At 44.3% G+C, this 72,089-nt stretch overlaps 1 non-coding gene across 1 annotated transcript; it reads right to left on the bottom strand.

Annotated features, from left to right (window-relative positions):
• Positions 1 to 31,525: 31,525 nt before the first annotated feature.
• On the bottom strand, positions 31,526 to 31,629 carry LOC136171251 (U6 spliceosomal RNA). The gene has a single exon (XR_010663801.1). It is a non-coding gene; the product is annotated as a U6 spliceosomal RNA (small nuclear RNA).
• Between the last annotated feature and the right edge of the window lie 40,460 nt (positions 31,630 to 72,089).

The raw sequence follows: 72,089 nt of genomic DNA, 5'->3' as shown, positions 1-72,089 counted from the left end.
CAATTCCCATAGCTGAGATGGTCTGTCCTCAGGGACAAGGTACGTCTCAGTTGTGGAGGGTTTGGAGACATCAGAGGCTGTGCCTAGGAGTTGCAAGTCTGTTCCCCACAGGTATATTTGTTGTGTCATGTCCTGAGCTGTAGCCTTCCTTAAAGTGAATTAAACTTTGTTTGGAGTGAGGGCTCTTGGTTTTCAAGAGTTCAAATGCTTGAACTCAGGGTGCTGCTGCTGGCCACCCAGAGTGGGCGTTCACTCTGTAAGACAAGATGTCCCTAGCTTACCTCTCACTTGTAATCATTAGGAAACTTCTAATGTTCTGGGCAAAGACCTCCTGAACACTTCTTCTCTCCCCATTCCTGACCTGGCCGTCTCTCATTTCTGTGATTCAGAAGAAAGGGTACGATCATTTCAGTAGGAGCGCTTGGAAATGATCTCTGCAGGATTTGGCCTTCTTCCTGGACCTTGAAAGCTGGGTCACAACACGAGTGAGACCCGGCTGAGGATGAAGGCATCTGCATTCATGGAAAGTGTGAGCTCTGTTGCCGGTCAAAATCTCTGTCTTCTCTGTCCACTGAAGCCAAATGAAAAATATGGAGACAGAGTTTGGAGGAAGTAGAAAGGTCACTTTTATTCTCAGTTGGAGGAGAGGGGAACGCAGTAGGTTTATGCCTCAGGAACTGTGCCCGCCTCCATGAGGAGTCTAGGGGCTTATATAAGGCAAGGGCTTGCAGTCAGGAGTTGGTGATGAGCAACAAAGGTGATAGGACCTTGATTTTTTCCCTCTTTCATTGTCTCAAAGATAGTCATAAGCTGGTGTGAGTAACCCAGTAATTGAGTCTGGCAGTTTGGTGTCTCTGCAACCTTCTTTCTGATATGTAGGAGAAGGAAATGGCTACCCACTCCAGTATTCTTGCCTGGAGAATCCCCTGGACAGAGGAGCCTGGTGGGCTGCAGTCCATGGGGTCACAAAGAGTCAGAAGCAACTAACACTTCTGATATGTAACTACAAGGGGAAGGGTGTTGTAAGGGTAAACACCAGACAGGGGATATATTTAGCATAGAATCAAAGGAGAAAATGTAAATTGTAGCTCCTGCTGAGTTAGGGGGCAGAAAAGTAAACTTAGTTACAGACAGGCAGAGGTAGGAGCAGTTAAAGTAAAAAACCTAGGAATCCTAGTTCAGGCCTGCTCATTGTTCTTTTTATCTTCTTTGTTCTCAGAAAAGGGAAAGAGAAAAACCCATTACTCTTTTTTCCCTTTTCACTCCAACAGCTCCTCTGGGGGAGAGTGTTCTCTGATCTGTGACCACAGGCCGTTTAGTCCAAAGCATTTAGGAACTGGAATGCTGTGAAGCTGCAGATCTTCAGCCAGGCTGGCCTAGACCCAGTCAGTCCACGAGCATAAAGTGTATACATGTGAGTGTACAGCAGCACACTGAATGTGCACTTTTGAAATTTGTCTGTGCTGTATGTTTTCATGCTGACTGGCTTGAGAACAGACGGCTTCACCCTGGTGCCCCAAATCAACACGCCTGGTTTGTTGCCTGAGGTCCCATCTCAAACGCTACTGTTCACACTGCGGAGCTGTGCAGTGAGAATTTTGCACCTTCTCACTTTAGTCATGTCATTAGTTTACTTCTGTAAACATAATTTGCTCATTTATTTCTTGTTTCTTCCACCAGCGCGGAGAGGACCAGCAGGTTCCACAGTATTTAGTGGGCTGCCATTTGCTGCTCCCACATTCTGAGAATTTCCTCTGAGAATAAATCTATTGCTTACTGAGAAAACAAATTAGAACAACTTCCTGGTAAAGATGGTATAATGAACCCAGGTCTTAGACTCTCCCTTATCCAATTCTTGATGAGATTAATAAACCAAAAAGATTAGCAAGAAAATTTCCAACTATCAAAGAAGGAGGAACAAATTCATGCTGCAGCATTTGAGAATGGAAGCCATGGAAAGCAGGAGATGATTCTTGTGAAACATTGAACACCTTCACAATTCCCCAGAGAGGATACTGGGAAAAGAGGAGAAAACAAAAGTCTAATAGTTTTCATGTAAGTTTCCTAATTCTGGGAGAAGTAGACAAAGGGTGGGTGTACAGCTTGGAGAGACGTTTCAAGAAGACTTCATGTTTGGAAGCTCTTATCTACCTCTGTGAAATGGCAAGATCTCTCAGAGGCAAAAAAAAAAAAAAAAAAAAAAATTACCAAGATTTGACATTTTCTAGAACTCCATGGTGAGCTAAAGTAAATGCCCACATAAGTACCCTGCCGAGGGCGCCAACATTCCTCTGAGTAGTAATAGAGTGACATTTAGTGCAATCTCAGGAAAGACCGCAGAACTCAGGAAATCCAATAAAGTCTGGTAGAGCAAGATAAAGTGAAATTTCAGAACCCACATAATATCGTGTTTTTGTTAAACTTAATTTTTCTTCCTCACTTTATTCTATTATTTATTGTTATTTTTGGTTGCACTAGGTCTTCATTGCTCCACGTGGGCCTTCTCTAGTTGTGGTGAGTGGGGGCTACTCCTCGTCGCAGTGCTCGGGCTTCTTGTTGAGGTGGCTTCTCTTGTTGCAGAGCGCAGGCTCTAGGTGTGTTGACTCAGTAGTTGCAGCGCACAGGCTTAGTTGCTCTGTGGCATGTGGAATCTTCCCGGACCAGGGATCGAATCCTCCCCTGCACTGGCAAGACGATTCCTATCCACTGCACCACCAGGGAAGTTCTCACGTTTTATATAATGAAAAAAATAACTAGAAAGCAGAATATACACCACTAAATTTTAGTTAATTTTTCTAGAGTAAAGCTTTGAAATAATCATGGACAAGTAGGAGCTATAAGCAGATATGAAAACAATTAGAAAAAATATCACAAGTTTGATGAGACACTTAGATGACCCAATAAAAATTTATAAACCTTAATTAGAAAACCCAATCAATGAAGTTTTAAAAAATGTGGTAGAAAAAAATTATTGAAATCAAGGAAATCTGAACTTACAGATTGAAGAGATTCAATTAGGAGATAGTCTAGAAAAATTTATTATTAAATGGATGTAGTAAATGGGCATATTTTGTTAGGTTACTGAACTTTAATAAGAGAAAAGATGTTTTGAGGAAAGTGCAATTCATATACAAGGAGGAAAAAATGCAATTCATATATAAGGAGGAGAAGGAAACCAGGCTGACCTCATATTTCCTAGCAATATTCAATGTGAAAAGATAATTGGGTAATTATCTGGGGTCAATTAAACAGTTACCCTAAAATGTTAAACTTAGTAAAATTGTTATTGAATATAAGGGTAATAGGAGACATGGAAACATTCTTTAAAATTTCAAGATATATAAAGCCAATGATTAATTTCATGCAAAAAAAAAAAAATCTCTACTGAGTTAATTTAGTTGACCCCAGAGTGAGTAAGAAGACTATGCCAGGGTTGGAAATCAATGGTCACTGGAGAAACATCCAAAAAGTCCTGAGGAAAAGAAAGTGGGACCTGAGGGCTGAGTTTGATTATAAAATTATAGTAGGGACTTCACTGCTGGTGCAGTGGTTAAGAATCTGCCTGCCAGTTCAGGGGACACAGATTTGATCCCTGGTCCGGGAAGACTCCGCATGCTGTGGGGCAGCTAAGCCCATGTGCCGCCACTACTGTGCCTGAGTCTAGAAGCTGTGCGCCATAGCTATTGCAGACATAAGTGGAAAGGCCCAGTGTCAGCAGCCATCATGGGAAAAAAATCAGGCTGGGCTGAGAATGGATCGTGGCTGGGTGTTTACCTGCCATAAGCCTTGTAATTACTGAAGTTACACAGATGAGAGCAAGTATGATAAACAGTGGTTGGGTCTGACTCTAATTTCTCATTGGCTGGGTACATTTTAGGTGTCAGTTCCTCTTTTATCTTTGGTGATGCCTGATTGATTTTCTCTCTGTGAGCAATCACTGTGCTATGGCAACAGAAAGCCCACAGCTGATGGATATTGGTCTCAGAGATGTGTGAATTCCTTGCCTGGGGCTTTCACCCTTTATAAATTCTCCAAAGCAATGTGCAAGCTTTGTGAGCACCACATGCATCCATCATCTTGGAAATATTCGGAATCAACAATCAAAATAACTGAAAACATTTTGAGCAGTGGGAGCAGCTTATCAGCTGTTTGCAGACTTTCATTTCTGTTTTTAATAGTCTCTAAAAGGAAGTGCAGATTTTGTTCCACCAGGGTATTTCTTAAATATTTTGGTGAGGTGGCTGCCTAGATACAGGTGTGCTAAGATTTTCCGCCCTGTGGCTTTAATCAGACATGATTTATCAGTGGTTTGCATTTGCTGCTGCATTGATTGGCAGATTTTTTTTTTTTTTAATTTTTGAGTTTACAAGTATTTGTTCTTGTCAAACTGAGGAAATCTTTAGATAATAATAATAGCTTCTTGATGAGGTTTTAAAGGATCCTTCTGAGTCAGGTTCACAGACAAAAGTATCTTACTTGTCTGGAAATGCATTTTAGTTTGAATGCCATATTAGGTTCTATTGAAAAACTAGGACAACTTGGAATAGTGCAGACTGAAGATATAGCTTGCAAAGCTCTATTCTTAATGCTTTGGAAATTCTCTTAAATATTCCAATAGTGATTTTTTTTTAAAGGAAGGTTTTTTAAAAATGAAATCTTATAGGATGACTATTATCATCATTTCACGCTTTACTCCTTACCAGCTTCCTAAAGGGTTCCAGGGCAGCTTAAAAATATAGGGTGTTGAGAAGGACTGACTTTTGGAAAGGTGGATCTTAGGAAACTACTTTCCCTCAAAAGCAACAAACATAGTGACAAATCAATAAAACCCCCACCTTTTTAGAACTCTGGAAATTAATCACAGACACAGAACAAACTGAAAAACTTACATTAAAAAAATATGAATTTTCCTAAGAGCAGCAGAGTACCTGGTGGTGAAACTTAAGGCTCTGACATTTGCCCTTGCACCCCAGCTCAATGTCAAGAAAAGTTGACAGACTCACAGCTGACGGAGAAATGACCATTTTGAGAGATCCATTAAAAGCCTGAAGCTTGGAACAGAGTCAACTGTTTGACCAACCTGGAAAACCTTCACTCTCCTGGTAGTCTCCATTTGATATGACTCAAAGTTCAACTCTGAAAAAAAAAAAAGCCCTATCCATTGACAGAAAACACTAGCAATCTGCTAGTAATATGGTAGCCACACAGGCTCTAACTTCAGCTGAGGTGAAAAAAAGCCTGGCCAAAAATGTAAAAGGAAGACCTGGAGAGCTAGATAACCACAGGAAACCTCAAAAACCTCTGGCACATTCCTGGGCATGCAAAGGGCTTCGTCTACGCCCAGGAAGGAAATGGACAAGCAAAACAGCAATGGGTGGTTCATTGCATTGAAGAACATCATAAGCTGACCGCTAAATGACACTGACCTTGGTGATTCACAGGAAGCCAGGTTTAAAAAATAAAAATAATGAAAAAAAAGAAAGCTAGCAGAGAACTCAATGTGCATGCATTGCCTGGAGTACAGAATCTACAGAATTAATCCAGGAAAGTCAAAATAAGTAGCAGCAAGAACAAGAACAAAAATGAAGCAGGAGCAACAGATTCTCTGTGTGTGTGTGTGTGTGTTGTGTGTGTGTGACAGAGAGCGAGCGAGAGTGGGGGGATTGATTGTCACATCCTGATTTCATCACTGGTTATCAGTTCTGCCTCTGGGTAAGGGGAACAGAAATGCCTGACTCCCTGCCCCTCACCTGAAGAGCCGGGGGACCTCAGCCATGTCTTCTCTGCTCCTCCTGCTCGAGGCTGTGTGGCTCAGGTGCCTGGAGCAGCTCTGCAGGTCTGGCCCTAGGGCGCTCTGTTTGCCTCTGAGGTGTGAGGGACACAGAGGTTTGGCTTGGCCCTGGTGGACCTGACCACCCTTTCCTATGCATTCTGCTTCTCTCATCTCCAAGAAGGACTCTGCCTTCTGAATTTTCTCTCCTTTGTTTTGTCTCTCTGTCTCTGAATCTCCCAATCTCTCTTTCCTTTTCCTCTCTGTTTTTCTCAATCTCTGTTACTCCAAGTCTGCCTGTCTGTCTGCCTGCCTGTCTATATCTATCTATCTATCTATCTATCTATCTATCTATCTATCTATCATCTATCTATCTATCTATCATCTATCTATTTTAAGGAGTTGGCTCATACAGTGTGGAGCTGTCAATTCTGAAATCTGCAGGGCAGAAGGCAGGCTGGAGACCCAGGGAAGAGCTTATGCTTCAATCTTGAGTCCAAAGCGTGTATGGAGCAAAATCCCCTCTACCTCAGGAAATCTCAGTCTTTTTTTCTCTTACAGGCTGCACCTGGTTAGATGAGTCCCACAACTATCTTGGAGGGTAATGTACTTTGATTAGAGTCCATGGATTTAAATGTTAATCACATCTTAAAAATACCTTCATAGCAACACCTCGGTGGGTATTTAATCAAACACCGAGTACCATGGTCTAGCCAAGCTGACAAAATAAGTCATTACAGGCATAATGTGAGATTGAAACAAGAGCTTTTGTTTAGGGTCTGGATGTGGGGAGGGGGTTGGAGTCTCAGCCACGCTCTCTTCTTGTCCTGGGGGAAGTCTTCTGGGGACAGAGACTCCAGAGAGTCATGAAGAAGCAGCAGCTCCCTTTGGAGATGGCTCCTGGAGGCAGAATCAGGACTGCCACCCAGCACTGCAGACCCTGAGCTTCAGGGGGAAGGCCAGCGGGGGCATGGAAGCCCTCCCTGCTCCTTGCTGGACCTGTGAACCAGGAGCTGGGAGGGCAGCCTCTCCTCCCGTGCTCTGACTGATGATGTGAGGAGCAGGGATGGGCATGAGCTCTGGGACTTCACCTGCTGGACTTGCCTGAGGCAGCTTGTGCCCCAGAGGTCAAGTTCACGAGTCCCTCCTTATAGAAGTTTGGAAAGCTGCCTCTCTCTCTTTTTCCTCTTTGCACCTGGGGATCCACTGGGGCAACTGTCTGCTCCATGTACTTGAACTGCCGTGGAGGGTGTGACAGACGGAGTGTCAGCGGTGAGAAGAAGCCCAGCTGTGGCTTCAGGCTGAGTTCTGCAGCTCCCAAAGTGCCTTACCAGTGATAAAGGTGAAATACGCACACACACATGCATGCACATGCACACATGCATGTTTTCTGTCACTCTGACTTCGGTGTTTTTAGCTGGTTTTTAGAGGTGGCAGAAAAGACTTGACTACCGCTCTTCACACCTGACTGGAGGTGGCTACAGCACTGTCAGCAGTGCCTGAAACTTTTGTCACCAAGAAAAATCACAAATGGTTCCATATCCATTCCAGTTGTGTCAGAGAGTCTGAATGTGGTTTATCTTCATCATTCCATTTCATTAAAATTATGATGTCTGTTGCACACTCTGCTGGGTTTTGCTTTATTTGATGTGTTAATAGGGCTTCCCAGGTGGCCCTAGTGGTAAAGAACCTGCCTGCCATTGCAGGAGACATAAGAGATGTAGGTTTGATCCCTGGGTTGGGAAGATCCCCTGGAGGAGGGCACTGCAATCTCAGTCTAGTGTTCTTGCCTAGAGCATCCCATGGGCAGAGGAGCCTGGTGGGTTATAGTCCATAGGGTCGCACAGAGTCGGATATGACTGAAGTGACTTAGCACAGTGTGTTAATAAAGAAGCATACATATCACAATATCACAACTACCTTGCGTTTGAAATTGTAAAAATCATATTTATGCATTTAAAAACATTATCCTGTACCTAGTCACATCCTGGGCTGTTAAGACTCTCCTCCCTAAAGTGCTTATAGAGCAGGTTAAAAAAAAAAGACTGTCTTCCAACATGTCACATGACTGTAGACATGATCACACTACAAATGACACACAGTCAGGCTAAGTTCACAGATAATCAAAATCCTCAGAGATGAATTCACCTGGGTTATGCTACTCAGTGAAAACTTACTTAAGATCTCAATACTGAAGAATCTAGAATCCAGATTTGGTTTTAGAATTAAAGATCCAGACATCCATTCCAGGAAAGGCAACATTAGAATTAAGCTAAGATCATTTAAGACAAGACCACTGTCAAGTGAAGAATGAAGGTGGAGGAGTCAGATGGCAGAGTACCCTCAACCCGTCCTCCCAGGCAGGGGCACTCATCAAAACGTTCACGAATAATCCTTTCCTGGCATCGATTCTAGACTACAACTTGCTAAATAAACAGGGATTCTCGGATCAGGAATCCAAATTTGGTTTCAAAATCAAAGCTCTAAATTCTTTGTCCAGAGGAAGAAAGAACTCATGAAGCCTTAGAACAAAGTAAGGCCAGGGACAAGGTCCTTGTGATGACCAGGCGTGGGCATCAAAGCCACCCAGAGGCCCTCTGGGGCCAGGACAGAGGGCATGGCTCTGCATCTGATGTCCTCACCCTCCCTCACTCCTGGAGCCTGCTCTTTGCAGCTGCAGGCTGGGCTTCTGAAGATGCTGAGCAGGACTGCACGAGCCACAGGTCTGAGAAGCACTGCCTGGTCCCACAAGCAGTGGAGCTCCGGGCAGTTGAGAAAACATGAACACAGAGAAGGTGCCAATGCCAGCAGTGTCACCGCTTTCAGTGGACATTTGATGACAGACAAGACACATTGTCTCAAATGACTTAACTCATCACAGACTAATTTCAGTGATTTTACAACAGACAAACCTTCGAACTCCTCCTTTTTTAAATTGAAGTAGAGTTGATTTACAATATTGTGTTAGTTTCAGGTATACGGTTTCAGACACACAAAGTGATTTAGATTCTTTCCCATTATAGGTTATTACATGATATTGAATATAATTCCACGTACTACACAGTGGATCCTTGTTGCTTATATATTTCATATATAGTGTGTGCTAAGTCGCTTTAGTCGTGTCTGACTCTTTGTGATCCTGTGAACTGTTGCCCACTAGGCTCCTCTGTCCATGGGATTCTCCAGGCAAGCATACTGGAGCGGATTGCCATGCCCTCCTCCAGGGGATCTTCCCCACCCAGGGATGGAACTTGCATCTATTATGTCTCCTGCATTGGCAGGCAGATTCTTTACCACTAGCATCACCTGGGAATAGTGGGTGTCTATTAATGTCAAACTCCTAATTTACCCATCCCCTGCCCCTAGACTTCCCTTTTGGTAACCATAAGTTTGTTTTCTATGTTTGTGAGTGTATTTCTATTTTGTAAATAAGTTCATTTGTATCATTTTAAAGATTCCACATATAAGTGATATCATATGCTATTGGCCTTTGTCTGGTTTATTTCACTTAGCATGGTAATCTCTAGGTCCATTCTTTTACTGCAAATGGCATTATTTCATTCTTTTTCATGGCTGAGTAGTATTCCATTGTATCTGTGTACATCTTCTTTACCCATTCCTTCGTTGATGGACATATAGGTTGTTTCCATGTCTTGGCTATTGTAAATAGTGCTGCTATGAACCTAGGGGTGCATTATCTTTTTGAATTAGCGTTTTTGCCTTTTCTGGATATAAGCCCAGTAGTGGAATCACTGAATCATATTATAGTTCTATTTTTGGTCTTTTTAAGGAGACTCCATACTGCTCTCCACAGTGTCTACACCAGTTTACATTCCTACCAACTATGTAGGAGAGTTTCCACTTTCCCACATCCTCTCCAACATTTATTATTTGTAGACCTTTCGATGATGGCCATTCTGACCAGAGTGAGGTGGTACCTCATTGTAGTTTAATTTTCATTTCTCTAATAATTAGCAGTGTTGAACATCTTTTCATGTGCCTGTTGCCCATCTCTATGTGCAGACCCTTCCTTAATTGAGTGGTCAAGTTTTGTGTCTCTCAGGGGGATACACTGACACACGGTGTCTCCTGGGAGGAAGCGATGACTTCTGAAGTCTTATGAATTGAATCACAAGGAGATGCCAGATAAAGTCAGGTTGAGTTACTTCTGAGTAACTGGGTGTCCTCTTCAGAGGCAGACGGAGTGACGGTGGTGATGGGGTGAGAAGGCAGGCTAATTCAGGAAATACTCAGGAGGTAATCTTATAAAGAGTCCTTTTCTGTAGGCAGCATGTGCCAGTTTGTAAGCAAGAACACACACACACATGCACGAGTACATAACAGAAGCCTATTTGTCTGAAATAATGTTGAGGAAACTGGTAACTGTGGTAACCTCTGGGAAAGGGATGTGAGAGACAGACACACTTTTCATTATAAATCCTTTTATCTTGTCTGAATTATTAAAATGACCCACGGGTGCAATTTATTTAAAGCTTACTCTTTTACTTAACTTTAAAAGATGGACCTTGAGTATTAAGTGGAAAAAAAAAAAAAACCCCACACGCACAAAGAGACTACATATCACAAAATTCCATTACACCAGTTCTGAAAGTTGAAGACTTATCGGTGGACTCAGAGGTTCGTAAGGGGGTCCGCCTCACCATGAAGTGGAGCAGTGGCTGAAAGGGATACTGGACAGCGGAGGAGCTTCTTGGGCAAGTCCTGGACACAGTGTGTGCCCCACAGTGTGTGTGTGGAAATCGAGCAAGCTGTAGGCTTGCAGCGCCCCTACACGTTGGGCGCATGCGTGCTCAGTCATGTCTGACTCTTCACGACCCCATGTAGCCCATCAGGCTCCTCTGTCCATGGAACTTTACAGCAAGAATACTGGAGTGGGTTGCCATTTTCTCCTCCAGGGGAATCTTCCCCACCCAGGGATTGAATCCGAATCTTCTGCATCTCCTGCATTGACCAGTGGATTCTTCACCACTGTGCCACCTGACAGGCCCTACGTTTTACATTCCTATAAAAATAGTTAATAACACCCAACAGTATTGGGGAGGTCTGTAAGGCTCCTCATGACTATTTCCTCACTCTGTCCATCACAAAGGCCTAAACCAAATCCAGCCTTTGTGCTCAGCCTCCCACCTCTTAGACTGTGGTCTCCTCCAAACCACTGCCGATTACAAGGAGCACTGACTTCAGGGAGAGACGGCCTATATTACACTAGAATAAGACAAACCAGGGCTGTCTCATCTCCCAAGAGAGCTAGGGGGCCCTGGACAACTACCGCGTCAGGACAAAGGGTTAAAGGCAAAGTTCTTTTTAATGGAAATTTCCAGCTGGTAAGTGAGGAATCATAGACTGAAAACATCGTTATTTTGTAAATAGCCTCATCATCCAGATACCACGTCTCTCACAGAAACATCCTAAGACATTCCCGAGTATGACTGGCCTTTAGATCTGACTGCCACTAAGAGTAACTTGGCAGAGGGTAACACAACTGGTGCCATCAATTATCTGTTAGGAGACTGAGAATGTTTCCCAGACCAATGCTCTTATTTTCCCAGTGAAGTGGATTCATATCATACATCATCTTACAACAGCCTATTTAACGCAGTTTCTTGTGAACATTTTGCTATAAGCATTACATTCTTAAAAAATTTCTATTTTACATTAAGCATAGTTGATTAGCAGTGTTTCAGATGCACAACGAAGTGGTTCAGTTATATACATACATGGATCTATTCTTTTTCAAATTTTTTTTCCATTTAGGTTATTTCAAAATATTGAGCAGAGTTCCCTGTGCTGTACAGTGGGTCCTTGTTGGTTATCTATTTTAAATATAACGGTGTGGGACTTCCCTGGTGATACAGTGGATAAGAGTCCACCTGCCAATGGGGTGGTCCTTGGTCTGGGAAGATTTCACATGCCACAGAACAGCTAAGCCGGTGTGCAACTCCTGAGCCTTCATGCTACAACTACTGAAGCCCATGCTCCTAGAGCCCATGCTCCACCACAGAGAAACCACAACGAGAAGCCTGCACACCACAGCAAAGAGTAGTCCCTGCTCACACTAACTAGAGAAAGCCCATGCAGCAATGAAGACCCAGGACAAAAAAAGTAAACAAATAAAGTAAAATGACATTTAAATATAGCAGTGTATACACGTCTGTTGGTCCTTTAATGGACCGGAACCTGGTGGTCCGGAGTCGACGATGAGAGAGTGAAGCAGGAAAGAGGCTAACATTCCCTGGGTTACGCAGCTGGCTTCCGCGCTCCAGGGAATCAGCCAGAAATAGAGAGAGAGAGAGAGAGAGAAAGAAAGAAAGACCTGGGGACCCAAGCTCTGATGGAGCAAAGGTGTTTTAATCAACATGGTGTGGACATATATACTGTCTTACAAGATAGTTATTCTCAGCAAAGATAAAGATTAAAATTCCAGATTTACAAAACATAAGACGATCCCTATCAAAGAGAGTGTTGCAAACAATCACCTTTTACCGTATGGTTTATAAGGAGGAAGAGGGTACTTATCACTGTAATGAGAAACGTCTGGATTCCTCAACCCCGGGAAAGGCGTGCCTCTCCTCTTAATTCCTGAATATTCGGGAATTAATAAGGGCCAGAGGGTTCCTGACAGATCCAAAACAGCACACAGGAAGCCTCCTGTTAAATGCTTCCTGACACATGTCCAGGTATTGCCTTTCTCACAAGGTCACAGGGCTGAGCTGTGGCAGAGGTGAAGACGTCTGCCATGACCCCGAGGCATTGAGTATAGGTAAGACACATTGAGAACAAAGTCAGTGACCCAAAGTAGCCTTAAATTCATGACTTCTGAGTTGCAAGCATCATTCTGAGGTGAGCAGAAAGGAATCCTTAACTTGAACTGAGTCACCCCAAACTGCCTCTACACCAAACTGTGCTGATCTTCACCACTATTCATTTGTATGTTAATTAATTAATTAGTTAAACAAATGAGATTCAATTCCCTGGGCCTTCTAGGTTGTGGCTATGTGGGGTGTGGAGAGCAGCGGGGTGTTTGTGGGAAGGTGCAGGCTAGGGCAATCAAACTTAGCTAGGAGTGAAGGTCAGCAGATGCAACTTTGCCATAAGTAGTCTGAGCCCAGCATCCTGGACTGAGTACCTTGGACACACCCTGGACCCATATCCCTACCTCCAGCATCCTGGATGGATCTTGGCCCCAACATCCTAGAGGGAGCATCTTGGACGCAACCTGGGATACTGGGGCTCTGGGGCTCTGCATTGTGGCCTGTCCTCTGCTGCCCCCTGCTGCTGACACATCGCTCTATGGGCACTGAGCTCCTTTCACACCCATTAGTAAAGGACACAAGCCCCTGCCTGCTGCTCTTCAAACTTCAAATGGCAGTCTTTTTTTTTTTTTCCCCCAGGGACAGTCTGCCTTCTTGAACACTGTAGGAAAGAATGTCTTTCCTGCTAAGAGGAAGCATATTTTCTCCCAGATCTCCCAACTTTTGCCCCCACACATATGAGAGTCCCTCTTTCCTGAGGGGCTTAACAAAATGCTTCATTACAAAGATTACAGCTGGGGGGGCTTAAGGATGTGTGGCCCCAACATCCCTGCCCTCTCAGGTTTTACAGATGGGGGGCGAGGTCCCCAGAGTGGGAGGTGCGCCTTCAGATAGCTAGGGTCGGGGCCAGGCAAGGGTCCTGTCCCACCTGCATTTTAACCCAGATTCCCTAATAACTCACGTATCCTCAAAAATCTGAGGAGGGTCTGAGTCTTCCCTTGGGACTCCTAGGGAGGGGACCAGAGCTGGAGAACGTGGGCCTGTGTGAGTCTGAGCTTATATGGCCCGAGAGGGTGGCTATATCCCTCAGCCTGATTTGCTGGGTTTGGGCACCATTTTCCTTGCATTGCTAGTCAACTGATGTTACAGCTTTTTACACTTTCTTCTGGTTTTATTTGTCATCCTAAATTAGAAATAAATCCTAGAAAAAGAGCGACAGTCATCTTAAAGCAAAAAGATTGCTTTATTTTTCACAGAGTTTGCAAACTATGACCTAAAGCACATTCCCAGGGAAGAGATGGGCCTGGGTAGGGTGGGGAGAGGGTTTGTGAAGTGATGTTAAAGACGCTTAGTCGTGTCTGACTCTTTGCGACCCCATGGTCTATACAGTCCATGGAATTCTCCAGGCCAGAATACTGGAGTGGGTAGCCTTTCCCTTCTCCAGGGGATCTTCCCAACACAGGGATCAAACCCAGGTTTCCTACAATGCAGGCAGATTCTTTACCAGCTAAGCCACCAGGGAAGCCCAGGAATACTGGAGTGGGTAGCCTATCCCTTCTCCAGTGGATCTTCCCGACCCAGTAATTGAACCGGGGTCTCCTGCATTGCAGGTGTATTCTTTACCAACTGGGCTATCAGGGAAGCCTGGGGAGAGGGTTTGAGGTACTTTTAAAAGCAAAATCCGCAGAAGTCACATTTAGGCTGTGCATCAGTAGTTTATTGCTTTCTTTTTTTTAAAAGACAATTTTGAAAGAGGGGTTTTGGGTTGGCTGCAAAATTGAGGGGAAGTTATAGAGATTTTCCATATACCCCTGCTCCTACACATGCACAGCCTCCTCCATAATCAGTGTTCCCTGCCAGAGGGACACATTTGTTATAATCCATGAGCCTACCTTGACATGTTACCATCATCCAAAACACATAATTTACTTCAGGGTTCACTCATGATATTGTATGTACAGTGTATGATTTGGGCAAATGTGTAATGACTTGTATCCACCATTTTGGTATCACACTGAGTATTTTCATTGCCCTAAAAATCTCTGGGCTCCATGCCCCCAATTCCTGGCAACCACTGGTCATTTTACTGTCTTTGTCTGAGAAAGGATTTATTTCTTTTTTGCTTTTGAAGGATCATTTGGCTGATCCTTCCTTACACAGATCCTTACACAGTCCTATGCTGGTGTTTTTATTTCTTTCAGTACTTTAAATATTTCATTTTTTTGCTGGCATGATTTCTGAGGAGAAATTGGATGTGATTCTTATCCTTGCTCCTCTACAGGTAAGATTTTTTTTTTCCCCTTTTCTGACTTCTTTCAGCATTTTTTCTTTATCTTTGATTTTTTGTAGTTTGAAAATGATATGCATAGGTGTAGGGTGGTTTTCTTGTGTGTGGCATTTATTCTGCTTGGTGCTGTCTAAATCCCTTGGATCTCTGGTTTGGTGTCTGACATTAATTTTGGGGAAAGTCTCAGTCATTAATGTTTCAATATTTTCTTTCCCTTTTGGTAATCCTAGTAGGTATGTTATAACTGTCCCACAGTCCTTGAGGATTCTTTTCTGCTCTGTTTTTTTCAGACTTTGTTCCCTTTGCTTTTTAGTCTTATGAGTTTCTACTGATATAGCCTCAAATTTGGAGATTCTTTCCTCAGCCATGCCTAGACTACTAATAAGCTCATCAAAGCAATCATTCTTCATTTCTGTTACAGTGGTTTTTTTTTTTTTAATCTCTATTATATCTTTTTGGTTCATTCTTGGGATTCCCATCTCTCCGCTTACATTGCCCATTTGTTCTTACATGCTCTCTGCTTTATTCATTAGAACATTTAACATGTTTTAAATTCTCTGGTAATTCCAGCATCCCTGTCATGTCTGGTTCTGATGCTTGCTCTGTCTCTTCAGACTGTGTTTTCCTTTTAGTATGCCTTATAATTTTTTCCTGATTTGGACATAATGTACTGGGTGAGAGGAATTGTGTAGTGAATACACCTTTAGTCATGTGGTGGTGAGGTGCAGGGGGAGGGGAAGCATTCTATAGTTCCCTGATTAGATCTCAGTCCTTTAATGAGAGCACACCTCTGGACTGTGAACTTTGCAAGTGTTTCTGTTGGTTTCTTCTCCCTTAGGTGGGACAGGATAGCCAGAGTGGGCTAGAGTTGGGTATTTTCCTTCTCTCTGCTCAGTTAAGCTCTGATAAACCCCAGAGCAAGTTAGGCTCTGGTTAGCTAGTTTCACCTTGCTAAAAAGAGCTCAGTGCTTTCATATATTTAAAAGTGATTCCATTTCCCCTCCTTCTGCTAGAAGTACAAGGGGATTTTTCTGTTATATTTACTGTGAGAACTTGGTTGTGCTTCTAGAGGTCAACTTCACAAATGTGTAAGGGATCCCCTAGGACTGTGTCTCTTTGGAATGTTTAACTCTCAGTCCAGTTCACATCTAGTCTCCAGTAACTCATTACAGGTCTAGTTTTCCTACCTTGCACTGGTTCCCATGAAGGTTTCTGCTCCAGTAGGCTGCAATTTTCAGTGGGGAATTACACTAGAACTGGGCAGAAGAAGTGCTCAAACAAGTGTTTCTGAACTGATTTGTATCCAGTGGAAATCAATGCAAAGCTAGGTCAGTGGTGAGCACCTGTTTTTTGTCTGTCAAATCATCCCCCACTTCACCCAGGCTTCTTCTCGATCACGCTTCCTGCTCACAGCTGATTAGGTCAGTTGGGCCCTTGACCCTAATCAACAGCTGGAGTCCCTCTCCTCAGGCCTTTCCCTTCCCATTTCTGCATCATTAATTAAATTCTTTAAATTATATTCTATATTTCATCAAAGTAATGAGTACATGATTTAAAAGGACAGATGTACTAGACTTTTAATGAGAACAACAATTACCTGCTCCATCCCTACTCATTCCAAATTCTTATTCGCCATCTGCAAACACTCTCAACTCTTTGAGGTCTGTTCTCTATCTTCCTATTTCTAAAGAATAAATTTCTACTGCAATTTCTTGGTTCTCCAGGTTTGGGTGTTACCTCTTGCTTCTGCTGTGGGAGATGAAGGTTTAGCTCTCTCGTGTTCTTCCCACACACAAACCCACACCTCCCTGGTACCTGTAGTGCTGGTATAGTTTTGAAACAGAATCTAGATCAATAGCTACTGATTACATTTTCTAGTAGGTAAATATTACTTGCAGCTCCAGGACGTGGAAGGCTATCATTTCATTTCCATTCTTATATCACTTGTAATTCCTGGAAATTAATAATTACCTTGCTTTTGTGTTTACATAGGTCCCTGGGAACCTGTGGAAGAGATTGTTGCTATGTTCTTTTGATTAACTGACACCTGTAACATTATGACAAAATTTCCTTTATTCCTTATTATAGTATTTGTCCTGAAATCAACTTTGTCAGTTATTAATATGCTGTTGCTTCCTTAGACTGTCAGCATGGTATATGTTTTTATGCCCTTTACATTTAACTTATTTGTCTTTATATTTAAAGTAGGTTTCCAGTAAGCAAGACATACTTGGGCCTTGATTTTTTTTCATTCAATCTGATAATCTCTGATTTTAGATGGGTTTTGGACCATTTACCTTTTATATGATTGTTGAAATGCTTTGGTTTCTATCTGTGGTCTTTCTGTTTTCTCTCTGTCCTATTTATCCTTTGTTCCCTTTCTCGGTCTTCTCTTAGAACTATTGACTTTTTAAAAATAATTCCACAGCATTGATTTTGTTGGATTATTAGCTGTTGCCGTGATATTTTAGTGATTTCTTTAGAGTTCATGATACCCATTTTTACTAGTTGCAGTCTCCCTCTGAGTAATATTTTACCACTTCTCATGAGGCAAAAGGAATTTACAATGGTTACTTCCACTTTCCTTTCTATTTTTTGTGCTCTTATTGTAATACACTTTTACTAATGTTAGAAATTCTACAACATATTGTTACTATTATCACCCTAACCTGGAGAAGAAAATGACAACCTACCCCAGTATTCTTGCCTGGGAAATCTCATGGACAGAGGAGCCTGGTGGGCTACAATCTGTGGGGTAGCAAAAGATTTGGACATGATTAGTGACCAAACAATAAGAACAAAACATTCAATTATCCAGTAGAAAGTTTTAGTTTATTTTTAAAAGTCTTTAACATTTCTCATGTAGTTACCATTTCCCCTGTATCCTTGGCTTCAAAACCTAACTGAAGTATCTGGGCATGAAAGGAGTTGAGGAATTCACCAGAAGCTCTGTTCCAGGAGACTGGAAGGAAGGAGAGGTACAGAATATGTCACCAGGCTTTCTGGGGAGCATGTCTAGAAGGAGGAAACTGTGGATTGAGCGTGATGTGTTCACACACCATTAATGGGTTAATAATGTGCTACAACTCAGCTCCATAAGCCTTGCACCCCATCCATGAATATTGCCTCGACTAGCAACACCATGAAAATTGAACATTTGGTTGTGGGGGTGTAGGAGATGAAAAAACTAATTATAGTGTTCTCTGGGGGAGACTGGAGCACGGGAATCATGGTTACAATTCTAGTCTATGTGGGATTTACTTGAGTTATTTAAAAGAAATTTCTACACTTGATATGACAATAGATTTACATAATGAACATTTGTCAAGGGTTTCAAGTCACAGTTTTTATAGGTTTCCATCTTTTCTTGAAAGAAGACAGATTTTCAGAGTTTTTTGAATCTCATAACAATGTGGGCTGGCCCACATGGACAACTGATATGTTGTGAGGAATGGAGCTCATTTATGTATCACTGTTTGAAAGCTCTGAAATAACACCAGGGGCTAATCCTTAACAATTGGAATTATCATGCTGTTCATTTGCTTAAAAATTCATAATAGTACACCAGATGAGGCTAAAAGATTTGAGTTTAAGCCAAAGTCTTGTTACTTAAGATTAATTTATTGTGTCTTGGTCTAAAAGATCTAATGACTTCCTGGTTTGGTCACTTCTTTGAGTCATATTTTTATGGACTCTTGTACATATGAAATTAAATTGGTTTTTCTCCTATTGATCTGTCTTATGTCAATTTATTAGACAATCCAAAGAAGCTAGAAGGGAAGAAGGGAAGTTTTCCTCCTTTATCTGTCTGCATATTGACCTATGCATACACACATATCCATATATCTATCTATCTATATATATACACACATATATTTGTCCATATATGTCAATGTCCATTCATCTGGAAGCATATTTGTATATTAGGTTAAACATGAGTTCTTAATGATGTCTCCAGCTTTAATCTACTACCACATGGTTCGGTCTGGGTTTTCTCCCTCGCTTATCCATAAAATTACATTTAAAAAGGAACTTGTGGATCATTTATTGCCATTTATTATGTTATTAAAAACTAGAAATTACATTTTTTTCCCTTAAAATGATTGAACTGGAGTGTTTAATCTACTTTATTTTTTATTATTATTATTTTTTAATCTACTTTTAACCCAAGGGAGTAAAAAGTTTTCTTACTTGCTGTAATCTGCCAAGATGGCAGAGACTCCTTATCCTACTAGGTACATGTCTGTGCTCTTGGAGAATTTGTTATGTTGTTATTGTTAAATGGCTAAGCCATGTCCGAGTGTTTGTGACTCCATGAACTGCAGCACACCAGGCTTCCCTGTGCTTCACTATCTCCCTAAGTTTGCTCAAACTCATGTCCATTGAGTCAGTGATGCCATCCAACCATCTCATCCTCTGTCACCCCCTCCTCCTCCTGCCCTCAATCTTTCCCAGCATTGGGGTCTTTCCAGTGAGTCAGCTCTTTGCATCAGGTGGCCATAGTACTGGAACTTCAGTTTCAGCATCAGTCCTTCCAATGAATATTCAAGGTTGATTTTCTTTTAGGATTGACTGGTTTGATCTCCTTGCTGTTCAAGACACTCTCAAGAGTCTTTTCCAATACCACAGTTCAAAGGGATCAGTTCTTCAGTGCTCAGCCTTCTTTATGGTCCAACTCTCACATCCACACATGACTACTGGAAAAACCATAGTTTTGACTAGATGGACCTTTGTTGGCAGAGTGATGTCTCTGCTTTTTAATACACTGTGTAGATTTGTCATATTTTTTCCCAAGGAGCAAGGATTTGTTATATCCTTTACTAAAAGCAGAACAGTGGAGGAAACCCCTCATTTCTGTGAGAAATGCGCTCTTTCAGTCATATGATCATCTTCTATGTTCATTTAAAATAATGTATGTTATTTAGCTTAAATGGTAGTCAAACCATTCTTATTAGGCATCTATTGTCCTATCTTAATTAAGTGACCAAATCTCCTACTATAATTCTTTTGATTTTTTTGTCTCATGGAAATTAAGCCCTAAATTCTGGAAAATAATACATTTTAGAATAAAAAACACTTAAAACTATCCTTGCTATTTCCCATGGAACTATCAGAAAAGCACAAAGGTTTGTTCTTTTATATATAAAATGAGATATGGTAGAAATAATGAGATTTTTTTGTATGCTCCATGTTTCTTAATTAGTTCAACACTCATTAAAAACTGTATGAAAAGATCTGTCAAATCAAAGGAGAATCTCAGCCTTCCCAAGTTTTCAGGTAAAGCATAATTAATATAACTGTGTTTTAGAGATTGTACACTTTACAAGCAAGCTCTGGAGACAAGTGAGTGCCCTCACTTTCTGTGGGATGTTCTTAACTGCCAAAGAAACACTGATTAAACCCATATACAGTAATTATGAACTGTGCTCCCTCCATTCTCCTATTGTTGGTAGGCATAATAAAATAACCAGAGCCTTGACATCAACAGCTGGTTTCTGCTTTCTTGTGATTGCCTGAAAGTTCTCTGAGTTACAGGCTGAGAAAATAGCTGTTCAACAAAGGAGATTGATTTCAGAATCTAGTGTAGAAAGGGCGGCACCAGGTGCTGGTAGCTACTTAGATCTAAAAATTTTGTTAAGACTTTGGACTTAAGCTGATGTTGCTTATATAACTTTCAGACTGCAACTCAATAGCAACAAACACAACACGAAACAAAACAAACATAAACCCCTCTCCAAACCCTAAGAATCCAATTCAAAGATGGACAGAGGACCTGAATAGATATTTTCTCAAAGAAGTTATACACGTGACCAATGGGTATATGAAATGGTGCTCAATATCATTAATCATCAGGGAAATGCAAACCAAAACCACAATGAGGCTAAGACTGCACTCTCAATGCAGGGGGCCCACATTCGATCCTTGGTCAGGAAACTAGGCCCACATGCTGCAATGAAGATCAAACGTTCTGCATGCTGCAACTAAGACCTGGTGAAACCAAATAAATAAATATTAAAAAGCAAAACAAATCACCACAGTGAGATATCATTTCACACCTGTTAGAATGACGGTTGTCAAAAAGACAAGAGACAATGTGTTGGTGAGGATGTGCAGAAAAGGACACTTGTGCTCTGTTGATGGAAGTGTAAATTGGTACAACCACTGTGGAAAACAGTATGGAGATGGTTCAAAAGATGAGAAATAGAACTACCAAATGATCCAATAGTCCTGCTTCTGGGTGTTTATTGAAAAACATTGAAATCAGGAACATGAAGAGATATTAGCACTCTCATATTTATTGTGGTGCTATCTACAATAAGCCAAGATGTGGAAACAATCTCAATGTTCATCAGAGGATGAATGGATAATCAAAATGTGGTACATAACATACGGGAATATTGTTCAGCTTTAAAAAGAAGGAAATCCTGCTGTATGTGACGACATGGATGAACCTTGAGGATACTATCTTAAGTGAACAAACCAGTTACAGATGGCCAATTGGTGCATATTTCCATTTATACGAGGATTCTAAAATAGTCAAGCTCATAGAAGCAAGGAATAGAATGGTGGTTGCCAGGGGCTGGAGGGGGAGGTTGGAGGGGTTGCTAACCAATGGGTGTGAAGTTTCAGTTATGCAAGATGGATACATTCTAGAGATCTACTATACAATACTGTGCCTATCAACAACAAAATTGAGCACTTAAAAATCTACGAAGAGGGTGGATCTCATGTTACATTTTTACTATAACAGAATAAGATTTAAAAATGGCTAAAATGGTAAATTTTATGTTATAAGTATTTTCTACAATTAAAAAAAACAATGTCAATTAAAAAAAGATTTCCAGCAGGCTAGAATTGCTTCTTGAAAGTAGACTGCTAACACAGGGTCCCATGGAGCAAGAAATAATTAGATGGGAATGAATGAGCTGTTGAGAGAAATGTAACTGTGATTTTTCATTTTGCATGTTGTTGAAGCTGTATTTAATGATCTATTTTCTGACATGTATAAGGGTAAGTCCATTACTTTTCTTACTATTTCTAATCCTCCATTTTATATACCGTGCTTTAGCAGACTGAAATGAAGTTTTTAAAATTATTATTTAGTGATATACCCTGTCTTTATAGCTTACATTATACTGTCATAGTTCTTCATTGTGGCCAGAGAGATGTTGTGGCAGATATTGTCAAGCATCTTGTTTGCATCCAGATGCATTTATTTCTTAGATCTTATACCCTGGATCTCCTTCTCAGATGGATCTTATGGAAAAGACAGCATCCTTCACCATGTGGTCTTTGGGACCTTGTTGGTGTAGAGACATCACTGCTTCTTTGTCTTGATGCATGGGGGCCTTGACGTATGTCCCAGACCCTTCATCCTTACCTGGGACCAGCAAAGAGTTCTAGGGTCTGTAGTTTTCTGAATGTATCTAAGAGTGATTCTGATACCAACACCAGTTCTGATCACCACTAGAAAGGAGTCTGGTATCAGTTCCATGTGTGTGTGTTTCCTCACACCTTCAAGGAATTCTCTACAACACCAGCTGGGTGTCCCACAATTCAACTGAATTCTGACACTATCTACCTGGAAGTAGCATCGGATCCCATGGGTTAAGGTCCAGTCCTATAAGACTGGCCCTCTCTCTCTCCCATCAAATTCAGACTCCAATCTCAAGTCCAGGTTGTCACCTGTGCTTTAGACAAACCTACTATAGATTGGAGGTGCCAGTGACTTTGTCCCTGGGTTTGATTAATTTGCTGGGGTGGCTCATAAAACTTAGGAAACACTTACTTACGTTTACAGGTTTATTAAAGATATGCTAAAATATACAGAGGGACAGCCATACGGAAGAGATGCACAAGGTAAGGTGCGTGGAAGGGTACAGAGCTTTCGCACCCTCTCTGTGGGCACCATTCTTCTGGTCACCAACCTGCAAGCTCTCTGAACTCTGTCCTTTTAGATTTTTCTGGAAGCTTCATTACATAGGCATGATTGATTAAATCATAGATCAGAGGTGATTGACTTCACCTCTAGCCCTTCATCCCTCCTCAGGGGCCAGGGGAAAGGGTAGGACTGAGTTCCAACCCTCTAATCACCTGGTTTGTTCTCCTGGCAACCAGCCTCCATCTTGAGGGGCTTTCCAAAATCACTCTTTAGTATAACAGAAGACAACTGTATCACTCTCTTAAGGAATTCCAACGGTTTTAGGAGCTCAGTGCCACATATGGGATGAAGACCAAAGGAAGCCCTCCATCTGTTGGTGGTGTATTCATGGCTTCAATCAAGCCTGGGTCAACAGTATTTGAAAAAATATTTCAGAAAGTTCCAAAAAGCAAAACATAAATTTTTTGCATGTTGGCAACTATTTATATTGTATCAAGTATTAATGTAAGTAACCCAGAGATGATTTAAAATATACAGGATGATGTATGTAGGTTATCTAAGGGACTTGAGCATCCATGGATTTTGGTATTCACGGGTAATCCTGGAACCAAATCCCCAAAATACCAAGGGACAACTGCATGTATTTCTCATTGTAATTCACAGTATCAGAGTATCTTATGCTTTTTTGAAAATCCATTCTCATTTTCCCCAACTCTATCATTCTCAATTGGTTCACTGGTCGCATTTGGAAATACAGTGGCTTGGAACCTGAGGGATATTAAGAAATATCAACAACTAGATTCCAGAAGGCCCAGTGTGCCTGTCAGGCTGTGAATAAACAAATGGAACAATTGATGAATTGTTTCCTGACTCTGGCTTCTTATTGACTTTTAGGTTTCAGTTTAAATGATGTTTCTGCCGACCACCTGTCTACACAGTCAGTCCCAAACCACTCCAGAGGTGCTCTCTTTCATGGCACCTGTTTATCTCACAAGGTTCTCTGTGTTTAATGTGTTAATGTGTTTAATGTCCACCGTTCCCCCCGAGAGGAGGGACTGGCCCTGTGCCCTCCTCACAGCTCATGTAGCTCTAGGTTGCCTCATGCACAGACTACACAGAAATGTCTGTTGGGAAATGATGGAGTTTTTATTCCTAGGTGTTATATGATTGAGTAGATGAATGAACATATGTGTAAATATCTCCAGGGTTAAAGGAGTTGGAAATTTGTTGTTGGAAATTGTCTTCCCAGTGGGGAGCCTAGACCTGAAGAGGGGGTACCAGACCAGCACCAAAGCACCACAGACACAACGAGAAGCTTGCAGGCAGATTGTTTACCATCTGAGCCACCAGGGAAGTCCCAAAGAGAAGCACCAGCTCCCATACGAGGGCCTGGGAGTCCCCATGAAATGATGGCCAGTGTTCCCACTTCCAGGGAGGACTTTCAGAGAGTCATTCATAGAAAGATTCTCTGGGGAGGGGAAGAAATTAGCCACATTAGCCATATCCAGCCGATTCAAGGAAAGAATTAAAAATGGAAACATAAACCAACATTTTCAATGTCAGACCTGAAAAGTGGCAAAAGAGGTTTCTGGAATCTGAAATGAGGTAAGACTTGCCCTTAAAAGCAAACTGTAAAAATCAATCCACAGTGTCTCAGATGTGCAAGTCATCCTCAAAAGACATGGCAGGATGCAGACAACTTCAGCTAAGAGGCATGTGGCACTTGCTATGTACCCGGAGAATTTCTAAGCTCTTTGTTGTCCTAATGACGACTGTGTGACTCATTTTGTAGATGAAGACACTGGGACACAGGGGAGGCAAGTAAGTTGCTCAGCCACCCAGCTAAGTGGCGGGATTGGTGCACGAGGCAGGTGGTTGGGTCCAGACTCTGCCTGAACCACCAGCCCTGTTGACTCCTGGCCATGACCATATTGGCTTGTCTGAAAGGAGAAGGGATATGTGACCAGAATCTTTCCACTCTCTCGATGATAACTTTTGATGACAAAAGTCTTTTAATTTTGATGAAGTCGAACATATTACTCTTCTTTTATGATTAATGAGTTTCAAATCCTGAAATCTTTACCTACTTGAAAGTCATGAAGATATTCTTGTGTATTTGAAACTTCATAATTTTAGCCTCCACATTTGAGCCTGTGATACATCTTAAATTAATATTTGTATGGCATGAGATAGAAGTCAAGGTTCCTGTTTTGGTATAGACATCTGGACACTGATGCATCTTTTATTTGAAAGGTTTCTTTTTATCAAATAAACTCCTTTGGTCCATTGGTTGAAAATCAAGTGACAAATTACATGTGAGTATACTTCTGGACTCTCTTCTGTTTCTCTGGGATGGTAAGGCAGGAAAAGAGAAATTATAGAAGATATGCAAATGGCCAACAAGCACAACAAAATGCTCAACATCATTAGCCATTAGGGAAGTACAATTTAAAAACTCAATGAGGTATAATTACACACTTAATGGAAATGGCAAAAATAAGAATGTTGACAATATCATTGTTGATGAGGTTGTAAAACCACTGGAACTTACATTCAGGACTGGTCAGAGCGTAGAGTGGAAGAGCTATTCTGGAAAACAGTTTTACAGTTTCTTAAAAAGCTAAACATAGATAAGCACCTGAAATTCTGAGACTAAAACAGAATATTGAAGTTCACAGCAATGAAAAAAAAAATCTTGACTTCTAATTTCAGCCATGACATATAAAGTGCTTCAAAGTAATCATTCTCATAATTCAACAAGGAAAAGGTAGACAGTCTGGAAATCAATAGATTTTCTTGGATCTACCAAGTAACTGAAGTTACTGTACAAACCACCATCTCAAAATCTGGTAGGTGTAGGCAGAGAAAGAAAAGGTCAGAGACTGCTTGCTTGAAACAGAAGCCCCTGAAATGCATAATCTGCTAGCACTTAAATGGTTATTTTGATGAATTATGGAGGTTGAGTGCAGAATTGTGTGAGATGAGAAATCCTATGGGTCTTAGTCAGAGTCCACACTTACGTGGGCTTTTAGTCCAGCAACATTACCACGTTCTCACTGAGAAGATCCAGGAAAGATCTTCATGATCCTGGAGACGTGCCCTGCCACCAGTGTTAAAGGAAGTCTTTCAGGCTAAACAGAATGATATAATGTCAGAAATGTGGAGCCACAGAGAAGAAATAAATGAAGATAAAATTTTTTAGTTTTTTATTCTTTTTTTTAAGTAGTTTTTTATTCTTAATTGACCCAAAATAATTTTGTTTAAATCTATAACACTTCTGAGTATTTTTCAACTAATTTGAAAAATTACATCCACAAAAAGTCACACACTAGTATCTAGAACAACTTTATTCATAATCACCAAAAACTGGAAGCAATCGAGATGTCCTTCAATAGGCGAATGGGCAAACAAACTGTGTTTGTTTGTATGGTGGGATATTGTTCAGTGGTGAAAGGAATGAGATGCCAAGCTGACTCTGTGTCTGGACAGTGAATACACAGGGTGGACCTGAGACCCCTGATAGTGCCAGAAGAGGAAGTGACTGAAGAAGCAAGATGTTGTCACAGGGACCCGGGAGCCAGTCGAAGGAGCTCGTGATGGCCAAAGCCGGAGCCGTGATAGGAACAAAATTAGTGTAGTGGTATTGGATTACAGCCCAAAGAATAAAATGAATCCACTAGTGTGACATAAATAAATGACTGCATAAATAAATAAATAATAAATGGGGAGAAGCTGCAAATCTTTTTTTTTTTTTTTTGGCTACAAATCTTTTGTGCCAGAAAATTCAAACAATGGAGATGCTTTGCTTTCTGGGAAGTGGAACATAGCTCCCCAGTCCTTAAGTGTGTGCTGTGCATAGTGGTGATTTCCTTTCAGAGAGCACAGTATGGAAGGGGGAAGAGAGTAACTTCACAATGGAGAAACCTGAAGATATGACTTCAGCCAGGTGACCAAGGTAAGAATCATAAGTTATGTTGGTAGTACGCATCCTTGATATGCTGTGATGGGAAGAGAACTCTATCCTTGTGATCTGCCACCTAAAAACCTATAGCCCCAGTGTAATCATGGCAAAACATCAGATAAACCTCAGTCTAGGTACAAAATACCTGAGCAATAAGTCTCTAAACTGTAAAAGTCATCCAAAACAAGAAAAAGTTCAAGAAACTGTTATAGTTAAGAAGAGCCTAAGGACACATGACAACTAATATCATATGGTATTTCAGGTGGGACCCGGACAGGAAAAGGACCATGGATGAAAACTAAGGAAATCCAAATAAACTGCGGACATCAGTGAATAATTATGTGTCAATACTGATTCATTAGCTTAAACATACTAAGATGTGGGCTTCCTGGGTGGCAGAGTCATAGAGAACTCACCTGCCAATGCAGGAGGTGCAGGAGACGTGGGTTTGATCTCTGGGTTGGGAAGATCCCTTGGAGGAGGAAATGGCAACCCACTCCAGTATTCTTGCCTGGGAAATCCCATGGACAGAGGAGACTGGTGGGCTATAGTCCCTAGGGTCGTCAAGAGTCGGATACGATTGAGCAATTGAGCATGCTCACTAAGATGTGGGCTATAACAATACATATTTTATTTAAGATAATGCATAATATAATAATATAAATAGTGGAAATGGGTGTAAGTTATATGAGAATTCTCTGTACCATTTTCATAACTTTTTGTACATTTAACACTTATTTAGATTAGAAGTTTATTTTAAAATTATTTTCTTTAGTAATAAATGTCTCAAAAAATATAAAGCATAAAGATCATTAAATTAATCAGACCATTCATGCTTGTTATGTAATGTTAATATTCCGTGTTTCACTTAACAGAGAGAATTTTTTATACTTGCATATGAAATAAAAATCCTATTATAGATTTGTTCTTTTAGCTTGCTATTTTTGCTTAGTAAATTGAAATCAAATTGCTTTTTGCAAACTCCAAAAGGCATAGTGATTTCCTGATTATTGAGGAATTTATCTTATAAATGTTTTATAAATGAAAATGATGTGTCCTTCTGGATTATTTTTATTGTTAGGAATTAAGGTAGTAGCAATTTAAAAGGTTTAGAAGGGACTCAAATTAATGAGAGATTTCTCTTGATGACTGTTTGTAGCCTACTATTTGTACTATATATGTATCCTCTCCCAGTTAAAAATTTAGCTAGGGCATTTTGGTAAAATTTAACATCTGGATAAATGCATATTTATCATAATCACTTGGGAAATGTTAATATTATACTACTTAGTAACTTTAGGTATCATCTCTTTAAGGTATTTTGTGTCTACAATTGGAAAAAACACAAATAGTGATTTAGCCAACTGGTTTTTAGTTCTTTCAGTTTCATAAGTTATTAAGTAATTCTAGATTTACTATGTTCTATTTGATAAATCAACAGAAGTATTTAAAACCAAAGGGCTTTCTATTATTTTATGTATGAATTAAAGATTTGAGTAGAAAAGATGGAAAAGTCAGAACTGAGAAGCACATTGATTCTTTAAAATAATAATTTTATGCACATTTATTGCCAATTTAAATACCAAGCTCAGTTGCAATTTTTTTTGCTTCTTAATTAGAAAATTGAAACTCAAAAGCTTAGCACTTTGAAATAAATGCTTGCTGCACTCCACTGTGACAAGATATTAATAATCTCTTTTTAAAAACAGCTGTTGTCTTTCTCCCAGTTATTTCTCACTCTAGTAAGGCTTCCTAAAATGCACTGACGTTCTTGAATTCATGGAAAGAGGCACTGTTGTACTGTCTTTTTAAGAAACCACTGTATTCTGTTTTCTATTTTTGTCTTTTCTAGGTTTTCTGTCTTTTTTAAATCCCCAGTTCCTTTCTGAGTTTTCTTTTCCTTCAACTTCAGGGTGAGGGAATTTTCATCACAAGCTGTCCAGTTGCTGCTGACTCATGAAAGATTGTTTGTTGGGGTCTTCTTCTCTGTGTTTAAGAAGAGCATCTTCAGGAACAGTTTATGTAGCCACTCCAGTTTCACAAGATGACGTGTTCCAAAATGAAAATGAATTGACTTTGATTTTCTTTACATATATTGAGATACATAATAAAGCTCACTGAGCCCTTCACATATGGTTGCCTTGTTCTAGATGCTCTTCTGAATTAACTCATTTCATCCTCACAGGAACCCTGAGTTAGATATTGTTTCTCTCCCAATCAAACACTGAAAATTAAATATCAAGGGATCTTGAAAGCAACTTGAGGAAAACCATATACTATCTACAGCAGAACAACTATTCAAATGACAGTAACTTTCTCATTAGAAATCATCAAGGCCAGAAGAATGGCCCACGCTTTTAAAGCACTAAAGAAGGAATTGTCAACACAGAATTCTCCAGTCATCAAATTCTCTAGGAATGAAGATGAAATAAAATTTTTCACAGAAGAAGGAAATCTCAGAGAATTCATTGCCAGAAGATCTGCTTCAAGAGAATTATTAGAAGAAATTCTCAGATGGATGGGAAATGATTCTGGAAAGACTAGTACATCAGGAATGAAGGGGTGTGACAGAAATGTTAAATATCTAAGTAAGTGTAATAGATTATTTTTCACTTTTGGAGTTTTAAAGAATATAACTGAATGTTGAGAGCAAAAAAAAAAATACCCATTGTCTGATAGTGTTTTCAACTTATGTAGATATAATTAAAAGATAAATAAATCATAAAAGGTGGAGGGTAAAGGGAACCATCTCATGGTAAGTTTATACTCTAATTAGAGGATAAAAGTTGATATCAAACAGAACAATCACTGAAAATATTATAAAAGCAGATATGGTGAAAAATCACAGTAGGCAAATTAAAATTGATATACCCAATGTTTAGCAACTCAAAACTAGACAGGAAGGGGAAACAGAGAAACCAAAGTCAGAAGGAACAAACAGAAAACAAATAATAGAATGATAGACCTACCTAAGTGAATTACACTAAATGTAAATGATCTGAACAAACCAATTAAAAGAATAAAAGTGTCTGTATGGATAAAAAATGGAACCCAACAACGTGCTGCCCACAGAATCTCACTTTAAACATAATGACATAGACAAATTAAAATTAAAAGAACAGAACAAGAAGAGTTTAATATCACGGTCAGTCTATGATGGTTCGGATGGACAAAAAAAATGTCATATAGAAGACACAATCAGTGTGAGAAGATATTATGAGTTAAGTCACATTCAGATTGTGTAACTCAGGTTTGATTTGTATAAATCAAAACCAAAGATTGTACTGTCTCCTAGAAAATATGCCTCTTGCTCAAATACTCATGTAACATTCATAGAAATTGACCAATCTGATGAAAGCCCACCCATTAAGTTTATTTGAGATACTGTTATTTTGCATCTCTAGAAACTCCATCTGGTTCTTTAAAATCTTCCCCGTTCCTCATTATGCTCATGTTTTCTTAAACATCCTGCTGGTAGCTTTGCTACTAGGAGCATAGAACAAGGAATTTCTCTAATGAGAAAACATTTCTCTAACAGGCCAGATAGTAAGCATTTTAGACTTTATGAGCCATAAGGCCTCTGTCACAACTTTCAATGCTTCTATTACAGCACAAAACAGTCCTGGACAATATGTGAACTACCGAGCGAGGCTGTTTTCCAATAAAGCTTCATCGCACAGACACGGAAATTTTGAACTTAATCTAATTTTTACTTGTCATGAAATGTGATTACCTCTTTGACTTTTTCCAGCTATTCTAACATTTACAAACCACTCCGGGCTCACTGGGGAACAAAAACAGTGGTGGACAAGATTTGTCTCACAGGTCAGAGTTTGCTGGCCCCTGGCTCAGAGTATCTCTCACTCTTTCCCCATGTGGTGAAAGGGTCTGAGAGCCCCTATAATCTCCAAGGACGCAATGTTCTGACTGGTCATAGCATAAATATTGCCTGATCTGTGTGAGGTCTGGGCACCACTCCGTTTAAACCAACCTGGCCATTCTTCTCCCAGTCTTGTGGAGTTTTGCTTAGCACTTGCTGAATGACAGGCCTAACTTAGTACCTGGCAAAAGCTCAAGGGGGTCCCTGTGGTTTGGGGGTTCTTTTTCTGTATTCTGCCTTTCTTCCTGAAACTTTCTCTCATCTTCTAGCTCCAGCAAGGCTGCCATACTCTGCCCAGGTCCTCTTTCCCTAGGGCCCACAGCCAGGTGCTGCATCTTTTTTTTTTTTTGAAAAATAAATAAAGTTTATTAGAGTGGGAAACACTGTTAGAACAGTGGGCCAGCTCAAGGGAGAACCAACACTGAACATGGATCCTTAGTCCATTTTTTTTTCCCATTTATTTTTATTAGTTGGAGGCTAATTATTTTACAATATTGTAGTGGGTTTTGTCATACATTGACATGAATCAGCCATGGATTTACATGTGTTCCCCATCCCAATCCCCCCTCCCACCTCCCTCTCTACCTGATCCCTCTGGGTCTTCCCAGTGCACCAGGCCCGAGCACTTGTCTCGTGCACCCAACCTGGGCTGGTGATCTGTTTCACCCTAGATAATATACATGTTTCGATGCTGTTCTCTCAGATCATCCCACCCTTGCCTTCTCCCACAGAGTCCAAAAATCTGTTCTGTACATCTGTGTCTCTTTTTCTGTTTTGCATATAGGGTTATCATTGCCATCTTTCTAAATTCCATATATATGCGTTAGTATACTGTAATGGTCTTTATCTTTCTGGCTTACTTCACTCTGTATAATGGGTTCCAGTTTCATCCATCTCATTAGAACTGATTCAAATGAATTCTTTTTAATGGCTGAGTAATATTCCATGGTATATATGTACCATAGTTTCCTTAAAAATATTGAACGCTTCATGAATTTGAGTGTCATCCTTACGCAGGGGCCATGCTAATCTCTGTATCATTCCAATTTTAGTATATGTGCTGCCGAAGCGAGCACCCTTAGTCCATTTTTATAGCCAGGGTATAAGAGGCGGGACGGGGTCTTGCAGGTTGTTTGCTGATTGAGTGAGGCAGGTATACTGGGTGGGGGAAGAGTAAGGCAAATACCTTCTCCCTGTGGGGTAGGAGGGGAGACGGTTTGTACTGCTCAGGAGGACCTGAAATCCGTTAATAGTTACAACATGGGAGAGGGAAGGATGATAAGAGTCTGGTTTTTTTCCATTCCTGATTCCAAGACACTTCTTGGTTTTTTTCTGTTCTTCTGTCCTTAGGACAGCACATTCCTCACTCTCTTTATGTTTAGGGCTAATTCTTTGGCCCCTTTTGATACTCTATGGGCTTCCCTGGTGGCTCAGAGGTGAAAGCATCTGCCTGCAATGCGGGAGACCTGGGTTTGATCCCTGGGTGGGAAAGATCCCTTGGAGAAGGAAATGGCAACCCATTCCACTATTCTTGCCTGGAGAATCCCTTGGACGGAGGAGCCAGGTGGGCTACAGTCCACGGGGTCGCAAAGAGTCAGACACAACTGAGTGACTTCACTTTCACTTTTTGATACTCTGCTCCTGTTTACCTACCTACCTATTTCCTTTCTGAGGCACTTGGGAATCCAGTCTCATGAGAAAAGGGGTGATGACGGCTCTGGCTTCTTCAGGCTGTACAAGGGCATCATGGGGCTCTGGGTTCCCTTTGCCTGTTCTCTGTCAGGGTGCATTTACGGAGGGAGATGAGAGTCTGCGGAATGATAAGGTGGTAGGTTTTAGCATTGTCTGGGTGTTGGCCAGGGAATATTCTTGTCATACTACCACTTGGAGATTTGTTGTATTCTAGAAGAAAGTTAAAGGTAATGGCCCAAAGATGAAGAGAAGTTGAAAAGCTGCTGAGGAGCTAGCCAGGAGAACCAGGACCAGACGTTGGTTCATGGTACTAGTGTTTCTCTAGGTAAGAGAAGATGTAAGAATTTGGGCTCATAAAAATCTTTACCTGAAAACATCCGACTATCTGAAGGCCAGTTCTTCTAGGTTTTTCCCAGAGCACAGAGTGTCTTATTTCTGATCTCCACCCTGAGCTCCTTTCAAGGGATGTCGAAGGTCAGCAGTTTGCCGTGGTCATGACTTAATCTTTGTAGAGGCAGCTGGCAAGTGCCAACTTCCATTCAACAGGGCCCCTTCATAGCCACACATTTGATCATGCTTTGGGAGCATTTCATGTGGGTGATGCATCTTGATGGAAAGCTGGAGTGATATTGGGGCTCATGGTTCCACTGAGAGTGATTCTTTGCTGTTCTGGTTCTTTCTGGTGGGAAGTTAATCCAAATCCTAACAATGTTTTTGTTACACACATGGCCGATGTAAAACTTTGCAACAGCTCTATTCTGGTTAGTTGCTTGCCTTGTATTTTTTCTTAGTATGTGCTTTGCTTTATATTTGTCTTCTGTAAGTTGCAAAGCACTGAATTTTGTTTAATTCCATTTGATGATCTCTGCTTTTTAGGAGGTGAGTTTAATGCATTTGGGTTTCCCTGGTGGCTCAGACAGTAAAGAATCTGCCTGTAATGCAGGAGACCCAGGTTCGATCCCTAGGTCAGGAAGATCCCTTGGAGAAGGGAAAGTCTACTTTCTCCAATATTCATGCCTGGAGAGTTCCATGGACAGAGGAGCCTGGCAGGCTATAGTCCATGGGGTCAAAAAGAGTTGAACATGACTGAGAGATTTAACACTTTAATGCATTTACATGGTTTTGATTACTCATGTTTTTGGACTTGGTTTACTATGTACTTTTTGATAGTCTATTTGCCATGCTCTTTGCTTATCTCTAACTTTCCCTCCTGACACTCACATTGATCACATTTATTTCACCAATTTCCCCCTTCACTGGTTTGGAACTTTGCTTTTTAATTCTGTTCCTTCTGTGATCCTCATGAGTTCTTAGCATTAGGAATATAAAGCATGAAGTAAAGAGAATTCTCCATCTTTTTTTCTCTAGTGTCAGTCACCCGGATTCATTGCTAATGTTGTGTGCTTGTATTTTCTCTCTCATTTCTATGTGTTTGAGACAGGAGGAAAGATTTTCTGCATCAACTTAGTCTTTGCATTGGCCAGAAGTCTGTTTTTCTGTATCTCAACTGACTTTCTCTCCCCAGCCCATCTCATGAGTGGTAACAGAGAAGGTTTAAGTTCCATCAGTCCCTGAGTTTATCTTCTACTATCATGTTGTTGTCCTTCGGTGTCCATCTAAGTTCTGGGATGCACACACACCGTGTACATCCAGAGTGTGGCAGGGGAGCATCTGACCTTGACAGGCAGCTGCCACCACTCAACTGGCCTTCCGACCCCAGTTTAGCATAGGTGTGGTTCTGACTCTGGGTCTCATCATCTCCACCTTCAGACAGACCAGTGCTCTGCCTCCCTCAGTCAGCATCCCCACAATCTGTGGAGGGCGCAGGAGATCTCACTTCTCCCACATGGATTCAGATCCATAGACAGCGTGGGCTGCTCTGAGTAGATGTGCCCTTGTGGCCACATTGATGCTCCTGCTCCATGGCCTACCTTGGGATCTCTGTGTCTCTTTGGGGAGGATTCTGCCACCTGTCTGTTTTCTGAAGCCCAAGCCCTAACCTTCTCTCAGAATCCTAGTGCTCTTGGGGCCAGACCTGAATGCCTGTGGCTGAGACACTCTCAGGGGCTCCCAGGAGCATCCAACTCTCTGCTTCTCCCTGGACCACCTCTCTTCCCAACCTAGAGAAGTTTGTTCAGGGGTAGGTGTGCCTGGGTGCCCACACCTGCCCTGAGAAAGGTGTGCAGTAAGGGCAGGTGTGCCCCGTAACCATGCTGTCTACAAGACTTCGTTGTCTGAACACTCAGAAGCCGATACACAAGTGCCGCATCCTGTCTGCCTGTCTGTGGCCTCTCTTTCCTGGGGAAGTGGGGGTGGCGCACGGCATTAGCACACATTTGGGTACACGTGTGCAAAGTGCACACACACACAGTGGTGCACACACACGTATTCTGACCACTGTATCCTGGACTCTAAGTCATGTCTAGAAATTGAAAGGTGTTTTAGATCAGGAATAAAGCTTGATTTTCCAAACAATGAATAGAATTAGAGCTATATTCCTTAGAGTTTTCCTTTATGCCATATCCGAGGGGATGAGGGCACCTTCATTCTGTCCTCATTGCCTCTGACCCCTTCCTGTGGGCTGGTGGGGAGTCATTTCAACCATTCAGATGTGGGGTGAGGTGGGGGCAGAGGACCCACCAGGAGGGGCCTGAACTCATGACGACCTTCATCCTGGGCTTGTGGGGGAAGTGAGAGGTACAGACATGCGTGATGCTGAAGCACAATGCAGAATTTGTGCCTGAAATTGAGATGGCTTTAATAAAGTCTATAATGTATGGCACTGGCTTAGTAGTTGGGCTTGATGTGGGAGACACGTGTGATGAAAAAAGACAGAGAAACTAAGTACTGCATGATCCTGTTCATACACGGAATCCGCAAACATTGAATTCATAGAAACAGAGAGTAGATTGGTGGTTACCTGGGGCTTGGAAGTGGTGGAAATGGGAAGATGTTGGTCAAAGTGTGTAAGGCCAGTAAGATGAATAAGTTCTGGGGAGCTAATGTACAGCATGGTGCATATTGCTAAGGATACTGTATGGCATATGTAAAAGTTGCTAAGAGAGTAGATCTTAAATTTCTCATCACTAGTAGAAATGTTTGACCTATGTGAGGTGATGGAGGTGTTAACTAACCTTACATTTCACAATACGTATGTGCATTGAATCATCAGGTGGTACACCTGAAATTTACACAACACTGTTTACCAATTACATCCCAATAAAGCTGGATAAACAAATGAAGGGATGATGGCTTGTGCTTCCTAGAGCTCCGAAGAAGCAAGGGTTTGTTACATAAAAATGTGGATGGAACTGAGCAGGGTGACTTCATAGATGATTTAAAATGGAGCTGATACACCAAACACATTTATAAACCATGACTTTCAAATTTGGAGCATCTAATCAAGCTCTCACTTTGGAATTGGGCCTCAGCTTGTTTTCTCCATGGTCTCCCAGCACGGGAGAGGCAAGGATATGGTACAGACTGTGCTTCTCTCATGTATCTGCAGGGTCAAGTGGCCTGGTGGGACCACCTTAGCTGTCAATTCATTTGATTTGACCCACTCAGCCCCATGTCTCCGCAGATGATGAAAACCCAGGGCATGAATGACTGGAGACGAGTTTGTCATCTGCATGTCATGCTCCTGGCTGCAGGACCCTGCCGGCTGCGTCCCCACCTGGTGATGGAGCCTGGCCCGGTAGGCGGGAGCAGCTGCCCCTGTGGCCACGGGGAGCTCTCAACACAGCACTTTCTTGGAAAAGTGATTCTATTTTCAAACGCTGGCATGGGACTCTTCCTGAAGGCAATGCTTCTAATTAGTCCGAGAAAACAAATAGCTCTTCCGTCAGGGGAAAATTTTTGAGTGGCAGCTAGTTGTCACCCTGTAGCCACAGCGGCTGAGTCAGTCTTGGGCACTTATATCTTGCCAAGGAGCTTACTGGGCCTCACTCTGTATCTGCTGCCTCAGCTCCTGCTTCCACTCACAGGTACATTTGCCATACCTGCATCAACTCAGACCCTATTTTTTCTCTCCTGAAGGATAGTGTGATTCATAAGTTTATGTGTCAACTTGGTTAGGCCATGTTGCCCAGATGTGTGGTCAAACACCAGCCTAGATGATGCTGTGAAGATATTTTTTAGATGAAATTAACATTTGACTCTGAATAAGGTAGATGACTCTAAAATATGGGTGGGTTTCCTCCAATCAGTTGATGGCCTTGAGAGAAAAGACCAAAGCCCCTTGAAGAAGAGAAAATTCTACTCCATACCTGGGCTGCAGCATTAGCTCTCCCCTGGGTCTCCAGCCTACTGCCTGGTCTGCAGAGTTTAGCCTGGCCAGTTCCGACAATTTTGTTGTTCAGTCACTCAGTCATCTCTGACTCTTTGTGACCCCATGAACTGCAGCATACCATCATTCCCTGTCCTTCAGTATCTCCTGGAGCAATAGCATGAGCCAATTTCTTAAAACAAATATTCCTCCATATGTATACATGACATACACACCTATAGGATGTATACACACACACAAACACACACACACATTTTTGACCCATTAGCTGTTTAGGAGTGTGTTGTTGAGAGAGTCAATTCTTAGGCAGGTTGATAAGAAGTCCAAGGGTCCCCGAGGAGAGAGAGGTCTGAGGTTCTCGAGGAGGAGATAAGGGTCTGAAATTCTCAAGGAGGAGGAAAGGGCATTTTTTTTTCCCTCTCTACATTCCTTAGTCTTAGTCACATAAAACGTTTTTTTCCCTTAAACTCAGAACTGATGATTACACAACAAACAACTCAGCTTAAACTCTGTACTAAGAATTATATAATAGCAATGTATCCTGCTTTAGGACAGTTTTTCCTTTCTGAAAAACTTCTGGCTAATCCTGTTATCTTAAAATGTAAATTATGGGAGTGGGTCTAGTAAGATCTTTACAACCTGAGACATTCCTTTGATTTATTGTTATAATTAATTAAAAAGTATATAGCTCCCTTGCTAACACTAGCAAGGGGGGCACTCTCCTTCCCCCTTCTGACGTCTATGTTAGAAGCTTTCTCTGTCCTTTCTCACTTTAATAAAACTCTGCTACACAAAAGCTCTTGAGTGATCAAGCCTGGTCCCTGGTCCCGAAATCTTCGGAGATCACGAATCCGACATCGTTCACCATAAGCTATCATTGTTTAATTCCCACATATTCCAACTTTTTTCCTTTTCTTTATTTCTAGTTTCATACCATTGTGGTTGTAAAAGACACTTGGTATGATCTTAATTGTCTTTCATGGTTGTTTTGTGACCTAATATATGATCTATTCTGGAGAGTGTCCCATCTGTGCTTGAGAAGAATGTGTATTCTGCTGCTGTTGGACGGAATATCTGTTAGGTTTTCTGTCTGGATGATCCACCCACTTTTGCAAGTGGGTATTGATGTCTTCTGCTATTATGGATTTTATTTTTCTCCCTGGAGATTCTTTATACCTGCTTAATTGATTTAGATGCTTTTTCATCAGGTGTATCTGTAGTTACAATTGTTATATCCCCTTGACAAGTTGATTCCCTTATTATGTAATGACTTTGCTGTAGTTACCATTTTCCTTTTTTGGCTAAGCATTTATTTTGTCTGATACTAGCAGAGCCACCCCTGATGTCTTTTGGTTTTCATTTAGGTGGAATATATTTTCTATCCCTTTTCTTTGAGCCCAGGTGTCCTTGATGATGAAATGAGACTCTTGTAGGTAGTCCCCTCATGTAGGGGAATGTTTGGCTTGTGGTGAAAGTGAAAAGGGCTGTCTGGGATGACAGAAGGTGGTTTTCATGGGCTGTGGGCGAATTTGCTGCTCCTAATGCCTCACTCACTGTCCCTGGAAACCTCAGGATCTGGGAGATGAAATCTGGTTGGAGAAGAGCCGTCTCAGTCTACACACTTGTCCATCTGATTCATCCTATTACCCTTGGTTCCACCTACCCTCCCCTAAAAGGCAGGAGTTCCTGTCCAGCTGGCCAGATTGGAGCCCCTGATAAAGCCAGGGTTGATTCTTCTGTCATCAAAGCATAAAAGCTGATGTGCGTTTGTGAATGCTCTCTTTCTCTCTCTCCATCTCTTCTCAATCTTGGATTCTGGAGGGAGAGAGCAGACCCTGTGCCCTGGGCGATTTAAGTCACTTTCCTGTTTACTTTTATTTTCGTCTATCCATCACCTCTTTGGGGGACTGTCCATTCATCCCTAGTATGTGGCTCATGTACCCATCTCAGGACCAGGGTGGGCGCGTGCTTGGGCATGGCCAGTGAGAGTGCTGCATTCCTCAGCCACAGCGATTGGCTCAGGGATGAAACAGGACCCAAATCAGGACCATCAGAGCCAACACAAGAGTGCTGCCAGAAGTATCTGAGGAAGTGCTCCTCTCTCTTTCAGAGATGGCTGGAGCTGAGGACCAAGGAAGTCAGAGGTTGCTGGGAGCCCTCTTTGTCAGCAGCTGGAGGGAGCATCCTGAGGATGAGGGTCCAAGCAGGGAAGGAAGGAAGGGGGTGGAAAAGAGAGAGGGAGACAAGGGATGAGGATGGGGGCAGAGACGGGGAGAGGAAGAGATGGTAAAGCCAATATATTCCACCCCCGCTTTTTTGTTCTACTTTGTGTTTTCTTAAACTGGTCTGTGTCCTGAGTAAAGCTCCCCGTGTTCCCGTCCAGCTTCCCCAGTGAGGCCTCCCTGGATTGCTGGTCTGGTCTGTGCTCTCAGTTCGGCTGTGTGTCTGCCTGGGATCAGGTTTGGAGGAGGGATTGGGGCAGTGGAGCCCAGCCTTCTGGTTTCCTGCTTTAAGTCCTTCTAATACTGTCAGAACTCCCCTGTCCCCCACCCCCAGCACATCTCACTGACCTTTCCCAGGAGCCCGCAGGAGCACCCTTCCCCTTTTCACTTGCATGGAGGGATGAGAGTCCCCCAGAGGCACTGGGGCAAGTCCCTCCTCCTAGTCATGCTCCCTGCAGCCTCCACGCAGGGACCTGCACCCCAGGCAGAGGGGCAGGGTCAGCCTGTGAGAGGAAGGGACATCAGGGCTTTCGTCGCAGCTGTCCTGCAACTTCCCATGTGGTCAGGACCTGGTCACCTGCTCTGCCTCCAGGTGTCTACCCTGGAGGCTTGGGATCCACAGCCTTGGAGAGCTTTCCTATAACATCTATCATTCTCATCTCATCCATCTGGATGTAGAGGAATCACATTTGGCCTTTGGCAGTTTCTGGGCAGTCTGGTCTTTGGTACAGCTTCCAAATGGCTGTGAGGGACTTCAGGGGACCTGTGTCTGGGGCTGAGGACACATTCTCTGAGTGTAGCTGGAATGGGGGTAGCAGGCAAGAGCCCCTAGTACAGGGTGACTGAGCCGCTGAATTTCTGCCTGGCCTAGGGCCAGTCAACCCCAGACCACCATCAGCAAACCCTGGGAATGGGAACACAGGAACCCACGGCCAGGCATGTGACAAGGCACCGGGAAGGGGAGACACAACACTCCTGCCTTAAGCTCTCCCACTGGGTGCTTCCCAGCTCTCATCTTACATTAACCCAAGGTGCTGTCAGCATCCAGAAGTTAAACTGAGGCACTTTGTGGAATAGCTTCAGTCTATATACCCATTTGAATGCAGAGTTCCAAAGAATAGCCAGGAGAGATAAGAAAGCCTTCCTCAGCGATCAATGCAAAGAATTAGAGGAAAACTATAGAATGGGAAAGACTAGAGATCTCTTCAAGTAAATTAGAGATATCAAGGGAACATTTCATGCAAAGATGGGCACAATAAAGGACATAAATTGTATGGACCTAACAGAAGCAGAAGATATTAAGAAGAGGTGGCAAGAATACACAGAAGAACTGTACAAAAAAGATCTTCACGACCCAGATAATCACGATGGTGTGATCACTTACCTAGAGCCAGACATCCTGGAATGTGACATCAAGTGGGCCTTAGAAAGCATCACTATGAACAAAGCTAGTGGAGGTGATGGAATACCAGTTGAGCTATTTCAAATCCTGAAAGATGATGCTGTGAAAGTGCTGTACTCAATATGCCAGCAAATTTGGAAAACACAGCAGTGGCCACAGGACTGGAAAAGGTCAGTTTTCATTCCAATCCCAAAGAAAGGCAATGCCAAAGAATGCTCAAACTACTGCACAATTGCACTCATCTCACACGCTAGTAAAGTAATGCTCAAAATTCTCCAAGCCAGGCTTCAGCAATACGTGAACCGAGAACTTCCAGATGTTCAAGCTGGTTTTAGAAAAGACAGAGGAGCCAGAGATCAAATTGCCAACATCTGCTGGATCATCGAAAAAGCAAGAGAGTTTCGAAAACATCTATTTCTGCTTTACTGACTATGCCAAAGCCTTTGACTGTGTGCATCACAATAAACTGTGGAAAATTCTGAAGGAGATGGGAATACCAGACCACCTGACCTGCCTCTTGAGAAACCTGTATGCAGGTCAGGAAGCAACAGTTAGAACTGGACATGGAACAACAGACTGGTTCCAAATAGGAAAAGGAGTACATCAAGGCTGTATATTGTCACCCTGCTTATTTAACTTACATGCAGAGTACATCATGAGAAACACTGGGCTGCATGAAGCACAAGCTGGAATCAAGATGGCTGGGAGAAATATCAATAACCTCATATATGCAGATGACACTACCCTTATGGCAGAAAGTGAAGAACTAAAGTGAAAGAACTGATGAAAGTGAAAGAGGAGAGTGAAAAAGTTGGCTTAAGGCTCAACATTCAGAAAACTACGATCATGGCATCCAGTCTCATCACTTCATGGGAAATAGATGGGGAAAAAGTGGAAACAGTGACAGAATTAAATTTTTTGGGGCTCCAAAATCACTGCAGATGGTGATTGTAGCCATGAAACTAAAAGGTGCTTAATCCTTGGAAGAAAAGTTATGACCAACCTAGATAGCATATTGAAAAGCAGAGACATTACTTTGTCAACAAAGGTCCTTCTATTTAAGGCTATGGTTTTTCCAATAGTCATGTATGGATGTGAGAGTTGGACTATAAAGAAAGCTGAGCGCCGAAGAATTGATGCTTTTGAACTGTGGTGTTGGAGAAGACTCTTGAAAGTCCCTTGGACAGCAAGGCAATCCAACCAGTCTATCCTAAAGGAAATCAGTCCTGAATATTCATTGGAAGGACTGATGCTGAAGCTGAAACTCCAATACTTTGGCCACCTCATGCGAAGAACGTACTCATTTGAAAAGACACTGATGCTGGGAAAGATTGAAGGCAGGAGGAGTAGGGGACGGACAGAGGATGAGATGGTTGGATGGCATCACCAACTCGATGGACATGAGTTTGAGTAAGCTCCGGGAATTGGTGATGGACAGGGAGCCCTGGAGTGCTGCAGTCCATGGGGTCACAAAGAGTCAGACACGACTGAGCGACTGAACTGAACTGAACTGAAGAAGATTCCAGGTCCACACTGAGGGTGTGTGAGGGTTTGTTTGTTTGGGAGTCAGGAGCCTTCTCATATTAATATGTATTGGGATTATGTAATGCTTAGGAACTTCTGTTGTATATGACACTTTTTGTATTGTTTACATTAAAAATTTTTACTGTATTTTATGATGTTGTGGCATCTTACAAACTCTTTGTGGCTGGGGAGAAACTGACTCTTCTGAGACAGCAAACCCTTAGAGACAGAAAAGGGCCCATCTGTGAGATGGAAACTAAGCGATCCAGAGCCACACCTCCTCAGTCAGGAGACAGTATTCTTCCACTTTGACCACCCCAGGACCAAGTACCAGAACTAGGGACCATGTCTATCCCTTAGAGTCAGCAGAACTGCAGAAACCAGCCCGTCCTAAGCGTGCACCCTGCCCTGCTTGGTCCTTCTGCGCGTGCTGTACGCTCAGTCACTCAACTGTGTCCTACTCTTTTGCGACCCCATGGAATGCAGCCTACCAGGCTCCTCTCCATGGGATTTTCCAGGCAAGACTCCTGGAGAGGGTTGCCATGTACTTTTCTAGGGTATCTTCCCAACCCAGGGATGGAACCCGGGTCTCCCACGCTGTAAGCAGACGCATTACTGTCTGAGCCAGCAGGGAAGCCCAAACCTTAACAAAGGCCTTGGCATTGGCAGTCCCCTTGCTCCTGTCCTCTGGCTCCTGATCACACAGTGCTCCTCTGTGGCCCGCTGTGGTGCGTCTCCTGAGTATCAGAAATTTGTTTCCTTTTTTTTTTTCTTTGAGTCTCTCCTCTGCCTCCTCTTGTGGCTGCAACTGAGTGACCATCTCATAAAAGAACACAGAACAAGTGCCCAGACCAGAAGAAGAGACAAGAAAATATTTGCCTGTTGCCACAGGGGTCATTTCTTTCTTTTTGTACTGAAGTATAGTTGATTTAAATATGATGGTTGTTTTGTTACCAAACCAAACTGGAGTCCACTTTCACGTGCAGTAAAGCCCATTTACTGACACAGGATTGTGGTGAAGGAAAGTGCAATGTTTATTGCAGGCACCAAGCAAGGAGTTCAGACAGCTGGTGCTTAAAAGACCCAAACTCCTCAATAGCTTTCGGGGAAAGGCTTTTAAAGGCTGGATTAAGGAAGGGGTTGTGGGGTGTGTGACCAGCTCCTGGACATTCTTCTGATTGGTTGGTGGTGAGGTAATTGGGAGTCAATGTCATCAGCCTTCTGGTTCCAACTGGGAACCAGAAGGGTCTATTTACTTGTGCGCTGCACACAGTTAACTTCTTCCACCTGGCAGGGGTTTCAGTATCTGCAAAATAGTTCAAAGAACATGGCTCAGAGTATTATTTATAGCCCCTAAAGAGGGACAAAAGTCCTTGACTTTAATGGTTAAACTATTATTATTCTGTCTTGCTTGACTGTTTTCCTTTGTCTCTGCATTTTTCTTACTTCTCTGATTAAATTTATTCCTTGGAACTCGGAGAAGGCCTAGGAGTCTAAAGTTTTTCCACAAACAAGAGGCAGGTGGAAGACGTGGTGAGGGTTCTATCCTGGGAAGGCTCATAGGGTCCAGCAGCGTCCAGCTTGATTACAGTTTTAGGTGTACTACATAGTGATTCAGTATTTTTGCAGATTATACTAACTGAAGTTTAGAAGAAAGCCTTGAAAGGATTGTGATAAACTGGGATATTTCCATCCACCTTGGGGCAATAGCAGCTGCTGATGACAGCCATGGGCCCTGTGCAAACTGACCCCACCCTCTTTCCTCTAATTTCCTTTTGACTTCCAAACATGACACAGCCACAGGGCATTCAGGGAAAACCTAGTACAGCTTTCTGGGCAGGCAGTTTGGCCTCACTTGCTCACTGATGATTCTTCTGCATGTCAGCTGGATTGCCGGCCTGTGAGGTGAGATGCGTTCCTGCCCTTGGCAAAGCCATTTCCACACTCCTTGGGACAGCTGGTGATTATTGTGTCTTAACCAATTTTGTGCTCCCTTTTTTCTAATTTCAACACCAACCCTTTTAAATGAAGAAATACGAACAGAAATAAAAAGCCCCCTGTTAGCCCCACCCTGAAGCCCCACTTGCAAACTTCTAAATCACGTTCGACAGTCACAAATGCAGTTTTCAGAAAAGGGGGCTGCCTTGCAAAATACACAGGCAGTTTTTACAGCTTGACTCTACGTGATGAATGTATTTTCATATCACTATATTGTCTTCTGGTACGTTATTTCCAGCTTTCTGCATAATCATACCATTGAATGAACATTGTAAATGCTTTTAACCAATACCATAATATTGGCCAGAATCAATGAAAAATTAATAACCTGGACCATTTCATTATCATAAGAGCCTTGTGAGTCAAATTCTCACATGTGCACTTTTCAATACATCCATAATCATGCCTGCAGGACACATTGTAGATATGGAATCTCTTAGGAAGTACTGTATAGAGGCTTGTGATACTTGTTTGATGCCATTTTGATACCAAATTGCTTTCATAAATATTATATCAGTTTCTACTCCTCAAAGACTTTGTCAGATGCTTTCTCACCCACTGTGTTAACACTGGGATTATCCATGCTTTTAATCCTTGCCAATTGAATAGCTGAGGAGAAAAGTCATCTCATTATTATAATTGGTAATGTTCTGGGCCTGCTAATGGAGGTCAGACATATGGTGGTGATTATCTTCTAAAGTCAACCATTTAAAATGTCCTTGGTCTAAGTGGTTCATGTTATTATTTGTAAGTGGAAGATTTAAAATGAGCTAATAAAAAATATTGATGTAATGTAACCAGTTTTAGCTAGAAGGCCACCTCTGAGCAAGACCTTTTCCTTTCAACTGCCATTAGGGTAAGGCTCTCCAACCTCCATTCTGTCAAGTGCAACGTTTATAAGAAAGATCGTCCAAGATGATAATTCGGGTGCTATAGTGACCCCAAAGTGATAAGCAAGTGAGGAATTTGTTATTAAAATAAGAATATTGTCTAATGAACATGGCAGTGTTTTAATTCTCCAATAACATTGCTGTAGGCAACCCAGTGCTTGCTGGTTTCTAAAAGTTGATAAGTGTATTTATTCTATTGTTTTGACTTTGCTGTACTGTGAGTGATTTTACAGATCACTAATTTCAAATGCCACAATCTCGAAGCAGAATGAAGTTGGTACATTCTTCCAATTAATTAACCAGCAAATTTAATTTCACACTACAGAGCTTTGGAATAGCAACTGTTTACCGAAATTACCATTGCAAATAATGAGACTGAATGTTTAAAGAACCAACATTTAGTATTGTCAATTAAGTCTGGGCTAAATGTTAATAAATATAACACAGTGTGGGAAACCATCTGCTGGAGGGTCAGTTTGCTGAGAGCCATCATCTTGAGCAGCCTGGGGACATGTCCTCCAGGAAACAAGAGGTTATTGCAACTTGTTATGCAGCTACTTCATCAGGGGGCCCTGTCACTAAACTACCAAAAAAAAAGTCAGCAAGATTATTTCATCTTTCAAAAGGTTATTTTACTGAGTAATCAGCAATGTGGCAAACACCTCATTTAATAAACTTCATGTACAATTTTGCCACGTGTCTGTTTTGCCGTGTTCTTCCAGGCTTTACCCTTGAGCATGCATATGTCTTAAATATGTGCATATAGTACATGTAGCTGTCCCTCTATATCCATGAAGGATTGGCTCCAGGACTCCCACAGATACCAAAGTCGATGAATGCTCAAATCCCTTGTATAAAAGGGGGCAGTACTGGCAAATAACCTACACACATCCTCCCATATACTTAAAATCATTTCTGGGATTACTTGCAACAACTGATACAATGCTGCTACTGCTGCTGCTGCTGCTAAGTCGCTTCAGTCGTGTCCGACTCTGTGCGACCCCATAGACAGCAACCTACCAGGTTCCACCATCCCTGGGATTCTCCAGGCAAGAACACTGGAGTGGGTTGCCATTTCCTTCTCCAATGCATGAAAGTGAAAAGTGAAAGTGAAGTCACTCAGTTGTGTCCGACTCTTCGTGACCCCATGGACTGCAGCCTACCAGGCTCCTCCGTCCGTGGGATTTTCCAGGCAAGAGTACTGGAGTGGGTTGCCATTGCCTTCTCTGATACAATGCTAATGCTATGTAAATAGTTGCCAAGGCTTGGCAAATTCAAGTTTTGCTTTTTGGAACGTTCCAGATTTTTTTTTCCCCTGAATCTTTTTGATCCTCGTTTGATTGAATATGTGGATGCAGGACCTGCTGTCAGGAAGGGCTGACTGGATACAATTTCCTGTAACTGCATCATAAATATCTTTGTTATCCTTACTTGGTCTTTTAGTTATCATGCTGGCTTGCTGTGTGATAATTCATCACGTGGGTGGGCTATGATTTTCTTCACTTCTCTTCTATTATTGTCACTTGAATTGATTCCTAGTGCTGATGATTATTAGCCATGGAGCATGGGGGCTTTTCATAGTTTGGTCTAATTTTCTTAGAATGAATTCCCAGCAGTTGGAACATCAAAGCAAAGGGGAATTAGCGTTTCAGGCTTTGTGTTTCTTACTGTCGTATTCTGGTTCTGCTTATCCACTTGTCTGCAAATGCCCTGCCCATTCACTTCTAGGGAGAGTTAAGTTATCTAAGATAAAGAAGCTTTGTTTTCTAGGTTCTTTTCTATCCCCCTGCACTGCCTCAATTTCCTCTAGGTTTCTGTTTTGCTTGCTGTGGAGGCTATGTTCCCATTTAAGGGTGGGTGCTGTAAAGCTGGTGGGACATGTTGGATTCACTTACTTGGAGATTGGCCAATGGCAGATTTTCCCCCCTGTCCCCACCTGAATCTTTATCTTTGAGGATACTAGTTTCAGAAAGGCTGTATTCCAAGGACACCCTGCCTTGCTGAAGTTTGGAGAGCTGGCCAGGGTTGTGTACCTCTGTCCCCTTGGAAGGTTCCCAGACAATGCTCAGCCTTTGGTCTTACTCCTCACCTCTCTGCTGTCTCACCCCTGGCTCTTGTGCCCCAGACCTGGATCCTCTCTGCCTTCATTTCCCTGGAGAGGAAACCCTCTGTCTCCTGGTGAGAGGTGGAGGAATGAACAACCAGCATGTGGGGTGAAAAAGGGGCTGAGACCCATCTAGCCTGTACTCCAGCCTCTCCTGGGTTGCCTGAGCATCACCCTACTCTCAAGGCACCTGGATGCCGACGTCCTGCCCTCTGCTAGGTCATTTTCTGGCCTTTTGCCCAGGTTGAGCAAGCTAAGAAAGGAATCAATGACTTAAACCGGAGAGGCCTTCCATTAAAGCACCGCTGCTCTGCCTGGTACACGGTTCCCTCATTTCTGCCCTGGGCTTGGCAGAGGAAGGGAGGGCTCTGAACTGGGGCCAGCCCGTGGGCTCCAGGCCTGACCCTGCCTTTGTCTGTGCGCTATCCTGTGAACTGTGTTTCAGTCTTACTCCTCAGGCCTGTGCACTCTTGCCAGAGGTGAAAGTGCCCGGGGACTTGCCGCCCATCCCATCAGAGAATGGTGGGAAAAGCTTTGCGGTGTGCTGGGGTGTGAGGAAGGATGGCTGTGTGGTCAGTCTGCTGTGGGCACAGAGGTCGATTCTTTGGAAGAGGAGGGATCTGAGACTCACGTGGATCACATGCTGGTCTTTGAAGGAAACCTCTGTCCTCAAAGTGGACATACTGCCTTTAGAGGCCTTAGAATAAAGAAGTGATAGTTCTGAATAGAAAGTTCCTGCGTCTGCCTTCCATGTGCCTGCAGGGGCAGAGCTTGCCCTTCTCCTAGTCTCCCCCTCACCATGCCTCCTTTCTCCCCCACTGCAGCAAGCGAGACCCCTCCCCTCCCTTGGATAGGTATAGCAGCCTAGCCTGGGTTCAAGGAGGGATTCTTTCAATGGTCATCAGGTTGCTAAGGCCAGGGGTGCTGGCAATGGCAGGCTGCCAAATTTAGCAGACTCATCACACTAGGTGTAAACAAAGGTGGTGCCAGGTTTCCACAGTTGGTCACAGAGGTCAGTGCTGAGGAGCTATCTGTTGGGATGAGAATGGCTGGAGGCGGAAGGTGTTGGAGGCTTGAAAACCCAGACTGGTGAATACTCACACTTGACTTCCAAGTGTCAAGTTCAATGTTGGGAAAGTTTAGGTGGCATTGCCTTTGAAACTACTGGGGTTCAAAGCCAGCGGAGTGCAGGAGGGTGGACCCAGAAAGCAGGAGGGATGAGGGCAGCCCCAGGGTGTGTGATTTCAGAGGTTGATAGGTTAGGAAGAAAGTAAGACGTGAATGAAGATGGTGCAGAGGGTGATCGTGGTGGTTTGGGTGGCACTGATGCTAACATGGTCATGGTCATCTTGGGTTCGTGCCAAGGGAGCCGTGACCATGGTGCTGTGGGTGATGGCGTTCCTCTAGGCAATGGTCACAGTGTTCCTAGATGCCACTGTTCTCGGCCTGGGATGAGCTCTAGAATTCTAGATTCATCATCTGGTAGCTGCTTTATTATTCTCTCATTACATCCCACAGCCTATGACGAGTCCCTCAAATTGAGTTATACACTAGTCTTTCTTCCAGCTCTCAGATCAGCAAATATTCCACACTTGAATGAGTTTTAAAATACATGTAATAAGATGCAGTGGCTTGCTACCAGACACTGGGAGATGAGCATTATGTTTTTGAGCCTGCTAATGTAGATTTCTTTGGCTCCTTTCGTGGCTTGGTGGTAAAGAATCTGCCTACCAACGCAGGAGAGGCAGGCTCTATCCCTGGGTCGGGAAGATCCCCTGGAGAAGGAAATGGCAACCCACTCCAGTATTCTTGCCTGGGAAATCCCATGGACAGAGGAGCCTGGAGGGCTATAGTCTATGGGGTTGCAAAACAATAGGACACAACTCAGTGACTAAAGAATAATAACAACAATGTTGAATCTTAGGGTGGAACATCAGGTTACATCTTGTCTCCAGACACCAGATACCTTTCCTTCCACCCTACTGCATACTGCTACTTCTTGAAATGACATCTGTTAAAGCTGAGATGGTATCTATCACAGTTGGCTGGAATGATGAGGAGTCATCCTAATGAAAATAAACACCCTGCCAAGTATGGTTTGCTCTTTTTGAATGCAGTGCGTGCTTTTTCCTGACTTGACACCCACGGTAATGACTGCCCAGTTCTGCAGTTCAGTAAGGCAACAGAGAAAGCAGTGTCCACCTTCTCTGCAAGGCTCTGACCAGCTGGAAGCTGTTTATAATAACACCTGTCCTAGCCTCTGTAATTCAAAGATTGGTGTGGAATACACTTTAGAAAGATTCCAGAAGTAAAATTCAGTGCCTGGGTTTTGCTTGGGGTGGTAGGGTGAGCTGGCCACCTCTCCATCACTCCTCAAACTAAGCCCTACCTGATGACTGCATGGAAACATGTGCTGTCCTGTCCCATTAGTCCTCCTGGCCTTGGCCTCTGCTCTTCTCGCAGCCAGGGGTTTGCTGTTTCAATCATCTTGCTCCTAGTGAAACTTTACTCTTCTGCAGAATCTGGTGCCCGCCTGGGACAGTCATGCCTCATCCCTCCCTGGATTGCACTGTGTGGGGAGGTGTTTGTTGGTAGGACTGTCTACCCTGAACCACACGGGGACCAGTTTTCTGTCTTTTTTACCGCCCTGCTTCCAGCACAAGACTCGGTGCTAGGTCTGTGTTCTTGAACACGTAAATAAAGGAGGAATGAGTGAAAAAGAAATACCATGATTGAGGTGGTACTACCTATCTTGTCCAGGGAAGCCTTAACCCTCTGAAGACATCAGAGTCCATAAGTCCTGCTCTGTCATACCCATGACTCTGGTCTCCATGTGTATCAAATAGGGAGGACAGCCCTGCCTCCCCCATGCGTTAGAGATGAGTGGTGATGCATGCACAATACACGGTTCTTGGCAACCTCCTCCAGCCTCAAAAGGAACAGCAGAGGAAGGCAGAGGCCTGACCAGATTTACGTGGGACTGTGAGCATCAAGGTCACATGTAGCCTCAAAGTACCGGGGAAGGTTGCCGCCCACAACAGTCCTCAGAGATGTGCTCCTGAGACAACAGAGGGCTCTATTTTAGCGGCAGAAATCAAAGTATCTTTTGAGTTGCTGGAGAACTGAAGTCAAAGGGCCCCCTGAATGTGCTCATTTGAAGGCTATTTTCAGCAGGAAGAGAACAGAACTTTGCTCATAGCTGCTTTTGAGCCATGCCAGACAATTTCCTCTGACTTCCCGCAAACGCTTTTACTCTTAAGACTCTTCTTGGGGAGTCAGGGAGGAATCTGTCTTGTGGGTGAGAGGTGGGTGGGTTGGAGGGCATGGCCAGTATTGGACAGAGGAATTGCGAGACAGCTACACCATGCTAGCCAGCTCAGCATCCTCATTTGATCAATGGAGACTCTGAAGACTCAAATAAGGAAATGCCAAGCAATGGATGGATTTCTCCCTTCCTCAGGAGTCTGGATGTCTGTTCCAGCAAAACCTGCTGGGTGATCATAGACTAGCCTCTTCCCCCTGCCTGCTCAGAGTCCCTTGAGGACTCAAAGGGACTCAGTCCCTTTCCTGACAGCGAGAGAGAATAAATTATCTTACAGAGGGAATAAGATAAAAAAACTGACTTCTCATCAAAAGCAATGGAGAACAGAAGGTGGTGGGTAACATATTCAAAATACTAAATGGAAAAAACTGTCTACTAAGAACTCTATGTCCTGCAAAAAAATATCTTTCAAAATCAGGGCTAAATAAAAACTTTCTCAGGTGAATGAAGACTGAAAAAAGTTTTTACTAGCATCAGTTCAGTTCAGTTCAGTCGCTCAATCGTGTCTGACTCTTTGCGACCCCATGAATCGCAGCACGCCAGGCCTCCCTGTCCATCACAAACTCCCAGAGTTTACTCAAACTCATGCCCATCGAGTCGATGATGCCATCCAGCCATCTAATCCTCTGTCGTCCCCTTCTCCTCCTGCCCCCAATCCCTCCCAGCATCAGGGTCTTTTCCAGTGAGTCAACTCTTCGCATGAGGTGGCCAAAGTATTGGAGTTTCAGCTTCAGCATCAGTCCTTCCAATGAACACCCAGGACTGATCTCCTTCAGGATGAACTGGTTGGATCTCCTTGCAGTCCAAGGGACTCTCAAGAGTCTTCTCCAACACCACAGTTCAAATGCATCAATTCTTCGGCCCTCAGCTTTCTTCACAGTCCAACTCTCACTACCATACATGACCACTGGAAAAACCATAGTGTTGACCAGAAGGACCTTTGTTGGCAAAGTAATGTCTCTGCTTTTTAATATGCTATCTAGGTTGGCCATAACTTTCCTTCCAAGGAGTAAGTGTCTTTTAATTTCATGGCTGCAGTCACCATCTGCAGTGATTTTGGAGCCCCCCCAAAATGAAGTCTGACACTGTTTCCACTCTCTCCCCATCTATTTCCCATGAAGTGATGGGACCAGATGCCATGATCTTAGTTTTCTGAATGTTGAGTTTTGAGCCAACTTTTTCACTCTCCTCTTTCATTTTCATCAAGAGGCTCTTTAGTTCCTCTTCACTTTCTGCCATAAGGGTGGTGTCATCTGCATATCTGAGATTATTGATATTTCTCCTGGCAATCTTGATTCCAGCTCGCATTTCTTCCAGCCCAGCGTTTCTCATGATGTACTCTGCATATAAGTTAAATAAGCAGAGTGACAATATACAGCCTTGACGTACTCCTTTTCCTATTTGGAACCCGTCTGTTGTTCCATGTCCAGTTCTAACTGCTGTTTCCTGACCTGCATACAGGTTTCCCAAGAGGCAGATCAGGTGGTCTGGTATTCCCATCTCCTTTAGAATTTTCCACAATTTATTGTGATCCACAGAGTCGAAGGCTTTGGCATAGTCAATAACACAGAAATAGATATTTTTCTGGAGCTCTTGCTTTTTTGATGATCCAGCGGATGTTGGCAATTTGATCTCTGGTTCCTCTGCCTTTTCTAAAACCAACTTTAACATCTGGAATTTCATGGTTCACGTATTGCTGAAGCCTGGCTTGGGGAATTTTGAGCATTACTTTATTAGCGTGTGAGATGAGTGCAATTGTGCAGTAGTTTGAGCATTCTTTGGGATTGCCTTTCTTAGGGATTGGAATGAAAATGGACCTTTTCCAGTCCTGTGGCCACTGCTGAGTTTTCCAAATTTGCTGGCATATTGAGTGCAGCACCTTCACAACATCATCTTTTAGGATTTGAAATAGCTCAACTGGAATTCCATCACCTCCACTAGCTTTGATCGTAGTGATGCTAAGGCCCACTTGACTTCATATTCCAGGATGTCTGGCTCTAGGTGAGTGATCACACCATCGTGATTATCTGGGTTGTGAAGACCTTTTTTTGTATAGTTCTTCTGTGTATTCTTGCCACCTCTTCTTAATATCTTCTGCTTCTGTTAGGTCCGTACCATTTCTGTCCTTTATTGTGTCCATTTTTGCATGAAATGCTCCCTTGGTATCTCTAATTTTCTTGAAGAGATCTCTAGTCTTTCCCATTCTGTTGTTTTCCTCTATTTCTTTGCACTGATCGCTGAGGAAGGCTTTCTTATCTCTCCTTGCTATTCTTTGGAACTCTGCATTCAAATGGGAATATCTTTCCTTTTCTCCTTTGCTTTTTGCTTCTCTTCTTTTCACAGCTTTTGGTAAGGCCTCCTCAGACAACTATTTTGCCTTTTTGCATTTCTTTTCCGTGGGGATGGTCTTGATCCCTGCCTCCTGTACAATGTCACGAACCTCCGTCCATGGTTCATCAGGCTCTTTGTCTATCAGATCTAGTCCCTGAAATCTATTTCTCACTTCCACTGTATATTCATAAGAGATTTGATTTAGGTCATACCTGAATGGTCTAGTGGTTATCCCTACTCTCTTCAGTTTAAGTCTGAATTTGGCAATAAGGAGTTCATGATCTGAGCCATAGTCAGCTCCAGGTTTTGTTTTTGCTGACTGTGTAGAGCTTCTCCATCTTTGGCTGCAAAGAATATAAGCAATCTGATTTCGGTGTTGGCCATCTGGTACATACTGTTAAAAAATACTAAAAAAAGTTTTGTCTGGAAGGAAGCAATACCTAATAGTAACTATCCACATGGAAAAATAAATGTACCAATAATGGTGATTAAATAAGTAATTATAAAAATCAGTGAAAATAAAAATATTTGATTTTTAAAAACTCTTAACTGATTTAAAAGACAACTACATAAAATAATAATGAAGATGTGCTGTTGACCTTAGAAGAAAATGTGAATTTGTGACAATGATAGCACAAAAGAGAAGACAAGGAGTGGGAATAAGCTGGAACAAGGAATTAAACTGAAAGGTAGCATAGATCCACAGGAAGAAATTAAGAATAGTGGAGAAGGCAAATATATAAGTTAATATAAGAGAATTTAAAGTACATTTTCTCTTTCTTCCTTAAAAATAAAAAATATAAGATTATTATAGTAATAATAATAATAAAATGATTATAAACACTGTATTTTTTTCATTTATTTTTATTAGTTGGAGGATAATTACTTTATAATATTGTAGGGGTTTTTGCCATACATTGATATGAATCAGCCATGGATTTACATGTAAAACACTGCATTTTAAAGTTTGTAACACATATAGACACACTATGCATGTGTGCATGCTAAGTCACTTCTGTCACGTCTGACTGTATGCATGTCTGACTCTAGCCCACCAGGCTCCTCTGTCTGTGGGATTCTTTAGGCAAGAATACTGGAGTAGATTGCCATGCCCTCCTCCAGGGGATCTTCCTGACTTAGGAATCGAACCTGCATCTCTTATATCTCCTGCCTTGGCAGATGGGTTCTTTACCACTAATGCCACCTACAGAGCTCAAGGGAAAACAAGACAGTATTCAACAATAATATTAGGAGACTTCAGTAATGGATAGAACTAGACAGAAAATCAAAAAGGATATAGAAGATTTGTACAACACTATCAACAAACTTGACCTAATTGACATCTGCAGAACACTTCACCTAATAATAGAAGAATACACTTTCCTCTCAAGCACACATGGACTTTTCTAGAGGAAAGATCATGTCTAGGCCATAAAACAATTGGGAAGCAGCTGCAGAACCAGCTATTGCTTCATACCAGCAAGGTTAATCAGCAGCTAAACACAGCAAAGTGAGCGTGGAGTTCCCAAAACATGTAAAGATTCTGCAATTTTCCTTCTACTCTACTCCTTGGAATCCCTGAGCTCAGGGAAGACCAGACCTTCCTTGACAGGGCCTCCAACTACCTAAATCAAATCCACCCATAATAATCTTCTTTTTGATTAACTAAATGTCAATTGACTAGGGACTCTAATTACTCCTGCAAAATCCCTTCACAGCAGCAATTAGAATAAGTTTGATTGAATGACAGACAGAAGGTTGTGTGTATGTTACAAAATGACATTTTCCTTCTTGTGTCCTCCAATCACTATCCCTTGTAGTTTTCCTTAATCGGAAAGGTACTGGACAGGGCATTCTAGGGAATGCAGTCTAGACAATAAAGGCACTCAGTTAGTAATTAAAAATCTTCCCACAAAGAAAAGCTCAGACTCCTGTGGTTCATTGTTGGATTCTACCAAACATTTACACTATAAATAATGCTAAATCTTTACAAATTCTTCCAGGAAATAGAAGAGGAGGGAATGCTTCCTAGCTCGTTCTACTCTGATACCAAAGCCACACAAACATCACAAGAGAAAAAACTCAGACCAACAGTCTTTATGAATATAGATACAAAAATCTCAAAAAATAGTGGCAAACCACATCAAGAAATTATAAAAAGGATTATATACAAGATCAAGTGGAGTTCATTCCAGGAATTCAAGGTTGATTTAAGAGCTGAAAATTAATTAATATGGGATATCAACAGGAAAAAAACCCATGATATAGACAGAAAAAGCATTTGACAAAATGTAATACTCCTTTATGATACAAACTTTGGATTACCTAGGAATAGAAAAACTTTCTCAACTTGATAAAGGGCATTTATGAAAAACTCATATTTGGTGAGTTTAAAGTCTTTCACATTTAAAGTTGAAAGACTACATGTTTTCTTTCTAAGATCAGGAAAAGGCAAGGACTTCCAATTATACCACTTTTATCCAATGTTAGAAGTCCTAGCTAGTGTTTTAAGGCAAAAAAGGAGTATAAGGCATTACAATTGAAAAGGAAGAGGTAAAACTGTATGTATTCACAGATAACATGATCCAAGATGTGTAAATCCTAAGTAATTCACATACACACACACACACATCCCAACAGGGACTAATAAACAACTTTAGCAAGATGCAGTATACAAGATTAATACAAAACATTTAATTATATTTCTGCATACTAGCAATAAGCAATCTTAAATGAAATTAAGAATACAATTTCACTTATAATAAAGACTTAGGAGTAAAATTTAAAAAGAGGGACTTCCCTGGTGGTCCAGAGGTTAACAATCTACCCTGCAGTGCAGGGGATGTGGGTTTGATTCCCTGGTCGGGGAACTAGAGATCCCCCGTGCTGTGGCCCAGCAAAGGCAGCATGCTGCATCTACTAAGTCCAAGCGCCTGGCACCCTTGCGCTGTAACTACAGAGTGCTGCAACCTGAGTAAATAAATAGGCAATTTTAAAAGAAAGTATAGAACATACACTGAACACTATACCCATTGTTGAGAGAAATGTAAGATCACAATAAACGGGGAAATGCATATGTTTATGAATTACAATTAAAATAGTGTTAAGATATTATACACAATATTGTTAAGATTATAATTCTTCCAGAACTGACCTATAGTTTCTACACAAATTCTGCTGTAGCCCAGTAGTTTTCTTTCAGAAGTGAACAAGCAAATGCTCAGAATAGCCAAACAGTCTTAAAAAAGAGAGACAAAGTTGAAGAACCTATACTTTTGGATTTCAAAACCTACTATAAATGTAAGTAATCAAGACCATGATACTGGTGTGTTTAGATATATCAAGTAGTATAAAAGAATAAAGTGATCCAGATAATCAACGGAAGTGAATAAAATGGTAAACCATTGTATTTATGGCTGATTTTCAACAGATATGCCAAAACAATCTGGTGGAGAAAGGAGCTTTCAACAAATAATGTTGGAACAATTGATGTCTTCATGCAAGGTAAATTAAACTTAATTTATTAAATTTAAGCTCTTATTTCATGTCATATACTGAAATTAACTCAAAATGAATCACACTTAAACGCAGGCACTTAGCCCATAAAATTTTGGGAACAGAATGTAGGAAAACATTCTCATAATCTTGGGTGAAGAGAACTTAGTTGTTCCCCCAAAAGCATGATTTATAAAAGATAATAACTGATCAACTGGACTTGATCAAAATTAAAAAGCTTTTTATTTGAAAATGCACCACTAAGTAAATTATCAGTTTAGTCGCTCAGTCATGTCTGACTCTTTGTGACCCCATGGACTGCAGCACATCAGGCCTCCCTGTCCATCGCCAACTCCTGGAGTTTACTCAAACTCATGTCCATTGAGTCGGTGATACCATCCAACCATCTCATCCTCCGTTGTCCCCTTCTATTGCGGCCTTCACTCTTTCCTAGCATCAGAGTCTTTTCAAATGAGTCAGTTCTTCGCATCAGGTGGCCAAAGTACTGGAGTTTCAGCTTCAGCATCAGTCTTTCCAAAGACTATCAGGACTGATTTCCTTTAGGATGGACTGGTTGGATCGCCTTGCTGTCCAAGGGACTCTCAAGAGTCTTCTCCAACAACACAGTTCAAAAGCATCAATTCTTCTATAAAGAAAGCGCTCAGCTTTCTTTATAGTCCAACTCTCACATCCATACATGACTACTGGAAAAACCATAGCTTTGACTAGATGGATCTTTGTTGGCAAAGTAATGTAACAACTCACAACTTAGTAAAAGTTAAATAATTCAATTAACAAATGGGCAAAAATTTGAACAGATGTTTCACCAAAGAAGATATATAAATAGTCAATGAAAAGATGCTCAACATCATTAGGGAAATGAAAATATAAACCACGAGATCCAATTGCACAACCACTAGTATGGCTGACAAAAAGGAAGACAAATAATGATAAAGGTTGTCAAGGATGTGGGGAAATTGAAAGCCTCATGCATTTCTGGTAGGAATGTAAAATGGTACAGCCATGTTGGGAAACAGTTTGGCAGTTTCTTAAAATACTAAACATAAATTTACCATATGATGCAGAAATTTCACTCCTAAAAATCCCCTAGAGAAACAAAAACAGGATCATACCAGCATCAATCTTAATATTCAGAAAGTGGGAACCATTGAAATGTCACCCAACTAGAGAATGTAGAAACAAAATGTCTATTCCTATAATGGAATTCTTTTGAAAAGGGATGAAGTATACAGGCTACAACATGGGTGAGCCTCAAAGATGTTTGGTTGAGCTTCCCTGGTTGTTGCTGTTTGGTCACTCGGTTGTGTCCAAATGTTTGTGACCCCATGGACCGCAGCATGGTGTTGGTTTTCCCTGGTAAAGAATCCACCTGCCGACGCAGGAGACACAGGTTCCGTAAGATCTCACTTGTCTTGGAGCAGCTAAGCCTGTGTGCCACAACTATTTTTTCCTCTTTCTTTTTTAGTTTTTAAATTATGAAAGTATGATAACACATTTACAGGAGACTTGGAAAATAGAGAACAAAGTTACATACTGTTCCACTATGTATTATAAATTATTAATGTTTTTAAATATTAAATTTAATATTAAGTTCCTGGTCAAGGGACTAAGATCCCACACTCAGCGTGTTGTGGCCAAAAGAAAAATTTCCAGAACAGATGGATTTTATGGTTTGTAAATTATGATGCAATAAAGTAGTTTTTTTTTAAAAAAAAACCTTGTATCACCAGTGTACTGCACAGTGAGGCTTCTTAAACATCTGTTTGCCTCCAAACGCTGCCTTCATGTTTCCCAGTTTATGCCACACACTCAGAAAGATCTCGTGGCCCTTTAGAATATCCACTAGTGATTAGGATTCATTCTCTGATATTGAAAATCTGATTGAGTCTACATTGAAACTTCAACCTGATATCCAGTCCAGACTCTCCCTGCCTCCACACTGCCCTGAGCTGTCCTGTGGCACCTGCTTTGGGGACGGGGGCAAGGTTTCCTCTGGCTGGCTTCCTGCAGGGCTTTGGGGAGCCTTTTCTTTCTGGCATGTTGGAAGAATGGGGAAAGGAGACAGATGACTCTTCCGTGACTGGAGGACTTGTCCACATAACCGGAGGAGCCTTCATGATATTACTCGTTGGACCTGGGAGCCAATGAGGGAAAGGAGACAGGAGAAGTTTGCATGTCACCAGGAGTTCTGGGGGCCCTGGGGGCCCCTGGGGGCTTCCCCAAAATGGCTACAGATGGGGCTGGGTCAGTCAGCGCTTTAACTTTTTATTGTGGTTGTTTCTTCACTTCAATATCATTTCAGAGAGAACAGGTGCTTTGGGGGTAACTAATCTGGAGCCCTGAACATCTAACCATGCCTGAGGCTCCTGGAGCCAGTTCTCTGCTGTGAAATGCTTGCAGCCCCCATGGATATACACGGAGCCTAGCAGCCAGCCGGGGTCACCAGGGTGATAAGAGAGCCCGGGTCCCTTGAGACCCTGTGGAAAGCCCGCCCCTTGCTCCCTACGATTAGATGGAAGGGAAGGTAGGTGTGTTCGTCTCCTTGCAGGTGTGAAGGGGGATACGGTCCATTAGGGACACCAGCTGTCATGACTGGTGGGAATGGTGCTGGAATACAAGTGGGGTCTGGATGGGGAGGGGCTCCTGCTGGCTCCTGCACCCTCAGAACAGGGGCCCTGGAATGCCCTCAGGAGCAGTCAGGGTCCACATTTAGCTGGCCCAGAGTGGGTGGGGGTGTGGCTGGCCCCCTGAAGCTGTCCAGGGTGGGAGGTCATTGGGGCTGCACTGGGGTCAGTGCAGACACATGGAGGCTGTGTTCCTTCTCCTCTGTCTGTGGCCCCCTGATCCCCCGGCATGGGCTCGAGGGAAAAGGAGAGTGCCAATTTCTTGTTCTTTTGGGACTGAGGGAGGGGGCTGGTTGGAAGTCTCCAACCATGACACAGGAAAGACCCTCAGGACTGGCTGGGTTTGGGCAAATGCGGGACCTCCAGAGCCATCCTAGACCCATCACCCCCAATCTGCTGCGGTGAGTCCTGCCTCCTCCTGGACTCTGAAGGACTCTTGGAGCACAGCCCCACTGCTCCAGCCACATCCAAGGCCAGGAAGACCCTTGGGTGGTAGGGAGCAGGCCAGGCAGCATTATTTCCAGATGCATTATATCCATTATTTCCAGCATTATTTTGCAGATGGATCAACTGAAGCTTATGTGGGCTCCAGGCTTTCTTTCCCACCTTAGAGGCCCCTGGAGATGAGGAGAGAAGGAGCAGGTGGAGCCACACAGTCTCACTGGGGCCTCTGTGGACAAGTGGGTGGAGCCAGCAGTCCATGTCTGTCCTCGGTGCTGTTTGTAACCAGCAGCTCTGTTACTGCCATCACTGTTATGGTTGCTTTGAAAGATACCCTGAGGGATCCCTGCAGACCCTCTGGGGTGGGTCCGAGGGCTGAAATGCAAAGCTATGAGATACTCCATGCAGTCTTCCGTGAAGTCCTATCCGCAGCCCAGAGCAGGGATGCTGAGAAACCCTCCTCACAAATGAGATCTGCAGCAGATATGTTTTACTTTTGAAAGCACAGACTATTTCCAGACCGGACATTCTGGCCTAATTGAAAAGTGTTTCAATTACTTTCCAGCTGTGAGAATGCCCTGAGTGGTCTCTTGGGTTTTCCTGGATCCCCAAACTGGCTTCCATCTTCATTTAAAAACCCAGCCAACAGGGAAGACCCTGCACTTCTGCTGCATAGGTGGAGAATGTCCCTTTAAACCATTTTCATTGCAGCAAACATAACACTCCGTGGTCCTCATGACTCGTGGCGTGGCCCTGCATAGGCCTTAGCCATGCCGTTCACCTCGGCCACCTCTCAACCCAGCAGCATCTGGATCAGAGAGGCTGGCTCTCTGCCTGGTGCTGCCCTCACTTGAGTTTACCAGAGGCATCATATTTAATGTAGGAGGTTGAATGTATGCACACATAGTGGTAATGGAGGGATGCTCAAACTTGCTGGGCAGGGCGAGCTCAGAGATGTGGAGGAGTTTTGTTTTAAGGGTGGGAAAGGGGAGGAGCCTTGGAGGTGGGCTGCGAATGAACCAATATGAAAGGAGGTGGCATTGGGTGAAGAGGCAGGACACAAAGACGTGGCCCCGCCGATACCCTGGTGAAGGCGGTGGGCTGGGCCTGGCCGGCTGGTCCTCACGAGGTGGGTGGGGGGCACTCGGTGCCTGATAACCCTCCATTCCCTTCTGCTCACCAGCTACACCGGGCAGGAGCTGCCCAGGAAATCATCCAGGCGCGAAGCTAGATGTACCCACTGCTTCAGAGAGCAGGTGAACTACCCATGTGTCCTGGGTGCCCTGAGCTGCTTGCTCTGCCTTGCCCACCTCCGTGACCCTCTCCTCATTCCACTTTCCCTCCAGCTAATGAGCCACCTTGTCCCCTGAATGCCAGGAAATGGTGGCCTCAGGCAAGCCTGCGGTCCCCTGTGCCCGACGTCTCCCCTGCCTGCCCTGTGGGAAACCCGCTTGGCTAGCATCGTGGGAGGGACCGCTCTGCTCCGTCCAGCCCAGCTGTGCAAGCAGGCACTGCCGCTTTTACTCAGAGCACAGTTGCTGTTGCCGGTGCTGGGGGGTTGCGATGTGAGGATTCCTGGCACCCTGAGCCTCTGGGTGGGCCTGGCCAGCACCCCTTGTGGCGGGGTTGTCTCCCCCACGAGAGGGTCTGGAGGGCAGGCACGACTCCTGACTCCTCCCCTGTGTCTGGATGCTGTCTTGTACCAACGCAGGACCCTGGCATGCCACGGGCAGGTGGTTTAGCCTGGCCTCACTGCAGGTGCAGGGGCACAGGTGGGTTTGTTCCTCTCCCTCAGTGACAGCAAAACCTTTTCTGGCATCAGAGAAGGGATCAGATTTCATGTCTGTCTCCACTGGCAGTTAACCACCACCTGGTCCTCCTGCAGGGCCTGGAGTCCTAGACGGTCTCCTCAGGCTCCCATAGTACCTGTGAGCCCAGCCTGCTCCGCACATCTGTGCCCCAGCAGGGGCTCCCTTGGGTGCATAGCCTGCCCTTTGCTTTTCTCAGGATCACGCAATGGGGGCCCTTGAATTGGATGACGTGTGGGTGTGGAGGCCCATGTGTCTGGGCCTTCAGGGATTCTGACCCACCTTCCCACAATCAGCCTGAAGGACTCATTAAAATTTCAGCTGTGTTCTTCTTATCTGTGTTTTGGCAGCCACCCTGGGCTTCTCTGGTGGCTCAGATGGTAAAGAACCTGCCTGCAATTCAGGAGACCTGGGTTCGATCCCTTGGTCAGGAAGATGCCCTGGAGAAGGAAATGGCAACCCTTTCTGGTATTTTTACCTGGAGAACCCCATGGGCAGAGGAACCTGGTGGGCTACTGCCCATGGGATCGCAAAGAGTTGGACACGACTGAGCGATGCTGCCAAAGGTGAAATAGTTTGCTGAAACACTGTAGTGCTCAGGTCACTCGGTGCTCAGGTCACTTGGTCACAGGTGCCTGGTGAACCTCAGTCCTCTAATGGGCTCAGAGTGTTCTAAGTGTACCTGGGTGTTATTTGGTTTAATACAGAAAACAGACCCACATATGATAAGGTGTGCTTAATGAAAAATGCTGCTGGTGGTAGAGACATAATTTGCTCCTTTCATATTGAGGCCCCCTAGCCAATGTGACTGATCTGGGACTTTACCTGCATCCCCCAACAGGCTACACACCAGCCTCACCTGTAACATTCTTGTGAGATTTAATTCCCTCAGCCTGAGGTAGGTGCTGTTATGGTCTCCACTGTAGAGTGGAGTAAACCCAGTTTCAGGTAGGTGTCGACTTGAAAAAAGAAAAAAGGGCAATGTGAGAGATGTGCCAAGTTTTACTTGGAGCAAGATGAGGACTACAGCTCGGGGGACAGCATCTCAGATAGCTCTGAGAAACTGCTCGAGAAGGTAGTGGGCAGGTCAGTATGTATGTGATTTTTGTGAAGGGGAAGTACATGCAATCAAGCACATATTTTTCTAGAAGATTTCTGCTTGTCACAAGGAGCAGTTGTCACCGCGAAGGATTTTGGTGCTTTTCTAGACATGAGGAGATACAAGAATTGGGCTCATAAAATCAGTTCCTGAAATATCTAACTATCTGAAGAACCTGTTCTGCCAATTTTCCCAGAGCCCAGAGTGCCTCCTTCTGTTCTTTCAGGGGGTATTGAAAGTCAGCAGCTGCAGCAGCACATGATTTAATCCTTGTAGAGGTAGGTGGCAAGCACCCATGGTGAGTGCCAATTTGTAGTTAACATAAGGCTGTGGTGGAAGCAGGGCCCAAACACAGGGCTTGTCTGAATCTGAGCTCCACCTCTTCCCCACGCTCTCCTGCAGTCCAGTCCCGTGAGGCCTGCTGCCTGGTGTCCGACGTGGTCTGAGAGCCTGTGGAACCTCACTTGAATACCATTGAAATGACAGAGTGATTGGTGCAACCAGTGCACCAATGACCAGTGTCCTCCCACCTTGGAATGGAGGTGGGAATATGACTCAGGAAGGCTTCTCCCTAAGCCTTGCTCACCTGGTGGAGAGATCACCCTACTGGGCAGTGGATGAGGGGTGGGACGGGCCTCGTTCCTAAAGCACAAGTACTCAGATGAGCTGGAAGTTACCATCTAGGGAGTTAGGCTGCTGCCTCTCTGTTGCGTGCATAGGACAGAACCTCCCACCTGAAAACAGGCCCTGTGTGTATGGCGGTGGGTGGGGGGGTGGTTGCTGCATGGGTACATTTGCATTAAATCTGGGAAACAGCAGCTGCATCTTGCTTGTCAGCCACATCTGCACCTCCAACGTCTGTGTCACTCAGAGGAAGTCCTTCCTGAAGGACACTTCCCATGACACACACAGTCAATGGCAAGGCCAGTGGATGGACTACACATCCATGTCACTGACCAGCTGTCGGGGGCTGGACATGCCTCTTGAGATCACTGAGAATCTTCATTTGTTTTTCTTTTTAAAATAATGTTCTTGCCCCATCCCACCCGAATCATTTAGTTATTTCAAAAGAGAAGCTCCCTCATCAATTTTCATGTTATAAAGTTTCTTACCATGTCATTATTTTTTCAGATAAATCTTAGAATCTATTGTTTAATAGAAATAAATGCCATTGGGATGGCATTGCACTAAAACTCTACATTAGTATAGACAGAATGGGCATCTTTCTGGATGTTTTCTTATCCAGAGAAAACCCTTGACACAGTGCTGAAATAAAGTATTTGGGGGATTTTTGAGACTTTAATGAAGATTTGAAAGTGAGAGACCGTTGTTTCATTACTGAAAGCAATATTTTTCTGTATTTTATTCTCAATTGCTATGTAATTTAAACTTCTTACATCATTCATGATGAGTTTTTAGGTTGTTCTTGCTTTTGTCATTTATTTAAAGCTTTTTAAAAAAAGCTCTTTTGAATCTGCCATTTCTCAGAAGGTGTCAGCTCCATTTTAGTTGCTTTTATGATTTATGGTGATTAGAAGGCAGGCAGTGAGATGGAACAAGGAGGACACCTATTAGGCTCTGTTTTTGGGCTTCCCTGATGGCTCAGCTGTTAAAGAATCTGCCTGCAATGCAGGAGACCTGGGTTGGATCCCTGGGTTGGATCCCTGGGTTGGGAAGATCCCCTGGAGAAGGGAACAGCTACCCACTCTGGTATTCTGGCCTGGAGAATTCCAAGGACTATATAATCCATGAGGTCACAAAGAGTCAGACACGACTGAGCGACTTTCACTTTCATTTCACTTTCACTTTTGGGTTAAAGCTCCCCAAAGGCACAAGGGCGGGTCTGGGGGTGGAGACATAGCTGCAGCCCCGGGACCTGGGACATGGTAGTGAGTCTGGGGATCAGCACTCACACCTGGACTGTGCGTGTGGCAGGGGCACCTGGGAGGCTGGGGCGGAGGGGTGTGGTTGAGGAGATGCAGACGTGGCATCCCCTCTGTCTTCAAGGAGTGGCCCTGGCGAGGGCCATGTGATGCGACTTCCACAGACTGAAAAGGTAGAGCAGCATCGCCAGTTTCCGTCTAAAGAGCAAAACTCCACCCACCAAAGGAGGAGATGGAGTGGGCACCCCCTTCCACAGGGACACGTGAAGAGCCACACTCTGCTCTCTGACCCAGTGGGGACTTGGGGACTCTGGGTTCAGTGGCTGTGGATGCCACTCAGCTCTGGGTGGCTTGGCTGGTGGTTACACCAGGACACCTGGCAGAAGGGGACAAATGCTGCTTACCTTTCCATCACCTGAATCTGTTTCCAGCCCTGGGAAGCCCCTGCCCTCCGCCCCTCCCTTCCCCTCCTCCATCACCTGCTCTCCCCTGGGTATGGGAACACCCTGCTCCACTCTGAAGCTCAGGGCCCAGAATAGCTGCGGCTCCAGATGGTGGGTGCATTTGACTCGGCATCCCTCCATCCTCTTCTCCAAACCTTCCTTCCTTCCCAGTTCACGGAGATGCAGTCTCATACAGACAGCCAGCAGGCTGGGAGCCATCCTGCCTTCCCAGCCCTCCCTTCCCACCCCGGGCTCTGCCTTCAGCAAAACCAACGTGTCTCAGGATCTCTGTCTCCCAGCCCTTTGTGCTGCAGCCAGAGGGGCTTCCTGGAGCTCAGCGCTGACGGTGCCCCTGCCAGTCCTCATTGTTTTGTTTGCTCTTTGCTCCCTATTGGGCCCCCATCACCGTTTTGCTCACTGTGGGGTGAGAGGTGATGAGGGTAGCCATCATCTCTTTAAAAAATGGTAAATGATAAGGCAAGAAGAATGGGGTGGGAAGTCTTCAGGCACGGGTGTGCTGGGCTATGTTTCTTCAATTTATCAAAATAGGCACCATTATCCCTGTCGCTTTTCAGAGATGAAATAACTGAAGCTCAGAGAATCTGAACACTGCCCTGGAACTTGAACTCATTGCCAGGGTTTGCACTTTTCTGGTCTGTGTGCAGACCCGTTTCTGGAACAAAAGAAACCATACAGGGACGGATGTGGCATAGATGTGCTTAGTCACTCAGTTATGTCCAATTCTGCGACCCCATGGACTGCAGCCTGCCAGACTTCTCTGTCCATGGGATTTTTTCCAGGCAAGAATATTGGCGTGGGTTGCCATTCCCTTCTCCAGGGGATCTTCCTGACCCAGGGATCGAACTCATGTCTCCTGTGTCTCTTGCATTGCAGGTGGATTCTTTCCTGCTGAGCCACTGGGGAAACACATACAGGGAAGAGACAGAAATAACTTGAAAAGACAACAAACAGGCAAGGCCATTTTGCTCTTAGGTAAGAGGTTCTAGAAGGATCACAGCCACACATTACTCAGCATGAGCCTGCAGAGGTGGGTGCTGCCTCGCCAAGGAACAGCATGGTCCATATAAAGCAACCCCAGAAAAAGACCAGCTTGTTCCTCCAAGATCAGTTGGGCACACAGATGGATTCTTGTGAGATGTTAGCATCAGAGATTGCGCCTTCAACTTGGCACACAAAATTTTTAAGACTCACTAAATGCAAAGATATGTCTCTATTTGCTTTTGATTTAGTACCTCGGATGTGGGATCCTACTTGGCCACCCTGTCTGATTGATTGTCATCTCTTTTGCTGTCATCTCCATTGGGTAAAATTGTCAGGAGGGTTAGAAAACAGGGTAAGTCCAGACAGATGCCTGTGGTTGAGGGCAGACCTCTCACAGAAGTGCGGTAGTCTGGTGGGACCTGGGGCAGGGGGCAGAGGAAGGGGCAGCCTGGAGGACCAGGTAGGTGCTGGTGATTGTCCAGGCACCTGCCAAGCCATGTGGGCCAAGTCTGGAACATCACCTGTCTGGAGCTGTCTGAGAGTGGTTTTCTGTTAATAGCATACTCAGTTACCTCCTACACTTTCCCTAATATGGCCGCTTAAATCCAAGAAGGTCCATATTTTTATTTGTAAGTGACTTTGTTCAGTTGCTTACAAACTCAGACTGAGGCTTGCACGTTCGTCAAGGCTCACAGGACCTGTGTGGGTGGGTAGATACCCTCAGACAATGCCTGCCAGTTGTGATTTGGCTTAATTTTTGACAACGTAAATAGTGAGAGAAGTGGAATGTTGACATTCAGATCATTGTGATTTTAGATGTGCAGAAATGGGGGTGTGCAGAGCTGTGGTCACTAAGTAAGGCTCCATCTCTCCGGGACTGTCCAGCCACACTCTTCCCCTGCCTCTCCATGCCCTCCCACCCTGCTTCCTGCCCGACTGCCCCTTTGAGGGAGGGTCATAGACAGCTGTGGATTGTGTGTGCTGTCAAGGTGTTTCGTCTGTGGTCTTCTCAGCCCTGATTTTCGGGCAACAAGCAAGAAGGGAGATGGAGGGCTGGGTGGCCCTCCCTGGTCCTCCCGCCTCTGTGCTGGTAGGCAGACTTCACTGTCTCTCATCCTCTCATCTATAAAATGGGGAATAAGGCTCATCCCACACGTGCCCTGACTTCTTGTGAGGGTCAAAGAGACTCATGGAAATGTTGTGGGTCAAGCAGTGCCCCCCAGGTTCACATGTTGAAGCCTAACCCCCCCCCCCGACCTCAGAATGGGATTCTTCAAAGATCAGGTCATTAAAAAGATAATGAAGTTAAAAGGAAGTTGTTAGGGTGGGCCCTAATTGAATATGACTGTGTCCTCATAAGAAGAGATCAGGACACAGACATGCACAGGGGGACACTGCTGTGAAGACACAAGGAGAGGACGGTCACCTACACGCCAAGGAGAGAGGCCTCAGGAGAAACCAACCCTGCCAGTGCCTTTGCCCTGGATTTGCAGTCTACAGAACTGCGAGGTGGTAAACGTCTGTTGTTTATACTGCTTAACTGTGGTCCATTAGCAGATTGACCAAGCAAGCAAGGCTCCTAGCCAAGACCCAAAGCCACGCCAAGGTGGACAGAGGGCCACAAGGACTCCTCTACCACACCTAGCCGGGCAGGTAAACACTCAGGCTGCACCTTGACTGCCCACCACGCCAGTGGCCAAGGTGGCCCACGTACAATTCCAGATGCTCTGCACAGAGATTCTGGGCAGCCCCGCCCCCAGCATGGTGCTCCCCTGGAGGAGGCCTTGCAGCCCACTCTGGCATTCTTGCCTTGGAGAGTCCCATCAACAGAGTAGCCTGGCGTGCTGCAGTCCACGGGGTTGCAAAGAGTCGAACATGACTGAGTGACCGAACAACACCAGGAAGGCATTCCTGTAACTACAGGTCAGTTGGGGGCCAAGAGCAGTTGGGAGGGCTGAGCCTTTCTCTCCACATGGTATTCCAGGAGATATGGCTTAGACTGGGTGTTGCAGCTGAATTAAATCTCTCAACCACATGTGTTGAAGCCTCAACCCACAGGACCTCAGAAAGTGACTGTATATCGAGATAGGGTCTTTCAAACTACAATTTAGGTAAAATGTGATCACTTGAGTGGACCCTAATCCAATAGGACTGGTTTCTTTATAAGAAGAGATTACGACAGAGAAATGCACACAGGGTTGACCATGGAGAACGCAGAGGGAAGATGGCCAAGCCCAGGAGAGAGGCCTCAGGAGAAACTGGTCCTGTCTACACTTTGGTCTTGGACTTCCAGCCTCCAGGACTGTGAGGACAAATCTCTGTTGTCTAAGTGGCCTAGGGTGTGGTTTGTTATGGCAGCCCTAGCTGACTGGTACACTGGGCTTCTTCATAGCACAGGGATCCCAGGATTCCACGTAAGCAGGTGCTTATCAAAGACTTGCCTGCCTCACACCCACAATGTCCCACTGGCCAAAGTGAGTCACACGGTGTCATGGACTGAATGCTTGTGTCCCTCCAAAATTCAAATGTTGACACCTGAAACCTCCACATTGTGATGATATTTGGAGGTGGGGTCTTTGGGAGAGCAGGTCAGGCTAGGTGAGGTCATGAGTGTGGGGCCCCCAGGATAGGAAGAGTCCTTATAAGAAGAGGAACAGGACTCCCCTGGTGGCTCAGTGGTACAGAATCCTCCTGAGAATGCAGGATTTGATCCCTGATCTGTGAAGATCCCACATGCCTCGGAGTAACTAAGCCTGTGAGCCACAACTACTGAGCCTGTGCTCTAGAGCCTGGGAACTGTAACTATTCAGCTCACATGCCCCAGCTACTGAGCCCACATACCCCACTACTGAGCCCACATACCCCAACTACTGAGCCCACATACCCCACTACTGAGCCCACATACCCCAACTACTGAGCCCCATGCCCCAACTACTGAGCCCACATACCCCACTACTGAGCCCACATACCCCACTACTGAGCCCACATACCCCAACTACTGAGCCCACATACCCCACTACTGAGCCCACATACCCCAACTACTGAGCCCACATACCCCACTACTGAGCCCACATACCCCAACTACTGAGCCCCATGCCCCAACTACTGAGCCCACATACCCCACTACTGAGCCCACATACCCCACTACTGAGCCCACATACCCCAACTACTGAGCCCACATACCCCACTACTGAGCCCACATACCCCAGCTACTGAGCCCACATACCCCACTACTGAGCCCACATACCCCAGCTACTGAGCCCACATACCCCAACTACTGAGCCCCATTCCCCAACTACTGAGCCCACATACCCCAGCTACTGAGCCCACATGCCCCAACTACTGAGCCCACATACCTCATTACTGAGCCCACATACCCCAACTACTGAGCCCCATGCCCCAACTACTGAGCCCACATACCCCAACTACTGAGCCTACATACCCCAGTTACTGAGCCCACATACCCCAGCTACTGAGCCCACACACCCCAACTACTGAGCCCCATGCCCCAGCTACTGAGCCCACATACCCCAACTACTGAGACCCATGTCCCAGCTACTGAGCCCACATACCCCAGCTACTGAGCCCACATACCTAGAGCCCGTGCTCTGCAACAGGAGAAGCCACTGTAATGAGAAGCCTGAGAACCACAACGAAGAGTAGCCCCCGCTCACTGCAACTAGAGAAAGGCTGTGCAACAGTGAAGACCCAGCACAGCCAAAAATCAGTAAATAAGTAACTAAAATTATTTAAAAAAAAAAGAAGAAGAAGAAGAGGAAGAGACCAGAGCTTGTTCTCTGCCATGTAGACTCAGGGAGAAGGCGGCTGTATGCACTCAGGAAGAGAGCTGCCACCAGACCCTGACCGTGTTGCGACCAGGATGTCCAGCCTCTGGGACTGTGAGAGAATAAGGGTTTAGTGTCCCAGCTGGGAGTGTCTTGTTTATGAAGGTGGAGCGAAGACATCCAGCCATGCCCAGAGTCACCACTGGAGGGGCTCACACAAAGGCACAGCCAGAAGCTGTGACCCCTTGGGGCTACCTTGATAGCAGCCCTGCCTCCCTGGGCACATGATACTCGTGTACGGTCCTCAGGCTCTTAGGCAGAACCGAGGAAGAGGAGGGTACGGTGAGCCAGCCTGTGGCCACAGGGCCCCCTCCTGCCCATTCTGCCCGCCGCCCCCACTGCTCCGCTCCTGGGGCTCACCCCTCAGGGCTGAGTCATGACTGTTCACCTCTCACATCAGCCCACACCCGCACCCCCCGGGGCGGCACTCAGGAGACCCAGCCCAGACTGTCAACGTTCAGCCTTCCAGTGACAGCGATGGGTCAGCAATGGCCTCATGACCTGACTGGGGCCAGAGTGTGAGGACATTTCCCTGTTTTGAAGGGACAGCCGAAATAACCTGTGTGTCCTCTGCAGGACGAGAGTAGGGGCCCTGCTGTGTTGCTGGCGGCCTTGCTGTGAAGCGGCCTCCGTGGATCCCACCCTGGGGCTATGAGTTCTAGCCTGGGGCCCGACCTGGTCCTCAGGGTTTCAGCCTGTTGGAGTGGGTTGTGTAGTTTGCAGCTGCAATAGTCCTGGCAGCTCTCCCACACAGACAAGATGCAGGAGATTGAGACCACCGCTCTGGCCTCCTTGGGGGCTGGAATGGAGACAGGGAGGCAGGGAGGCCATGGCCAGGAGTGGAGCCTGACGGTGGGTGTGCAGAGAGGGCTGGGGGGAGTGGCGGGCAGGCAGAGGTGGCCTCCAGGGCTTGGGAGCTGGGCAGGGGTCTGAGAGCCCTGGGGGTGGAGGGACACAGCAGGGGGACCAGTTGTGGGGACAGGGAAAGTCGAGTCAGATGCAAGGCATCCTGGAGAATAGCACATGTGGGAGTTGTGGCCCAGGGGTACCAGCAGGGCCCGCCCTCCCCCTCCCCTCCCCCTCCCCTCCCCCTCCCCTCCCCCAGCCAAGCGACATAGCCACTCACACTCATTTCACAGAGTGGAGTCTGGCCGGCGCTTGCCAGGCCTGGAAGCAGACACTATACTGATGCACCGGAGAAAAGAAAAGAAATCAAGCCATTGAGTCATTCCCTCTTTTTCAGATTTTGAAGAAATTCACAACGTTTGGGATGTGTATTTTGTGTAAGTTTGGTAATGGATGAATTCCCACCACGCACCTCGTGCATTTCTAGGCATGGGAGGAGCACGGGGACATCTCAGCGTGTGTCTCTGATGTTTAAAATATCTTTTGAAAAAAAGAAATTAATAAAATATCTTTTGGCTCAGTTTTTCTCTCCTCAGCGGACTTCCAGCCGAGAAGCAAGGGGTCCTTTCATTTCTGGTCATGGAAGCCGTCGAGAAAGCAGAGGGCGGCTTTGGCTGTCAGAGCAGGGACACTGGGGAGCTGACGCTGGTCCTAGCAGATGTGTCTGTGGGTGCTGATGAGGTGGTGAGTTGGAACGGGGCATCCTGTCGCCGTGTGCACATGCAGGTGTAGACACATGCACCCATGACACACATATACATACGTGAACACACCGCGTGCCCATACATTTCAGATTCCCCAATGGCCCACAGGTGGGGACCTTCTGCTGAGGGGCTGCACCTATGACCTTTGGGGAAGAGGTGGTTTCCTAAAGCACCCTCCTCACATTTCCTCATGCTGACTTGTTTGACATCAAGCACATTTTGAGATTTCAAAATGGACAGGGTCTTGACCTTTACAGGAGACTCTGGACGCAGAGGGCTCTCAGCTCCTCAGAGGTTGCACAAGACCCGACCTCAGGGGCTACAGTTTCTGCTTCTGCGGGCTGGGACTCCATGGGGCCTTTAGCTCTGCCCACTCAGCCCTGTGCACACAGGCTCCTCCACCCTCACCACCTTGAAGACTCCTCGCTGCACTCCTCTGCAAACAAGTGTGCGCCCCTTTGCCTGCCGCCCCTGCCACCCCACAGACCCTGTGCACATCACTGTGTCTCAGGATGGGGCAGCTCACTATCCATGTGGTCCAAGTGTCCCCACAGGGAAGGCCGGTGATGGCTGAGATGGTGCTGTCCTGGGAGACCAGGTGGAGGGGCCGGGCCCTGGGGGTTGACTTCAGCTGACCCTGCTTTGCCCACATACCCTCCTTTATATCTCTTGACATAACATGCAAACCACTTCCAACCCCTACCCAGCAGATACTGGCTGTTACTGTGTGATGGGACCGAGGCGGGTACTGATGGTATGGGCTTGGGCACACATATTCGAGGCAGGTGTGTGGGTGTGAGCTCCATCCAGGGCCCGGGACAGGGCATGGTGCACTCGGCTGGGGTGTGGATGCCAGGAATGTGCGGGATGTCCTCACTCAGCGTGGGGACATGGGGTGTCATGAGCTATGGGAGGAGGCCCACAAAGACTTCAGCTGGGCTTCCTGATCACCCTTCATCCAGGCCTCACCTCCAGGCAAGGACGACATCACAGCCGCATTGCAGAAATAGAAAACTGAGGCCCTGCCCAGGCCACACAGGGAGAGAGAGAGGTGGGTTAAGTCCTGGTCACCACCCTAGACTGGGTGCAGGCTGGTGCCCCTGACCACCACGTGTGCCGCTGGCGCTGCCCTGTAGCAGGGAGACAGACCACAGGGCCCACGCCCCGTTCAGTCCCACTGGTGGTTCTGGGCACCAGTGCCCCGGAGACCCCACAGAGACGACAGCTGCAGTGTGGGCTAGGGGCTGGACGACTTCAAAAGGCCACGGTCATGTGTCTCGATTTACTTGTTTATTTCTATAGCAACAGAGACAACTCCAAAAAATTAAACATAATCCAACCTAACTGGTGAAGCCATGGCTTCAGGAAATTTTTAGTTTCTTTTTGTTTCTTATTCCTGTAGGTCCTTGGTTACCCTGGGCTGCTGACAACAGCTAAGAGAATCCAGAGAATCCCCAGTAATCTAATTAACCTCTCCTTTGGCTGGATGTGG

The sequence above is a fragment of the Muntiacus reevesi genome, chromosome 6 (assembly GCF_963930625.1).
Source record: "Muntiacus reevesi chromosome 6, mMunRee1.1, whole genome shotgun sequence".
In the NCBI taxonomy this organism is placed as follows: Eukaryota; Metazoa; Chordata; class Mammalia; order Artiodactyla; family Cervidae; genus Muntiacus; species Muntiacus reevesi.
The sequence above is the reverse complement of the archived record's forward strand: the minus strand, read 5'-3'. Positions and strand labels throughout refer to the sequence as shown.